The following is a 72089-nucleotide window of genomic DNA, read 5'->3' on the forward strand; positions in this document are numbered from 1 at the left end:
TAAGGGAAACAAGAGTATACTTAAGGGCTCGTTTTTTGTGTTTTACACAATATTAATGAGATGTAATAGACAATATTGCCAAGAAAAGCATAGGAGAAGTTATTAGGCCAATTGTAAAGTAAATGAGAAGAAAAGTGGGTGAAAACATAACTTGCAGTGGGCAGGATCCAAACCTGCGACGTTCCAATAACTCGTTCGATGCTCTTCCACTGAGCTACCACGACAGCTGTCCTCCCAGCCACTTTATTGGGTATCTATTTCAAATTCAACGTGGAAGTGTCAATCAGCGCGAGTAGTAGCCATGGCTGCGAGTGTGGCACACTCTTCATGAGCCTGTTTATCGTCACGTAGCACGTGAACTTATTATGAACTCGCAGCTGATCAATAGTCCCCCGTATACAACCTAAATGCACCAAGTCTGCCAGTACGAGACCCTAATTAATGAATAAGAGAAACAGATGTATACTTAATCTCTCGTTTTTCGTGTTTTACACAATAATAATGAGATGTAACAGACAATATTGCCAAGGAAAGTATAGGGGAAGTTATTAGGGCAGTTGTAATGTAAATGAGAAGAAAAGTGGGTGAAAACATAACTTGCAGTGGGCAGGATCCAAACCTGTGACGTTCCAATAACGCGTTCGATGCTCTACTACTGAGCTACCACGACAGCTATCCCCCCAGCCACTTATGGGTATCTATGTCAATTAAACTTGGGAGTGTCAATCAGCGCCAGTAGTAGCCATGGCGGCGAGTGTGGCACACTTTATGAGCCTGTTTAGCGTCACGTAGCGCGTGAACTTCTTACTAATTGGCAGCTGAACAATATTCCCCTGTATAAAACCTAAATGCACCAAGTCTGCCAGTACAAGACCTTTGTTAATAAATAAGGGAAACAAGAGTATACTTAAGGGCTCGTTTTTTGTGTTTTACACAATATTAATGAGATGTAACAGACAATATTGCCAAGAAAAGTATAGGAGAAGTTATTAGGCCAATTGTAAAGTAAATGAGAAGAAAAGTGGGTGAAAACATAACTTGCAGTGGGCAGGATCCAAACCTGCGACGTTCCAATAACTCGTTCGATGCTCTTCCACTGAGCTACCACGACAGCTGTCCTCCCAGCCACTTTATTGGGTATCTATTTCAAATTCAACGTGGAAGTGTCAATCAGCGCCAGTAGTAGCCATGGCTGCGAGTGTGGCACACTCTTCATGAGCCTGTTTATCGTCACGTAGCACGTGAACTTATTATGAACTCGCAGCTGATCAATAGTCCCCCGTATACAACCTAAATGCACCAAGTCTGCCAGTACGAGACCCTAATTAATGAATAAGAGAAACAGATGTATACTTAATCTCTCGTTTTTCGTGTTTTACACAATAATAATGAGATGTAACAGACAATATTGCTAAGGAAAGTATAGGGGAAGTTATTAGGGCAGTTGTAATGTAAATGAGAAGAAAAGTGGGTGAAAACATCACTTGCAGTGGGCAGGATCCAAACCTGCGACGTTCCAATAACGCGTTCAATGCTCTACCACTGAGCTGCTACGACAGCTATCTCCAAGCCAATTTAGTGGGTATCTATGTCAATTTAAACGTGGGAGTGTCAATCAGCGCCACTAGTAGCCTTGGCAGCGAGTGTGGCACACTCTTTATAAGCCTGTTTGGCGTCACGTAGCACGTGAACTTATTACTAACTGGCAGCTGACCAATAGTCCCCCGTATACAACCTAAATGCACCAAGTCTGCCAGTAGGAGACCTTCGTTACTGAATAAGGAAAACAAGTGTATACCCAAGCGCTCGTTTTTCGTGTTTTACACAATAATAATAAAATGTAACAGACAATAACGCCAAGGAAAGTATAGGGGATGTTGATAGGCCAATTGTAATGTAAATGAGAAGAAAATGGGGTGAAAACATAACTTTCCTGAGCAGGATCCAAACCTGCGACGTTCCAATAACGCGTTCGATGCTCTACTACTGAGCTACCACGACAGCTATCCCCCCAGCCACTTTAATAGGTATCTATGTCAATTTAAACTTGGGAGTGTCAATCAGCGCCAGTAGTAGCCATGGCGGCGAGTGTGGCACACTCTTTATGAGCCTGTTTGGCGTCACGTAGCGCGTGAACTTCTTACTAACTGGCAGCTGACTAATATTCCCCTGTATAAAACCTAAATGCACCAAGTCTTCCAGTACGAGACCTTTGTTAATGAATAAGAGAAACAAGTGTATACTGAAAGGCTCGTTTTTGTGTTTTACACAATAATGATGAGATGTAGCAGACAATAAAACCAAGGAAAGTATAGGGAAAGGTATTAGGTCATTTGTATTGTAAATGAGAAGAAAAGTGGGTGAAATGATAACTTGGCGTGGGCAGGATCCGCACCTTCGACATTCAAATAACGCGTTCAATGTTCTACCACTGAGCTACCACGACAGCTATCCCCCCAGCCACTTTATTGGGTATATATGTCAATTTAAACGTGGGAGTGTCAATCAGCGCCAGTAGTAGCCATGGCGGCGAGTGTGGCACACTCTTTATGAGCGTGTTTGGCGTCACGTAGCACGGGAACGTGTTACGAACTCGCAGCTGACCAATAGTCACCCATATACAAACTAAATGCACCATGTCTGCCAGTACGAGAACCTCCTTAATGAATAAGTGAAACAGATGTATACTTAAGGGCTCATTTTTGTGTTTTACACAATTTATTGAGATGTTTTAGACAATAATTCTAAGGAAACTATAGGAGAAGTTATTAGGCCAATTGTATTGGTAATGAGAATAAAAGTGGGTGAAAAGATAACTTCCCCTGGGCAGGATCCAAACCTGCGACCTTCGAATAGCGCGTTCGATGCTCTACCACTGAGCTACAACGACAGCTATCCCCCAAGCCAATTTATTGGGTATCTATGTCTATTTAAACGTGGGAGTGTCAATCAGCGCCAGTAATTGCCAATGCGGCGAGTGTGGCACACTCTTTATGAGCCTGTTTGGCGTCATGTAGCACGGGAACTTGTTACGAACTCGCAGCTGACCAATAGTCACCCATATACAACCTAAATGCACCAAGTCGGCCAGTACGAGACCCTCCTTAATGAATAAGTGAAACAGATGTATACCTAAGGGCTCATTTTTGTGTTTTACACAATTTAATGAGATGTATTAGACAATAATTTCAAGGAAACTATAGGGGAAGTTATTAGGCCAATTGTATTGGTAATGAGAATAAAAGTGGGTGAAAAGATAACTTCCCGTGGGCAGGATCCAAACCTGCGACCTTCGAATAATGCGTTCGATGCTCTACCACTGAGCTACCACGACAGCTATCCCCCAAGCCAATTTATTGTATATCTATGTCAATTTAAACGTGGGAAAGTCAATCAGCGCCCCTAGTAGCCATGGCCGCGAGTGTGGCACACTCTTTTGAGCCTGTTTGGCGTCACGTAGCACGTGAACCTATTACTAACTAGCAGCTGACCATTAGTCCCCCGTATACAACCTAAATGCACCGAGTCTGCAAGTACGAGACCCTCGTTAATGAACAAGAGAAACATATGTATACTTAAAGGCTCGTTTTTCGTGTTTTACACAATATAATGAGATGTAACAGACAATAAAACCAAGGAGAGTATAGGGGAAGGTATTAGGCCATTTGTTTTGTAAATGAGAAGAAAAGTGGGTGAAAAGATAACTTGCCGTGGCAGGATTCGAAACTGCGACGTTTCAATAACTCGTTCGATGCTCTTCCACTGAGCTACCACGACAGCTGTCCTCCCAGCCACTTTATTGGGTATCTATTTCAATTTCAACGTGGGAGTGTCATTCAGCGCCAGTAGTAGCCATGGCGGCGAGTGTGGCACACTTTATGAGCCTGTTTAGCGTCACGTAGCGCGTGAACTTCTTACTAATTGGCAGCTGAACAATATTCTCCTGTATAAAACCTAAATGCACCAAGTCTGCCAGTACGAGACCTTTGTTAATGAATAAGGGAAAGAAGAGTATACTTAAGGGCTCGTTTTTTGTGTTTTACACAATAATATTGAGATGTAACCGACAATAAAAACAAGGAAAGTATAGGGGAAGGTATTAGGTCATTTGTATTGTAAATGAGAAGAAAAATGGGTGAAAAGATAACTTGCCGTGGGCAGAATCCAAACCTGCGACGTTCCAATTACGCGTTCAATGCTCTACCACTGAGCTACCATAACAGCTATCCCCCCAGCCACTTTATTGGGTATCTATGTCAAATTAAACGTGGGAGTGTCAATCAGCGCAAGTAGTAGCCATGGTGGCGAGTGTGGCACACTCTTTATGAGCCTGTTTTGCGTCACGTAGCACGTGAACCTATTACGAACAGGCAGCTGACCATCAGTCCCCCGTATACAACCTAAATGCACCGAGTCTGCAAGTACGAGACCCTCGTTAATGAACAAGAGAAACATATGTATACTTAAAGGCTCGTTTTTCGTGTTTTACACAATATAATGAGATGTAACAGACAATAAAACCAAGGAGAGTATAGGGGAAGGTATTAGGCCATTTGTTTTGTAAATGAGAAGAAAAGTGGGTGAAAAGATAACTTGCCGTGGCAGGATCCGAAACTGCGACGTTCCAATAACTCGTTCGATGCTCTTCCACTGAGCTACCACGACAGCTGTCCTCCCAGCCACTTTATTGGGTATCTATTTCAATTTCAACGTGGGAGTGTCAATCAGCGCCAGTAGTAGCCATGGCTGCGAGTGTGGCACACTCTTTATGAGCCTGTTTATCGTCACGTAGCACGTGAACTTATTATGAACTCGCAGCTGATCAATAGTCCCCCGTATACAACCTAAATGCACCAAGTCTGCCAGTACGAGACTCTAATTAATGAATAAGAGAAACAGATGTATACTTAATCTCTCGTTTTTCGTGTTTTACACAATAATAATGAGATGTAACAGACAATATTGCCAAGGAAAGTATAGGGGAAGTTATTAGGGCAGTTGTAATGTAAATGAGAAGAAAAGTGGGTGAAAACATAACTTGCAGTGGGCAGGATCCAAACCAGCGACGTTCCAATAACGCGTTCGATGCTCTACTACTGAGCTACCACGACAGCTATCCCCCAGCCACTTTAATGCGTATCTATGTCAATTTAAACTTGGGAGTGTCAATCAGCGCCAGTAGTAGCCATGGCGGCGAGTGTGGCACACTTTATGAGCCTGTTTAGCGTCACGTAGCGCGTGAACTTCTTACTAATTGGCAGCTGAACAATATTCCCCTGTATAAAACCTAAATGCACCAAGTCTGCCAGCACGAGACCTTTGTTAATGAATAAGGGAAACAAGAGTATACCTAAGGGCTCGTTTTTTGTGTTTTACACAATAATAATGAGATGTAACAGACAATATTGCCAAGAAAAGTATAGGGGAAGTTATTAGGCCAATTGTAAAGTAAATGAGAAGAAAAGTGGGTGAAAATATAACTTGCAGTGGGCAGGATCCAAACCTGCGACGTTCCAATAACGCGTTCGATGCTCTACTACTGAGCTACCACGACAGCTATCCCCCCAGCCTTTTTAATGGGTATCTATGTCAATTTAAACGTGGGAGTGTCAATCAGCGCCAGTAGTAGCCATGGCGGCGAGTGTGGCACACTCTTTATGAGCCTGTTTGGCGTCACGTAGCACGTGAACTTCTTACTAACTGGCAGTTGACCAATATTCCCCTGTATAAAACCTAAATGCACCAAGTCTGCCAGTACGAGACCCTCGTTAATGAATCAGAGAAACAGATGTATACTTAAGGGCTCGTTTTTCGTGTTTCACACAGTATAATGAGTTGTAACAGACGATAATGCCAAGGAAAGTATAGCGGAAGTTATTAGGCCAATTGTAATGTTAATGAGAAGAAACGTGGGTGAAAAGATAGCTTGCCGTGGGCAGGATCCGAACATGCAAACTTCGAATAAAGCGTTCAATGCTCTACCACTGAGCTACAACGAGAGCTATCCCCAAGCCACTTTATAGGGTATCTGTCAATTTAAACGTTGCAGTGTTATTCAGCGCCACTAATAGCCATGGAGGAGAGTTTGGAACACTCTTTATCAGCCTGTTTGGCGTCCCGTAGCGCGTGAACTTATTACAAACTGGCAGAAGACCAATAGTCCCCCGTATACAACCTAAATGCACCAAGTCTGCCAGTACGAGACCTTTGTTAATGAATAAGGGAAACAAGTGTATACTTAAAGGCTCGTTTTTGTTTAACACAATAATAATGAGATGTAGCAGACAATAAAACCAAGGAAAGTATAGGGAAAGGTATTAGGTCATTTGTATTGTAAATGAAAAGAAAAGTGTGTGAAAAGATAACTTGCCGTGGGCAGGATCCGCACCTGCGACGTTCTATAACGCGTTCAATGATCTACCACTGAGCTACCACGACAGCTGTCCTCCCAGCCACTTTATTGGGTATCTATGTCAATTTAAACGTGGGAGTGTCAATCAGCGCCAGTAGTAGCCATGGCGGCGAGTGTGGCACACTTTATGAGCCTGTTTAGCGTCACGTAGCGCGTGAACTTCTTACTAATTGGCAGCTGAACAATATTCCCCTGTATAAAACTTAAATGCACCAAGTCTGCCAGTACGAGACCTTTGTTAATGAATAAGGGAAACAAGTGTATACTTAAGGGCTCGTTTTTGTGTTTTACACAATATTATTGAGATGTAACTGACAATATTGCCAGGAAAAATATAGGGGAAGTTATTAGGCCAATTGTAAAGTAAATGAGAAGAAAAGTGGGTGAAAACATAACTTGCAGTGGGCAGGATCCAAACCTGCGACGTTCCAATAACGCGTTCGATGCTCTACTACTGAGCTACCACGACAGCTATCCCCCAGCCTTTTTAATGGGTATCTATGTCAATTTAAACGTGGGAGTGTCAATCAGCGCCAGTAGTAGCCATGGCGGCGAGTGTGGCACACTCTTTATGAGCCTGTTTGGCGTCACGTAGCACGTGAACTTCTTACTAGCTGGCAGCTGACCAATATTCCCCTGTATAAAACTTAAATGCACCAAGTCTGCCAGTACGAGACCTTTGTTAATGAATAAGGGAAACAAGTGTATACTTAAGGGCTCGTTTTTGTGTTTTACACAATATTATTGAGATGTAACTGACAATAAAACCAAGGAAAGTATGGGGGAAGGTATTAGGTCATTTGTATTGTAAATGATAAGAAAAATGGGTGAACAGTTAACTTGCCGTGGGCAGAATCCAAACCTGCGACGTTCCAATTACGCGTTTAATGCTCTACCACTGAGCTACCATGACAGCTATCCCCCCAGCCACTTTATTGGGTATCTATGTCAATTTAAACGTGGGAGTGTCAATCAGCGCAAGTAGTAGCCATGGTTGCGAGTGTGGCACACTCTTTATGAGCCTGTTTTGCGTCACGTAGCACGTGAACCTATTACGAACTGGCAGCTGAACATTAGTCCCCCATATACAACCTAAATGCACCAAGTCTGCCAGTACGAGACCCTAATTAATGAATAAGAGAAACAGATGTATACTTAAGGGCTCGTTTTTCGTGTTTCACACAGTATAATGAGTTGTAACAGACGATAATGCCAAGGAAAGTATAGCGGAAGTTATTAGGCCAATTGTATTGGTAATGAGAATAAAAGTGGGTGAAAAGATAACTTCCCGTGGGCAGGATCCAAACCTGCGACCTTCGAATAATGCGTTCGATGCTCTACCACTGAGCTACCACGACAGCTATCCCCCAAGCCAATTTATTGTATATCTATGTCAATTTAAACGTGGGAAAGTCAATCAGCGCCCCTAGTAGCCATGGCCGCGAGTGTGGCACACTCTTTTGAGCCTGTTTGGCGTCACGTAGCACGTGAACCTATTACTAACTAGCAGCTGACCATTAGTCCCCCGTATACAACCTAAATGCACCGAGTCTGCAAGTACGAGACCCTCGTTAATGAACAAGAGAAACATATGTATACTTAAAGGCTCGTTTTTCGTGTTTTACACAATATAATGAGATGTAACAGACAATAAAACCAAGGAAAGTATAGGGGAAGGTATTAGGCCATTTGTTTTGTAAATGAGAAGAAAAGTGGGTGAAAAGATAACTTGCCGTGGCAGGATTCGAAACTGCGACGTTTCAATAACTCGTTCGATGCTCTTCCACTGAGCTACCACGACAGCTGTCCTCCCAGCCACTTTATTGGGTATCTATTTCAATTTCAACGTGGGAGTGTCATTCAGCGCCAGTAGTAGCCATGGCGGCGAGTGTGGCACACTTTATGAGCCTGTTTAGCGTCACGTAGCGCGTGAACTTCTTACTAATTGGCAGCTGAACAATATTCTCCTGTATAAAACCTAAATGCACCAAGTCTGCCAGTACGAGACCTTTGTTAATGAATAAGGGAAACAAGAGTATACTTAAGGGCTCGTTTTTTGTGTTTTACACAATAATATTGAGATGTAACCGACAATAAAAACAAGGAAAGTATAGGGGAAGGTGTTAGGTCATTTGTATTGTAAATGAGAAGAAAAATGGGTGAAAAGATAACTTGCCGTGGGCAGAATCCAAACCTGCGACGTTCCAATTACGCGTTCAATGCTCTACCACTGAGCTACCATAACAGCTATCCCCCCAGCCACTTTATTGGTTATCTATGTCAAATTAAACGTGGGAGTGTCAATCAGCGCAAGTAGTAGCCATGGTGGCGAGTGTGGCACACTCTTTATGAGCCTGTTTTGCGTCACGTAGCACGTGAACCTATTACGAACAGGCAGCTGACCATTAGTCCCCCGTATACAACCTAAATGCAGCGAGTCTGCAAGTACGAGACCCTCGTTAATGAACAAGAGAAACATATGTATACTTAAAGGCTCGTTTTTCGTGTTTTACACAATATAATGAGATGTAACAGACAATAAAACCAAGGAGAGTATAGGGGAAGGTATTAGGCCATTTGTTTTGTAAATGAGAAGAAAAGTGGGTGAAAAGATAACTTGCCGTGGCAGGATCCGAAACTGCGACGTTCCAATAACTCGTTCGATGCTCTTCCACTGAGCTACCACGACAGCTGTCCTCCCAGCCACTTTATTGGGTATCTATTTCAATTTCAACGTGGGAGTGTCAATCAGCGCCAGTAGTAGCCATGGCTGCGAGTGTGGCACACTCTTTATGAGCCTGTTTATCGTCACGTAGCACGTGAACTTATTATGAACTCGCAGCTGATCAATAGTCCCCCGTATACAACCTAAATGCACCAAGTCTGCCAGTACGAAACTCTAATTAATGAATAAGAGAAACAGATGTATACTTAATCTCTCGTTTTTCGTGTTTTACACAATAATAATGAGATGTAACAGACAATATTGCCAAGGAAAGTATAGGGGAAGTTATTAGGGCAGTTGTAATGTAAATGAGAAGAAAAGTGGGTGAAAACATAACTTGCAGTGGGCAGGATCCAAACCAGCGACGTTCCAATAACGCGTTCGATGCTCTACTACTGAGCTACCACGACAGCTATCCCCCCAGCCACTTTAATGCGTATCTATGTCAATTTAAACTTGGGAGTGTCAATCAGCGCCAGTAGTAGCCATGGCGGCGAGTGTGGCACACTTTATGAGCCTGTTTAGCGTCACGTAGCGCGTGAACTTCTTACTAATTGGCAGCTGAACAATATTCCCCTGTATAAAACCTAAATGCACCAAGTCTGCCAGTACGAGACCTTTGTTAATGAATAATGGAAACAAGAGTATACCTAAGGGCTCGTTTTTTGTGTTTTACACAATAATAATGAGATGTAACAGACAATATTGCCAAGAAAAGTATAGGGGAAGTTATTAGGCCAATTGTAAAGTAAATGAGAAGAAAAGTGGGTGAAAATATAACTTGCAGTGGGCAGGATCCAAACCTGCGACGTTCCAATAACGCGTTCGATGCTCTACTACTGAGCTACCACGACAGCTATCCCCCCAGCCTTTTTAATGGGTATCTATGTCAATTTAAACGTGGGAGTGTCAATCAGCGCCAGTAGTAGCCATGGCGGCGAGTGTGGCACACTCTTTATGAGCCTGTTTGGCGTCACGTAGCACGTGAACTTCTTACTAACTGGCAGTTGACCAATATTCCCCTGTATAAAACCTAAATGCACCAAGTCTGCCAGTACGAGACCTTTGTTAATGAATAAGGGAAACAAGTGTACACTTAAGGGCTCGTTTTTGTGTTTTACACAATAATATTGAGATGTAACCGACAATAAAACCAAGGAAAGTATAGGGGAAGGTATTAGGTCATTTGTATTGTAAATGAGAAGAAAAATGGGTGAAAAGATAACTTGCCGTGGGCAGAATCCAAACCTGCGACGTTCCAATTACGCGTTCAATGCTCTACCACTGAGCTACCATGACAGCTATCCCCCCAGCCACTTTATTGGGTATCTATGTAAATTTAAACGTGGGAGTGTCAATCAGCGCAAGTAGTAGCAATGGTGGCGAGTGTGGCACACTCTTTATGAGCCTGTTTTGCGTCACGTAGCACGTGAACCTATTACGAACTGGCAGCTGAACATTAGTCCCCCATATACAACCTAAATGCACCAAGTCTGCCAGTACGAGACCCTCGTTAATGAATCAGAGAAACAGAAGTATACTTAAGGGCTCGTTTTTCGTGTTTCACACAGTATATTGAGTTGTAACAGACGATAATGCCAAGGAAAGTATAGCGGAAGTTATTAGGCCAATTGTAATGTTAATGAGAAGAAACGTGGGTGAAAAGATAGCTTCCCGTGGGCAGGATCCGAACATGCAACCTTCGAATAAAGCGTTCGATGCTCTACCACTGAGCTACAAAGAGAGCTATCCCCAAGCCACTTTATAGGGTATCTTTGTCAATTTAAACGTTGCAGTGTTATTCAGCGCCACTAATAGCCATGGAGGCGAGTTTGGAACACTCTTTATCAGCCTGTTTGGCGTCCCGTAGCGCGTGAACTTACTACAAACTGGCAGCTGACCAATAGTCCCCCGTATACAACCTAAATGCACCAAGTCTGCCAGTACGAGACCTTTGTTAATGAATAAGGGAAACAAGTGTATACTTAAAGGCTCGTTTTTGTGTTTTACACAATATTGTTTACATGTAACAGACAATAAAACCGAGGAGAGTTTAGGGGAAGGTATTATGCCATTTGTATTGTAAATGAGAAGAAAAGTGGGGGAAACGATAGCTTGCCGTGGGCAGGATCCGAACCTGCGACCTTCGAATAACGCGTGCGATGCTCTACCACTGAGCTACCACGACAGCTATCCCCCAAGCCAATTTATTGGGTATCTATGTCACTTTAAACGTGGGAAAGTCAATCAGCGCCCCTAGTAGCCATGGCCGCGAGTGTGGCACACTCTTTTGAGCCTGTTTGGCGTCACGTAGCACGTGAACCTATTACTAACTAGCAGCTGACCATTAGTCCCCCGTATACAACCTAAATGCACCGAGTCTGCAAGTACGAGACCCTCGTTAATGAACAAGAGAAACATATGTATACTTAAAGGCTCGTTTTTCGTGTTTTAAACAATATAATGAGATGTAACAGACAATAAAACCAAGGAGAGTATAGGGGAAGGTATTAGGCCATTTGTTTTGTAAATGAGAAGAAAAGTGGGTGAAAAGATAACTTGCCGTGGTAGGATCCGGAACTGCGACGTTCCAATAACTCGTTCGATGCTCTTCCACTGAGCTACCACGACAGCTGTCCTCCCAGCCACTTTATTGGGTATCTATTTCAATTTCAACGTGGGAGTGTCAATCAGCGCCAGTAGTAGCCATGGTTGCGAGTGTAGCACACTCTTTATGAGCCTGTTTATCGTCACGTAGCACGTGAACTTATTATGAACTCGCAGCTGATCAATAGTCCCCCGTATACAAACTAAATGCACCAAGTCTGCCAGTACGAGACCCTAATTAATGAATAAGAGAAACAGATGTATACTTAATCTCTCGTTTTTCGTGTTTTACACAATAATAATGAGATGTAACAGACAATATTGCCAAGGAAAGTATAGGGGATGTTATTAGGGCAGTTGTAATGTAAATGAGAAGAAAAGTGGGTGAAAACATAACTTGCAGTGGGCAGAATCCAAACCTGCGACGTTCCAATAACGCGTTCGATGCTCTACTACTGAGTTACCACGACAGCTATCCCCCCAGCAACTTTAATGGTTATCTATGTCAATTTAAACTTGGGAGTGTCAATCAGCGCCAGTAGTAGCCATGGCGGCGAGTGTGGCACACTTTATGAGCCTGTTTAGCGTCACGTAGCGCGTGAACTTCTTACTAATTGGCAGCTGAACAATATTCCCCTGTATAAAACCTAAATGCACCAAGTCTGCCAGTACGAGACCTTTGTTAATGAATAAGGGAAACAAGAGTATACTTAAGGGCTCGTTTTTTGTGTTTTACACAATATTAATGAGATGTAACAGACAATATTGCCAAGAAAAGTATAGGGGAAGTTATTAGGCCAATTGTAAAGTAAATGAGAAGAAAAGTGGGTGAAAACATAACTTGCAATGGGCAGGATCCAAACCTGCGACGTTCCAATAACGCGTTCGATGCTCTACTACTGAGCTACCACGACAGCTATCCCCCCAGCCTTTTTAATGGGTATCTATGTCAATTTAAACGTGGGAGTGTCAATCAGCGCCAGTAGTAGCCATGGCGGCGAGTGTGGCACACTCTTTATGAGCCTGTTTGGCGTCACGTAGCACGTGAACTTCTTACTAACTGGCAGCTGAACATTAGTCCCCCATATACAACCTAAATGCACCAAGTCTGCCAGTACGAGACCCTCGTTAATGAATCAGAGAAACAGATGTATACTTAAGGGCTCGTTTTTCGTGTTTCACACAGTATAATGAGTTGTAACAGACGATAATGCCAAGGAAAGTATAGCGGAAGTTATAAGGCCAATTGTAATGTTAATGAGAAGAAACGTGGGTGAAAAGATAGCTTGCCGTGGGCAGGATCCGAACATGCAAACTTCGAATAAAGCGTTCAATGCTCTACCACTGAGCTACAACGAGAGCTATCCCCAAGCCACTTTATAGGGTATCTGTCAATTTAAACGTTGCAGTGTTATTCAGCGCCACTAATAGCCATGGAGGCGAGTTTGGAACACTCTTTATCAGCCTGTTTGGCGTCCCGTAGCGCGTGAACTTATTACAAACAGGCAGATGACCAATAGTCCCCCGTATACAACCTAAATGCACCAAGTCTGCCAGTACGAGACCTTTGTTAATGAATAAGGGAAACAAGTGTATACTTAAAGGCTCGTTTTTGTTTAACACAATAATAATGAGATGTAGCAGACAATAAAACCAAGGAAAGTATAGGGAAAGGTATTAGGTCATTTGTATTGTAAATGAAAAGAAAAGTGCGTGAAAAGATAACTTGCCGTGGGCAGGATCCGCACCTGCGACGTTCTATAACGCGTTCAATGCTCTACCACTGAGCTACCACGACAGCTGTCCTCCCAGCCACTTTATTGGGTATCTATGTCAATTTAAACGTGGGAGTGTCAATCAGCGCCAGTAGTAGCCATGGCGGCGAGTGTGGCACACTTTATGAGCCTGTTTAGCGTCACGTAGCGCGTGAACTTCTTACTAATTGGCAGCTGAACAATATTCCCCTGTATAAAACTTAAATGCACCAAGTCTGCCAGTACGAGACCTTTGTTAATGAATAAGGGAAACAAGTGTATACTTAAGGGCTCGTTTTTGTGTTTTACACAATATTATTGAGATGTAACTGACAATATTGCCAAGAAAAATATAGGGGAAGTTATTAGGCCAATTGTAAAGTAAATGAGAAGAAAAGTGGGTGAAAACATAACTTGCAGTGGGCAGGATCCAAACCTGCGACGTTCCAATAACGCGTTCGATGCTCTACTACTGAGCTACCACGACAGCTATCCCCCAGCCTTTTTAATGGGTATCTATGTCAATTTAAACGTGGGAGTGTCAATCAGCGCCAGTAGTAGCCATGGCGGCGAGTGTGGCACACTCTTTATGAGCCTGTTTGGCGTCACGTAGCACGTGAACTTCTTACTAACTGGCAGCTGACCAATATTCCCCTGTATAAAACTTAAATGCACCAAGTCTGCCAGTACGAGACCTTTGTTAATGAATAAGGGAAACAAGTGTATACTTAAGGGCTCGTTTTTGTGTTTTACACAATATTATTGAGATGTAACTGACAATAAAACCAAGGAAAGTATGGGGGAAGGTATTAGGTCATTTGTATTGTAAATGAGAAGAAAAATGGGTGAACAGATAACTTGCCGTGGGCAGAATCCAAACCTGCGACGTTCCAATTACGCGTTTAATGCTCTACCACTGAGCTACCATGACAGCTATCCCCCCAGCCACTTTATTGGGTATCCATGTCAATTTAAACGTGGGAGTGTCAATCAGCGCAAGTAGTAGCCATGGTTGCGAGTGTGGCACACTCTTTATGAGCCTGTTTTGCGTCACGTAGCACGTGAACCTATTACGAACTGGCAGCTGAACATTAGTCCCCCATATACAACCTAAATGCACCAAGTCTGCCAGTACGAGACCCTAATTAATGAATAAGAGAAACAGATGTATACTTAAGGGCTCGTTTTTCGTGTTTCACACAGTATAATGAGTTGTAACAGACGATAATGCCAAGGAAAGTATAGCGGAAGTTATTAGGCAAATTGTAATGTTAATGAGAAGAAACGTGGGTGAAAAGATAGCTTGCCGTGGGCAGGATCCGAACATGCAAACTTCGAATAAAGCGTTCAATGCTCTACCACTGAGCTACAACGAGAGCTATCCCCAAGCCACTTTATAGGGTATCTTTGTCAATTTAAACGTTGCAGTGTTATTCAGCGCAACTAATAGCCATGGAGGCGAGTTTGGCACACTCTTTATCAGCCTGTTTGGCGTCCCGTAGCGCGTGAATTTATTACAAACTGGCAGATGACCAATAGTCCCCCGTATACAACCTAAATGCACCAAGTCTGCCAGTACGAGACCTTTGTTAATGAATAAGGGAAACAAGTGTATACTTAAAGGCTCGTTTTTGTGTTTTACACAATAATATTTACATGTAACAGACAATAAAACCGAGGAGAGTTTAGGGGAAGGTATTATGCCATTTGTATTGTAAATGACAAGAAAAGTGGGGGAAACGATAGCTTGTGTTGGGCAGGATCCGAACCTGCGACCTTCGAATAACGCGTTCGATGCTCTACCACTGAGCTACCACGACAGCTATCCCCCAAGCCACTTTATTGGGTATCTATTTCAATGTCAACGTAGGAGTGTCAATCAGCGCCAGTAGTAGCCATGGCTGCGAGTGTGGCACACTCTTTATGAGCCTGTTTATCGTCACGTATCACGTGAACTTATTATGAACTCGCAGCTGATCAATAGTCCCCCGTATACAACCTAAATGCACCAAGTCTGCCAGTACGAGACCCTAATTAATGAATAAGAGAAACAGATGTATACCTAATCTCTCGTTTTTCGTGTTTTACACAATAATAATGAGATGTAACAGACAATATTGCCAAGGAAAGTATAGGGGAAGTTATTAGGGCACTTGTAATGTAAATGAGAAGAAAAGTGGGTGAAAACATAACTTGCAGTGGGCAGGATCCAAACCTGCGACGTTCCAATAACGCGTTCGATGCTCTACTACTGAGCTACCACGACAGCTATCCCCCAAGCCAATTTATTGGGTATCTATGTCAATTTAAACTTGGGAGTGTCAATCAGCGCCAGTAGTAGCCATGGCGGCGAGTGTGGCACACTTTATGAGCCGGTTTAGCGTCACGTAGCGCGTGAACTTCTTACTAATTGGCAGCCGAACAATATTCCCCTGTATAAAACCTAAATGCACCAAGTCTGCCAGTACGAGACATTTGTTAATGAATAAGGGAAACAAGAGTATACTTAAAGGCTCGTTTTTGTTTAACACAATAATAATGAGATGTAGCAGACAATAAAACCAAGGAAAGTATAGGGAAAGGTATTAGGTCATTTGTATTGTAAATGAAAAGAAAAGTGTGTGAAAAGATAACTTGCCGTGGGCAGGATCCGCACCTGCGACGTTCCATAACGCGTTCAATGCTCTACCACTGAGCTGCTACGACAGCTATCCCCCAAGCCAATTTAGTGGGTATCTATGTCAATTTAAACGTGGGAGTGTCAATCAGCGCCACTAGTAGCCTTGGCAGCGAGTGTGGCACACTCTTTATGAGCCTGTTTGGCGTCACGTAGCACGTTAACTTATTACTAACTAGCAGCTGACCGATAGTCCCCCGTATACAACCTAAATGCACCAAGTCCGCCAGTACAAGACCCTCTTTAATGAATAAGTGAAACAGATGTATACCTAAGGGCTCATTTTTGTGTTTTACACAATTTAATTTAATGTATTAGACAATAATTCCAAGGAAACTATAGGGGAAGTTATTAGGCCAATTGTATTGGTAATGAGAATAAAAGTGGGTGAAAAAATAACTTCCCGTGGGCAGGATCCAAACCTGCGACCTTCGAATAACGCGTTCGATGCTCTACCACTGAGCTACCACGACAGCTATCCCCCAAGCCAATTTATTGGGTATCTATGTCAATTTAAACGTGGGAGTGTCAATCAGCGCCACTAGTAGCCATGGCAGCGAGTGTGGCACACTTTTTATGAGCCTGTTCGGCGTCACGTAGCACGTGAATCTATTACTAACTAGCAGCTGACCATTAGTCCTCCGTATACAACCTAAATGCACCGAGTCTGCAAGTACGAGACCCTCGTTAATGAACAAGAGAAACATATGTATACCTAAAGGCTCGTTTTTCGTGTTTTACACAATATAATGAGATGTAACAGACAATAAAACCAAGGAGATTATAGGGCAAGGTATTAGGCCATTTGTTTTGTAAATGAGAAGAAAAGTGGGTGAAAAGATAACTTGCCGTGGCAGGATCCGAAACTGCGACGTTCACATAACTCGTTCGATGCTTTACCACTGAGCTACCACGACAGCTGTCCTCCCAGCCACTTTATTGGGTATCTATTTCAATTTCAACGTGGGAGTGTCAAGCAGCGCCAGTAGTAGCCATGGGCTCGAGTGTGGCACACTCTTTATGAGCCTGTTTAGCGTCATGTAGCGCGTGAACTTATTATGAACTCGCAGCTGACCAATAGTCCCCCGTATACAACTTAAATGCACGAAGTCTGCCAATACGAGACCTTCGTTACTGAATAAGGAAAACAAATGTATACCTAAGGGCTCGTTTTTCGTGTTTTACACAATAATAATAAAATGTAACAGACAATAATGCCAAGGAAAGTATAGGGGAAGTTGATAGGCCAATTGTAATGTAAATGAGAAGAAAAGTGGGTAAAAACATAACTTGCCTTTGCAGGATCCAAACCTGCGACGTTCCAATAACGCGTTCGATGCTCTACTACTGAGCTACCACGACAGCTATCCCCCCAGCCACTTTAATGGGTATCTATGTCAATTTAAACTTGGGAGTGTCAATCAGCGCCAGTAGTAGCCATGGCGGCGAGTGTGGCACACTCTTTATGAGCCTGTTTGGCGTCACGTAGCGCGTGAACTTCTTACTAACTGGCAGCTGACCAATATTTCCCTGTATAAAACCTAAATGCACCAAGTCTGACAGTACGAGACCTTTGTTAATGAATAAGGGAAACAAGTGTATACTGAAAGGCTCGTTTTTGTTTTTTACACAATAATGATGAGATGTAGCAGACAATAAAACCAAGGAAAGTATAGGGAAAGGTATTAGGTCATTTGTATTGTAAATGAGAAGAAAAGTGTGTGAAATGATAACTTGGCGTGGGCAGGATCCGCACCTTCGACGTTCAAATAACGCATTCAATGCTCTACCACTGAGCTACCACGACAGCTATCCCCCCAGCCACTTTATTGGGTATATATGTCAATTTAAACGTGGGAGTGTCAATCAGCGCCAGTAGTAGCCATGGCGGCGAGTGTGGCACACTCTTTATGAGCGTGTTTGGCGTCACGTAGCACGGGAACGTGTTACGAACTCGCAGCTGACCAATAGTCAACCATATACAACCTAAATGCACCAAGTCTGCCAGTACGAGGACCTCCCTAATGAATAAGTGAAACAGATGTATACTTAAGGGCTCATTTTTGTGTTTTACACAATTTAATGAGATGTTTTAGACAATAATTCTAAGGAAACTATACAAGTTATTAGGCCAATTGTATTGGTAATGAGAATAAAAGTGTGTGAAAAGATAACTTCCCGTGGGCAGGATCCAAACCTGCGACCTTCGAATAACGCGTTCGATGCTCTACCACTGAGCTACCACGACAGCTATCCCCCAAGCCAATTTATTGGGTATCTATGTCTATTTAAACGTGGGAGTGTCAATCAGCGCCAGTAATTGCCTTTGCGGCGAGTGTGGCACACTCTTTATGAGCCTGTTTGGCGTCATGTAGCACGGGAACTTGTTACGAACTCGCAGCTGACCAATAGTCACCCATATACAACCTAAATGCACCAAGTCTGCCTGTACGAGACCCTTCTTAATGAATAAGTGAAACAGATGTATACCTAAGGGCTCGTTTTTCGTGTTTTACACAATATTTTTACACGTAACAGACAATAAAACCAAGGAGAGTTTGGGGGAAGGTATTATGCCATTTGTATTGTAAATGAGAAGAAAAGTGAGGGAAACGATAACTTGCCGTGGACAGGATCCAAAACTGCGACGTTCCAATAACTCGTTCGATGCTCTACCACTGAGCTACCACGACAGCTATCCCCCAAGCCAATTTATTGGGTATCTATGTCAATTTACACGTGGGAGTGTCAATCAGCGCCTCTAGTAGCCATGGCAGCGAGTGTGGCACACTCTTTATGAGCCTGTTTGGCGTCACGTAGCACGTTAACTTATTACTAACTAGCAGCTGACCGATAGTCCCCCGTATACAACCTAAATGCACCAAGTCTGCCAGTACAAGACCCTCTTTAATGAATAAGGAAAACAAGTGTATACTTAAGGGCTCGTTTTTCGTTTTTTACACAATATTAATAAGATGTAACAGACCGTAATTCCAAGGAAAGTATAGGGGAAGTTATTAGGCCAATAATAATGTAAATGAGAAGAAAAGTGGGTGAAAAGATAACTTCCCGTGGGCAGGATCCAAACCTTCGACCTTCGAATAACGCGTTCGATGCTCTACCACTGAGCTACCATGACAGCTATCCCCCAAGCCAATTTATTGGGTATCTATGTCTATTTAAACGTGGGAGTGTCAATCAGCGCCAGTAATTGCCTTTGCGGCGAGTGTGGCACACTCTTTATGAGCCTATTTGGCGTCATGTAGCACGGGAACTTGTTACGAACTCGCAGCTGACCAATAGTCACCCATATACAACCTAAATGCACCAAGTCTGCCTGTACGAGACCCTCCTTAATGAATAAGTGAAACAGATGTATACCTAAGGGCTCATTTTTGTGTTTTACACAATTTAATGAGATGTATTAGACAATAATTCCAAGGAAACTAAAGGGGAAGTTATTAGGCCAATTGTATTGGTAATGAGAATAAAAGTGAGTGAAAAGAAAACTTCCCGTGGGCAGGATCCAAACCTGCGACCTTCGAATAACGCGTTCGATGCTCTACCACTGAGCTACCACGACAGCTATCCCCCAAGCCAATTTATTGGGTATCTATGTCAATTTAAACGTGGGGGTGTCAATCAGCGCCACTAGTAGCCATGGCAGCGAGTGTGGCACACTTTTTATGAGCCTGTTCGGCGTCACGTAGCACGTGAATCTATTACTAACTAGCAGCTGACCATTAGTCCCCCGTATACAACCTAAATGCACCGAGTCTGCAAGTACGAGACCCTCGTTAATGAACAAGAGAAACATATGTATACCTAAAGGCTCGTTTTTCGTGTTTTACACAATATAATGAGATGTAACAGACAATAAAACCAAGGAGATTATAGGGCAAGGTATTAGGCCATTTGTTTTGTAAATGAGAAGAAAAGTGGGTGAAAAGATAACTTGCCGTGCCAGGATCCGAAACTGCGACGTTCCAATAACTCGTTCGATGCTTTACCACTGAGCTCCCACGACAGCTGTCCTCCCAGCCACTTTATTGGGTATCTATTTCAATTTCAACGTGGGAGTGTCAATCAGCGCCAGTAGTAGCCATGGGCTCGAGTGTGGCACACTCTTTATGAGCCTGTTTAGCGTCACGTAGCACGTGAACTTATTATGAGCTCGCAGCTGGCTGATCAATCATCCCCTGTATAAAACCTAAATGCACCAAGTCTGCCAGTACGAGACCTTTGTTAATGAATAAGGGAAACAAGAGTATACTTAAGGGCTCGTTTTTCGTTTTTTACACAATATTAATAAGATGTAACAGACCGTTATGCCAAGGAAAGTATAGGGAAAGGTATTAGGTCATTTGTGTTGTAAATGAGAAGAAAAGTGGGTGAAATGATAACTTGGCGTGGGCAGGATCCGCACCTTCGACGTTCGAATAACGCGTTCAATGCTCTACCACTGAGCTACCACGACAGCTATCCCCCCAGCCACTTTATTGGGTATATATGTCAATTTAAACGTGGGAGTGTCAATCAGCGCCAGTAGTAGCCATGGCGGCGAGTGTGGCACACTCTTTATGAGCGTGTTTGGCGTCACGTAGCACGGGAACGTGTTACGAACTCGCAGCTGACCAATAGTCAACCATATACAACCTAAATGCACCAAGTCTGCCAGTACGAGGACCTCCCTAATTTATAAGTGAAACAGATGTATACTTAAGGGCTCATTTTTGTGTTTTACACAATTTAATGAGATGTATTAGACAATAATTACAAGGAAACTATAGGGGAAGTTATTAGGCCAATTGTATTGGTAATGAGAATAAAAGTGGGTGAAAAGATAACTTCCCGTGGGCAGGATCCAAACCTGCGACCTTCGAATAACGCGTTCGATGCTCTACCACTGAGCTACCACGACAGCTATCCACCAAGCCAATTTATTGGGTATCTATGTCAATTTAAACGTGGGAGTGTCAACCAGCGCCACTAGTAGCCATGGCAGCGAGTGTGGCACACTTTTTATGAGCCTGTTCGGCGTCACGTAGCACGTGAATCTATTACTAACTAGCAGCTGACCATTAGTCCCCCGTATACAACCTAAATGCACCGAGTCTGCAAGTACGAGACCCTCGTTAATGAACAAGAGTAACAGATGTATACTCAAGGGCTCGTTTTTCGTGTTTTACACAATTTAATAAGTTGTAACAGACAATAAAACCGAGGAGAGTATAGGGGAAGGTATTAGGCCATTTGTATTGTAAATGAGAAGAAAAGTGGGTGAAAAGATAACTTGCCGTGGGCAGGATCCAAAACTGGGACGTTCCAATAACTCGTTCGATGCTCTACCACTGAGCTACCACGACAGATATCCTCCCAGCCACTTTATTTGGTATCTATGTCAATTTCAACGTGGGAGTGTCAATCAGCGCCAGTAGTAGCCATGGCGGCGAGGGTGGCACACTCTTTAGGAGCCTGTTTGGCGTCACGTAGCACGTGAACTTATTACGAACTCGCAGCTGACCAATAGTCCCCCGTATACAACCTCAATGCACCAAGTCTGCCAATACGAGACCCTAGGTATTGAATAAGAGAAACGGATGTATACTTAAGGGCTCGTTTTTTTGTGTTTTACACAGTATGATGAGTTGTAACAGACAATAATTCCAAGGAAACTATAGGGGAAGTTATTAGGCCTAATTATTGGTAATGAGAATAAAAGTGGGTGAAAAGATAACTTCCCGTGGGCAGGATCCAAACCTGCGACCTTTGAATAACGCGTTCGATGCTCTACCACTGAGCTACCACGACAGCTATCCCCCAAGCCAATTTATTGGGTATCTATGTCAATTTAAACGTGAGAGTGTCAATCAGCGCCACTAGTAGCCATGGCAGCGAGTGTGGCACACTTTTTATGAGCCTGTTCGGCGTCACGTAGCACGTGAATCTATTACTAACTAGCAGCTGACCATTAGTCCCCCGTATACAACCTAAATGCACCGAGTCTGCAAGTACGAGACCCTCGTTAATGAACAAGAGAAACATATGTATACCTAAAGGCTCGTTTTTCGTGTTTTACACAATATAATGAGATGTAACAGACAATAAAACCAAGGAGATTATAGGGCAAGGTATTAGGCCATTTGTTTTGTAAATGAGAAGAAAAGTGGGTGAAAAGATAACTTGCCGTGGCAGGATCCGAAACTGCGACGTTCCAATAACTCGTTCGATGCTTTACCACTGAGCTACCACGACAGCTGTCCTCCCAGCCACTTTATTGGGTATCTATTTCAATTTCAACGTGGGAGTGTCAATCAGCGCCAGTAGTAGCCATGGGCTCGAGTGTGGCACACTCTTTATGAGCCTGTTTAGCGTCACGTAGCACGTGAACTTATTATGAACTCGCAGCTGGCTGATCAATCGTCCCCTGTATAAAACCTAAATGCACCAAGTCTGCCAGTACGAGACCTTTGTTAATGAATAAGGGAAACAAGAGTATACTTAAGGGCTCGTTTTTCGTTTTTTACACAATAATAATAGGATGTAACAGACCGTTATGCCAAGGAAAGTATAGGGGAAGTTATTAGGACAATAATAATGTAAATGAGAAGAAAAGTGGGTGAAAAGATAAATTGCCGTGGGAGGATCCGCACCTTCGACGTTCGAATAACGCGTTCAATGCTCTACCACTGAGCTACCACGACAGCTATCCCCCCAGCCACTTTATTGGGTATATATGTCAATTTAAACGTGGGAGTGTCAATCAGCGCCAGTAGTAGCCATGGCGGCGAGTGTGGCACACTCTTTATGAGCGTGTTTGGCGTCACGTAGCACGGGAACGTGTTACGAACTCGCAGCTGACCAATAGTCAACCATATACAACCTAAATGCACCAAGTCTGCCAGTACGAGGACCTCCCTAATTTATAAGTGAAACAGATGTATACTTAAGGGCTCATTTTTGTGTTTTACACAATTTAATGAGATGTATTAGACAATAATTACAAGGAAACTATAGGGGAAGTTATTAGGCCAATTGTATTGGTAATGAGAATAAAAGTGGGTGAAAAGATAACTTCCCGTGGGCAGGATCCAAACCTGCGACCTTCGAATAACGCGTTCGATGCTCTACCACTGAGCTACCACGACAGCTATCCACCAAGCCAATTTATTGGGTATCTATGTCAATTTAAACGTGGGGGTGTCAATCAGCGCCACTAGTAGCCATGGCAGCGAGTGTGGCACACTTTTTATGAGCCTGTTCGGCGTCACGTAGCACGTGAATCTATTACTAACTAGCAGCTGACCATTAGTCCCCCGTATACAACCTAAATGCACCGAGTCTGCAAGTACGAGACCCTCGTTAATGAACAAGAGAAACATATGTATACCTAAAGGCTCGTTTTTCGTGTTTTACACAATATAATGAGATGTAACAGACAATAAAACCAAGGAGATTATAGGGCAAGGTATTAGGCCATTTGTTTTGTAAATGAGAAGAAAAGTGGGTGAAAAGATAACTTGCCGTGCCAGGATCCGAAACTGCGACGTTCCAATAACTCGTTCGATGCTTTACCACTGAGCTCCCACGACAGCTGTCCTCCCAGCCACTTTATTGGGTATCTATTTCAATTTCAACGTGGGAGTGTCAATCAGCGCCAGTAGTAGCCATGGGCTCGAGTGTGGCACACTCTTTATGAGCCTGTTTAGCGTCACGTAGCACGTGAACTTATTATGAGCTCGCAGCTGGCTGATCAATCATCCCCTGTATAAAACCTAAATGCACCAAGTCTGCCAGTACGAGACCTTTGTTAATGAATAAGGGAAACAAGAGTATACTTAAGGGCTCGTTTTTCGTTTTTTACACAATATTAATAAGATGTAACAGACCGTTATGCCAAGGAAAGTATAGGGAAAGGTATTAGGTCATTTGTGTTGTAAATGAGAAGAAAAGTGGGTGAAATGATAACTTGGCGTGGGCAGGATCCGCACCTTCGACGTTCGAATAACGCGTTCAATGCTCTACCACTGAGCTACCACGACAGCTATCCCCCCAGCCACTTTATTGGGTATATATGTCAATTTAAACGTGGGAGTGTCAATCAGCGCCAGTAGTAGCCATGGCGGCGAGTGTGGCACACTCTTTATGAGCGTGTTTGGCGTCACGTAGCACGGGAACGTGTTACGAACTCGCAGCTGACCAATAGTCAACCATATACAACCTAAATGCACCAAGTCTGCCAGTACGAGGACCTCCCTAATTTATAAGTGAAACAGATGTATACTTAAGGGCTCATTTTTGTGTTTTACACAATTTAATGAGATGTATTAGACAATAATTACAAGGAAACTATAGGGGAAGTTATTAGGCCAATTGTATTGGTAATGAGAATAAAAGTGGGTGAAAAGATAACTTCCCGTGGGCAGGATCCAAACCTGCGACCTTCGAATAACGCGTTCGATGCTCTACCACTGAGCTACCACGACAGCTATCCACCAAGCCAATTTATTGGGTATCTATGTCAATTTAAACGTGGGAGTGTCAACCAGCGCCACTAGTAGCCATGGCAGCGAGTGTGGCACACTTTTTATGAGCCTGTTCGGCGTCACGTAGCACGTGAATCTATTACTAACTAGCAGCTGACCATTAGTCCCCCGTATACAACCTAAATGCACCGAGTCTGCAAGTACGAGACCCTCGTTAATGAACAAGAGTAACAGATGTATACTCAAGGGCTCGTTTTTCGTGTTTTACACAATTTAATAAGTTGTAACAGACAATAAAACCGAGGAGAGTATAGGGGAAGGTATTAGGCCATTTGTATTGTAAATGAGAAGAAAAGTGGGTGAAAAGATAACTTGCCGTGGGCAGGATCCAAAACTGGGACGTTCCAATAACTCGTTCGATGCTCTACCACTGAGCTACCACGACAGATATCCTCCCAGCCACTTTATTTGGTATCTATGTCAATTTCAACGTGGGAGTGTCAATCAGCGCCAGTAGTAGCCATGGCGGCGAGGGTGGCACACTCTTTAGGAGCCTGTTTGGCGTCACGTAGCACGTGAACTTATTACGAACTCGCAGCTGACCAATAGTCCCCCGTATACAACCTCAATGCACCAAGTCTGCCAATACGAGACCCTAGGTATTGAATAAGAGAAACGGATGTATACTTAAGGGCTCGTTTTTTGTGTTTTACACAGTATGATGAGTTGTAACAGACAATAATTCCAAGGAAACTATAGGGGAAGTTATTAGGCCTAATTATTGGTAATGAGAATAAAAGTGGGTGAAAAGATAACTTCCCGTGGGCAGGATCCAAACCTGCGACCTTTGAATAACGCGTTCGATGCTCTACCACTGAGCTACCACGACAGCTATCCCCCAAGCCAATTTATTGGGTATCTATGTCAATTTAAACGTGAGAGTGTCAATCAGCGCCACTAGTAGCCATGGCAGCGAGTGTGGCACACTTTTTATGAGCCTGTTCGGCGTCACGTAGCACGTGAATCTATTACTAACTAGCAGCTGACCATTAGTCCCCCGTATACAACCTAAATGCACCGAGTCTGCAAGTACGAGACCCTCGTTAATGAACAAGAGAAACATATGTATACCTAAAGGCTCGTTTTTCGTGTTTTACACAATATAATGAGATGTAACAGACAATAAAACCAAGGAGATTATAGGGCAAGGTATTAGGCCATTTGTTTTGTAAATGAGAAGAAAAGTGGGTGAAAAGATAACTTGCCGTGGCAGGATCCGAAACTGCGACGTTCCAATAACTCGTTCGATGCTTTACCACTGAGCTACCACGACAGCTGTCCTCCCAGCCACTTTATTGGGTATCTATTTCAATTTCAACGTGGGAGTGTCAATCAGCGCCAGTAGTAGCCATGGGCTCGAGTGTGGCACACTCTTTATGAGCCTGTTTAGCGTCACGTAGCACGTGAACTTATTATGAACTCGCAGCTGGCTGATCAATCGTCCCCTGTATAAAACCTAAATGCACCAAGTCTGCCAGTACGAGACCTTTGTTAATGAATAAGGGAAACAAGAGTATACTTAAGGGCTCGTTTTTCGTTTTTTACACAATAATAATAAGATGTAACAGACCGTTATGCCAAGGAAAGTATAGGGGAAGTTATTAGGACAATAATAATGTAAATGAGAAGAAAAGTGGGTGAAAAGATAAATTGCCGTGGGAGGATCCGAACCTGCGACCTTCGAATAACGCGTTCGATGCTCTACCACTGACCTACCATGGCAGCTATCCCCCCAGCCACTTTTTGGGGTATCTATGTCAATTTAAACGTGGGAGTGTAAATCAGTGCCACTAGTAGCCACGGCGGCGAGTGTGGCACACTCTTTATGAGCCTGTTTGGCGTCACGTAGCACGTGAACTTATTACTAACTGGCAGCTGACAAATAGTCCCCCGTATACAACCTAAATGCACCAAGTCTGCCAATGCGAGACCTTCGTTACTGAATAAGGAAAACAAGTGTACACCTAAGGGCTCGTTTTTCGTGTTTTACACAATAATAATAAAATGTAACAGACAATAATGCCAAGGAAAGTATAGGGGAAGTTGATAGGCCAATTGTAATGTAAATGAGAAGAAAAGTGGGTAAAAACATAACTTGCCTTTGCAGGATCCAAACCTGCGACGTTTCAATAACGCGTTCGATGCTCTACTACTGAGCTACCACGACAGCTATCCCCCCCAGCCACTTTAATGGGTATCTATGTCAATTTAAACTTGGGAGTGTCAATCAGCGCCAGTAGTAGCCATGGCGGCGAGTGTGGCACACTCTTCATGAGCCTGTTTGGCGTCACGTAGCGCGTGAACTTCTTACTAACTGGCAGCTGACCAATATTCCCCTGTATAAAACCTAAATGCACCAAGTCTGCCAGTACGAGAAATTGTTAATGAATAAGGGAAACAAGTGTATACTGAAAGGCTCGTTTTTGTGTTTTACACAATAATGATGAGATGTAGCAGACAATAAAACCAAGGAAAGTAAAGGGAAAGGTATTAGGTCATTAGTATTGTAAATGAGAAGAAAAGTGGGTGAAATGATAACTTGGCGTGGGCAGGATCCGCACCTTCGACGTTCGAATAACGCGTTCAATGCTCTACCACTGAGCTACCACGACAGCTATCCCCCCAGCCACTTTATTGGTTATCTATGTCAATTTAAACGTGGGAGTGTCAATCAGCGCCAGTAGTAGCCATGGCGGCGAGTGTGGCACACTCTTTATGAGCCTGTTTAGCGTCACGTAGCACGGGAACGTGTTACGAACTCGCAGCTGGCCAATAGTCAACCATATACAACCTAAATGCACCAAGTCTGCCAGTACGAGGACCTCCCTAATGAATAAGTGAAACAGATGTATACTTAAGGGCTCATTTTTGTGTTTTACACAATTTAATGAGATGTTTAGACAATAATTCTAAGGAAACTATAGGAGAAGTTATTAGGCCAATTGTATTGGTAATGAGAATAAAAGTGGGTGAAAAGATAACTTCCCGTGGGCAGGAACCAAACCTGCGACCTTCGAATAACGCGTTCGATGCTCTACCACTGAGCTACCACGACAGCTATGCCCCAAGCCAATTTATTGGGTATCTATGTCTATTTAAACGTGGGAGTGTCAATCAGCGCCAGTAATTGCCATTGCGGCGAGTGTGGCACACTCTTTATGACCCTGTTTGGCGTCATGTAGCACGGGAACTTGTTACGAACTCGCAGCTGACCAATAGTCACCCATATACAACCTAAATGCACCAAGTCTGCCAGTACGAGACCCTCCTTAATGAATAAGTGAAACAGATGTATACCTAAGGACTCATTTTTGTGTTTTACACAATTTAATGAGATGTATTAGACAATAATTCTAAGGAAACTATAGGGGAAGTTATTAGGCCAATTGTATTGGTAATGAGAATAAAAGTGGGTGAAAAGATAACTTCCCGTGGGCAGGATCCAAACCTGCGACCTTCGAATAACGCGTTAGATGCTCTCCCACTGAGCTACCACGACAGCTATCCACCAAGCCAATATATTGGGTATCTATGTCAATTTAAACGTGGGAGTGTCAATCAGCGCCACTAGTAGCCATGGCAGCGAGTGTGGCACACTTTTTATGAGCCTGTTCGGCGTCACGTAGCACGTGAACTTATTACTAACTAGCAGCTGACCAATAGTCCCCGTAAACAACCTAAATGCACCGAGTCACAAGTACAAGACCCTCGTTAATGAACAAGAGTAACAGATGTATACTTAAGGGCTCGTTTTTCGTGTTTTACACAATTTAATAAGATGTAACAGACAATAAAACCAAGGAGAGTATAGGGGAAGGTAATAGGCCATTTGTATTGTAAATGAGAAGAAAAGTGGGTGAAAAGATAACTTGCCGTGGGCAGGATCCAAAACTGGGACGTTCCAATAACTCGTTCGATGCTCTACCACTGAGCTACCACGACAGATATCCTCCCAGCCACTTTATTTGGTATCTATGTCAATTTCAACGTGGGAGTGTGAATCAGCGCCAGTAGTAGCCATGGCGGCGAGTGTGACACACTCTTTAGGAGCCTGTTTGGCGTCACGTAGCACGTGAACTTATTACGAACTCGCAGCTGACCAATAGTCCCCCGTATACAACCTAAATGCACCAAGTCTGCCAGTACGAGACCCTAGTTATTGAATAAGAGAAGCAGATGTATACTTAAGGGCTCGTTTTTTTGTGTTTTACACAGTATGATGAGATGTAACAGACAATATTGCCAAGGAAAGTATAGCGGAAGTTATTAGGCCAGTTGTAATGTTAATGAGAAGAAACGTGGGTGAAAAGATAGCTTGCCATGGGCAGAATTCGAACATGCGACCTTCGAATAACGCGTTCAATGCTCTACCACTGAGCTACAACTAGAGCTTTCCCCAAGCTACTTTATTGGGTATCTTTGTGAACTTAAACGTGGAAGTGTTATTCAGCGCCACTAATAGCCATGGCGGCGAGTGTGGAACACTCTTTATCAGCCTGTTTGGCGTCACGTAGCGCGTGAACTTATTACAAACTGGCAGCTGACCAATAGTCCCCCGTATGCAACCTAAATGCACCATGTCTGCCAGTACGAGACCTTTGTTAATGAATGAGGGAAACAAGTGTATACTTAAAGGCTCGTTTTTGTGTTTTACACAATAATGTTTACATGTAACAGACAATAAAACCAAGGAGAGTTTAGGGGAAGGTATTATGCCATTTGTATTGTAAATGAGAAGAAAAGTGGGGGAAACGATAGCTTGCCGTGGGCAGGATCCGAACCTGCGACCTTCGAATAACGCGTTCGATGCTCTACCACTGAGCTACCACGACAGCTATCCCCCAAGCCAACTTATTGGGTATCTATGTCAATTTAAACGTGGGAAAGTCAATCAGCGCCACAAGTAGCCATGGCAGCGAGTGTGGCACACTTTTTATGAGCCTGTTTGGCGTCACGTAGCACGTGAATCTATTACTAACTAGCAGCTGACCATTAGTCCCCCGTATACAACCTAATGTTCCGAGTCTGCAAGTACGAGACCCTCGTTAATGAACAAGAGAAACATATGTATACTTAAAGGCTCGTTTTTCGTGTTTTACACAATATAATGAGATGCAACAGACAATAAAACCAAGGAGATTATAGGGCAAGGTATCAGGCCATTTGTTTTGTAAATGAGAAGAAAAGTGGGTGAAAAGATAACTTGCCGCGGCAGGATCCGAAACTGCGACGTTCCAATAACTCGTTCGATGCTTTACCACTGAGCTACCACGACAGCTGTCCTCCCAGCCACTTTATTGGGTATCTATTTCAATTTCAACGTGGCAGTGTCAATCAGCGCCAGTAGTAACCACGGCTGCGAGTGTGGCACACTCTTTATGAGCCTGTTTAGCGTCACGTAGCACGTGAACTTATTATGAACTCGCACCTGATCAATCGTCCCCTGTATAAAACCTAAATGCACCAAGTCTGCCAGTACGAGACCTTTGTTAATGAATTAGGGAAACAAGAGTATACTTAAAGGCTCGTTTTTGTGTTAACACAATAATAATGAGATGTAGCAGACAATAAAACCAAGGAAAGTATAGGGAAAGTATTAGGTCATTTGTATTGTATATGAGAAAAAAAGTGTGCCAAAAGATAACTTGCCGTGGGCAGGATCCGCACCTGCGACGTTCCAATAACGCGTTCATTGCTCTACCACTGAGCTGCCACGACAGCTATCCCCCAAGCCAATTTAGTGGGTATCTATGTCAATTTAAACGTGGGAGTGTCAATCAGTGCCACTAGTACCCTTGGCAGCGAGTGTGGCACACTCTTTATGAGCCTGTTTGGCGTCACGTAGCACGTTAACTAATTACTAACTAGCAGCTGACCGATAGTCCTCCGTATACAACCTAAATGCACCAAGTCTGCCAGTACAAGACCCTCTTTAATGAATAAGGAAACAAGTGTATATTTAAGGGCTCGTTTTTCGTTTTTTACACAATATAATAAGATGTAACAGACCGTTATGCCCAGGAAAGTATAGGGGAAGTTATTAGGCCAATAATAATGTAAATGAGAAGAAAAGTGGGTGAAAAGATAAATTGCCGTAGGAGGATCCGAACCTGCGACCTTCGAATAACGCGTTCGATGCTCTACCACTGACCTACCAAGGCAGCTAGCCCCCCAGCCACTTTTTGGGGTATCTATGTCAATTTAAATGTGGGAGTGTAAATCAGTGCCACTAGTAGCTACGGCGTCGAGTGTGGCACACTCTTTATGAGCCTGTTTGGCGTCACGTAGCACGTGAACTTATTACTAACTGGCAGCTGACCAATAGTCCCCCGTATACAACCTAAATGCACCAAGTCTGCCAGTACGAGACCTTCGTTACTGAATAAGGAAAACAAGTGTATACCTAAGGGCTCGTTTTTCGTGTTTTACACAATAGTAATAAAATGTAACAGACAATAATGCCAAGGAAAGTATAGGGGAAGTTGATAGGCCAATTGTAATGTAAATGAGAAGAAAAGTGGGTGAAAACATAACTTGCCTGTGCAGGATCCGAACATGCGACCTTCGAATAACGCGTTCAATGCTCTACCACTGAGCTACAACGAGAGCTATCTCCAAGCCACTTTATTGGGTATCTATGTCAATTTCAACGTGGGAGTGTCAATCAGCGCCAGTAGTAGCCATGGCGGCGAGTGTGGCACACTCTTTATGAGCCTGTTTAGCGTCACGTAGCACGTGAACTTATTACGAACTTGCAGCTGATCAATAGTACCCCCTATACAACCTAAATGCACCAAGTCTGCCAGTACGAGACCCTAGTTAATGAATAAGAGAAACAGATGTATACTTAAGGGCTTGTTTTTTGTGTTTTACACAATATAAATGAGATGTAACAGACAATAAAACCAAGGAGAGTATAGGGGAAGGTATTAGGCCATTTGTATTGTAAATGAGAAGAAAAGTGGGTGAAAAGATAACTTGCCGTGGGCAAGATGTGAACCTGCGACCTTCGAATGACGCGTTCGATGCTCTAGTACTGAGCTACCACGACAGCTTTCCCCCAAGCCACAGTATTGGGTATCTATGTCAATTTAAACGTGGGAGTGTCAATCTGCGCCACTAGTAACCATGGCAGCGAGTGTGGCACACTAATTATGAGCCTGTTTGGCGTAACGTAGCGCTTGAACTTCTTACTAACTGGCAGCTGACCAATAGGCCCCCGTACACAAACTAAATGCACCAAGTCTGCCAGTACGAGACCCTCGTTAATGAATAAGGAAAACAAGTGTATACCTAAGGGCTCGTTTTTCGTTTTTTATACAATAATAATGAAATGTAACAGACAATAATGCCAAGGAAAATATATGGGAAGGTAATAGGCCAATCGTAATAAAAATGAGAAGAAAAGTGGGTAAAACATAACTTGCCTGGGCAGGATCCAAACCTGTGACCTTCGAACAACGCATTCGATGCTCTATCACTGAGCTACCACGACAGCTATCCCTCAGCCACGTTATTCGGTATCTATGTCAATTTATACGTGGGAGTGTCAATCAGCGCCACTAGTAGCCATGGCGGCGAAAGTGGCACACTCTTTATGAGTCTGTTTGGCGTAACGTAGCGCGTGAACTTCTTACTAACTGTCAGCTGACCAATATTCCCCTGTATACTACCTAAATGCACCAAGTCTGCCAGTACGAGACCTTTGTTAATGAATGAGGGAAACAAGTGTATACTTAAGGGCTCGTTTTTGTGTTTTACACAATAATAATGACATGTAACAGACAATAAAACCAAGGAGAGTTTAGGGCAAGGTATTATGCCATTTGTTTTGTAATCGAGAAGAAAAGTGGGTGAAACGATAACTTGCCGTGGACAGGATCCGAAACTGCGACGTTCCAATAACTCGTTCGATGCTCTACCATTGAGCTACCACGACAGCTGTCTCCCCAGCCACTTTATTGGGTATCTATGTCAATTTAAACGTGGGAGTGTAAATCAGCGCCAGTAGTAGCCAAGGCGGCGAGTGTGGCACACTCTTTACGAGCCTGTTTGGCGTCACGTAGCACGGGAACTTTTACGAACTCGCAGCTGACCAATAGTCACCCATATACAACCTAAACGCACCAAGTCTGCCAGTACAAGACCCTCGTTAATGAATAAGAGAAACAGATGTATACTTAAGGGCTCGTTTTTCGTGTTTTACACAGTATGTTGAGATGTAACAGACAATAATGCCAAGGGAAGTATAGCGGAAGTTATTAGGCAAATTGTAATAATAATGAGAAGAAACGTGGGTGAAAAGATAGCTTGCCGTGGGCAGGATCCGAACATGCGACCTTCGAATAACGCGTTCAATGCTCTACCACTGAGCTACAACGAGAGCTATCCCCAAGCCACTTTATTGGGTATCTATGTCAACTTACACGTGTGAGTGTCAATCAGCGGCACTAGTAGCCATGGCCGCGAGTGTGGCACACTCTTTATGAGCGTGTTAGGCGTCACGCAGCACGTGAACTTATTACTAACTAGCAGCTGACCAATAGTCCCCCGTATACAACCTAAATGCACCAAGTCTGTCGGTACAAGGCCGTCTTTAATGAATAAGAAAAACAAGTGTATACTTAAGGGTTTGCTTTTCGTTTTTTACAAAATAATAATAAGATGTAACAGACCGTAATGCCAAGGAAAGTATAGGGGAAGTTATTAGACCAATAGTAATGTAAATGAGAAAAAAAGTGGGTGAAAAGATAACTTGCCTGGGCAGGATCCAAAGCTGTGACCTTCGAACAACGCATTCGATGCTCTACCATTGAGCTACCACGACAGCTATCTCTTCAGCCACTTTACTGGGTATCTATGTCAATTTAAACGTGGGAGTGTAAATCAGCGCCACTAGTAGCCACGGCGGCGAGTGTGGCACACTCTTTATGAGCCTGTTTGGCGTCACGTAGCACGTGAACCTATTACTAACTGGCAGCTCACCAATAGTCCCTCGTATAAAACCTAAATGCACCAAGTCTGCCAGTACGAGACCCTCGTTAATGAATAAGAGAAACGGATGTATACTTAAGAGCTTCATTTTCGTGTTTTACGCAATAATAATGAGATGTAACAGACAATAATGCCAAGGAAAGTACAGCGGTAGTTATTAGGCCAATTGTAATGTTAATGAGAAGAAAAGTGGGTGAAAACATAACTTGCCTGGGCGGGATCCAAACCTGTGACCATCGAACAACGCATTCGATGCTCTATCACTGAGCTACCACGACAGCTATCCCCCAGCCACTTTATTCGGTATCTATGTCAATTTATACGTGGGAGTGTCAATCAGCGCCACTAGTAGCCATGGCGGCGAAAGTGGCACACTCTTTGTGAGCCTGTTTGGCGTAACGTAGCACGTGAACTTCTTACTAACTGGCAGCTGACCAATATTCCCCTGTATACTACCTAAATGCACCAAGTCTACCAGTACGAGACATTTGTTGATGAATAAGGGAAAAAAGTGTATACTTAAGGGCTCGTTTTTGTGTTTTACACAATAATATTGACATGTAACAGACAATAAAACCAAGGAGAGTTCAGGGAAAGGTATTATGCCATTTGTATTATAAATGAGAAGAAAAGTGGGTGAAAACATAACTTGCCGTTGGCAGGATCCAAACCTGCGACGTTCCAATAAAGCGTTCAATTCTCTACTACTGAGCTACCACGACAGCTATCCTCCCAGCCACTTTAATGGGTATCTATGTCAATTTAAACGTGGGAGTGTCAATCAGCGCCAGTAGTAGCCATGGCGGCGAGTGCGGCACACTCTTTATGAGCCTTTTTGGCGTCACGTAGCGCGTGAACTTCTTTCTAACTGGCAGCTGACCAATATTCCTCTGTATAAAACCTAAATGCACCAAGTCTGCCAGTACGAGACCTTTGTTAATGAATAAGGGAAAGAAGTGTATACTTAAGGGCTCGTTTTTGTGTTTTACACAATAATAATGACATGTAACAGACAATAAAACCAAGGAGAGTTTAGGGGAAGGTATTATGCCATTTGTATTGTAAACGAGAAGAAAAGTGGGTGAAACGATAACTTGCCGTGGACAGCATCGGAAACTGCGACGTTCCAATAACTCGTTCGATCCTCTACCATTGAGCTACCACGACAGCTATCTCCCCAGCCACTTTATTGGGTATCTATGTCAATTTAAACGTGGGAGTGTAAATCAGCGCCAGTAGTAGCCATGGCGGCGAGTGTGGCACACTCTTTACGAGCCTGTTTGGCGTCACGTAGCACGGGAACTTATTACGAACTCGCAGCTGACCAATAGTCACCCATATACAACCTAAACGCACCAAGTCTGCCAGTACAAGACCCTCGTTAATGAATAAGACAAACATATGTATACTTAAGGGCTCGTTTTTCGTGTTTTACACAGTATGTTGAGATGTAACAGACAATAATGCCAAGGGAAGTATAGCAGAAGTTATTAGGCGAGTTGTAATAATAATGAGAAGAAACGTGGGTGAAAAGATAGTTTGCCGTGGGCAGGGTCCGAACCTGCGAACTTCGAATAACGCGTTCGATGCTCTATCACTGAGCTACCATGACAGCTATCCCCCCAGCCACTTTATTGGGTATCTATGTCAATTTAAATGTGGCAGTGTAAATCAGCGCCACTAGTAGCCACGGCGGCGAGTGTGGAACACTCTTTATGAGCCTGTTTAGCGTCACGTAGCATGTGAACCTATTACTAACTGGCAGCTGACCAACAGTCCCTCGTATAAAACCTAAATGCACCAAGTCTGCCAGTATGAGACCCTCGTTAATGAGTAAGAGAAACAGATGTATGCTTAAGAGCTTCATTTTCGTGTTTTACACAATAATAATGAGATGTAACAGACAATAATGCCAAGGAAAGCATAGGGGAAGTTATTAGGCCAATAGTAATGTAAATGAGAAGAAAAGTGGGTGAAAAGATGACTTGCCGTGGGCAGGATCCGAACCTGCGACCTTCGAATAACGCGTTCGATGCTCTACCACTGACCTACCACGGCAGCTATCCCCCCAGCCACTTTTTTGGGTATCTATGTCAACTTACACGTGGGAGTGTCAATCAGCGCCACTAGTAGCCATGGCCGCGAGTGTGGCACACTCTTTATGAGCCTGTTAGGCGTCACGCAGCACGTGAATTTATTACTAACTAGCAGCTGACCAATAGTCCCCCGTATACAACCTAAATGCACCAAGTCTGTCAGTACAAGGCCGTCTTTAATGAATAAGAAAAACAAGTGTATACTTAAGGGTTTGTTTTTCGTTTTTTGCAAAATAATAATAAGATGTAACAGACCGTAATGCCAAGGAAAGTATAGGGGAAGTTATTAGACCAATAGTAATGTAAATGAGAAAAAAAGTGGGTGAAAAGATAACTTGCCTGGGCAGGATCCAAAGCTGTGACCTTCGAACAACGCAATCGATGCTCTACCATTGAGCTACCACGACAGCTATCCTCCCAGCCACTTTATTGGGTATCTATGTCAATTTAAACGTGGGAGTGTAAATCAGCGCCACTAGTAGCCATGGCGGCGAGTGTGGCACACTCTTTATGAGCCTGTTTGGCGTCACGTAGCACGTGAACCTATTACTAACTGGCAGCTAACCAATAGTCCCTCGTATAAAACCTAAATGCACCAAGTCTGCCAGTACGAGACCCTCGTTAATGAATAAGAGAAACAGATGTATACTTAAGAGCTTCATTTTCGTGTTTTACACAATAATAATGAGATGTAACAGACAATAATGCCAAGGAAAGTATAGCGGAAGTTATTAGGCCAATTGCAATGTTAATGAGAAGAAAAGTGGGTGAAAACATACCTTGCCTGGGCAGGATCAAAACCTGTGACCTTCGAACAGCGCATTCGATGCTCAACCATTGAGCTACCACGACAGCTATCTCCCCAGCCACTTTATTGGGTATCTATGTCAATATAAACGTGGGAGTGTAAATCAGCGCCAGTAGTAGCCATGGCGGCGAGTGTGGCACACTCTTTATGAGCCTGTTTTGCGTCACGTAGCACGTGAACCTATTACTAACTGGCAGTTGACCAATAGTCCCCCGTATACAACCTAAATGCACCAAGTCTGCCAGTACGAGAGCCTCGTTAATGAATAAGGAAAAGAACTGTATACCTAAGGGCTCGTTTTTTGTGTTTTACACAATACTAATGAGATGTAACAGACAATAATGCCAAGGAAAGTATAGGGGAAGTTATTAGGCCAATTGTAATGTAATTGAGAAGAAAAATGGGTGAAAACATAACTTGCCGTGGGCAGGGTCCGAACCTGCGACCTTCGAATAACGCGTTCGATGCTCTATCACTGAGCTACCATGACAGCTATCCCCTCAGCCACTTTATTGGGTATCTATGTCAATTTAAATGTGGGAGTGTAAATCAGCGCCACTAGTAGCCACGGCGGCGAGTGTGGCACACTCTTTATGAGCCTGTTTAGCGTCACGTAGCATGTGAACCTATTACTAACTGGCAGCTGACCAACAGTCCCTCGTATAAAACCTAAATGCACCAAGTCTGCCAGTATGAGACCCTCGTTAATGAATAAGAGAAACAGATGTATGCTTAAGAGCTTCATTTTCGTGTTTTACACAATAATAATGAGATGTACCAGACAATAATGCCAAGGAAAGTATAGGGGAAGTTATTAGGCAAATCGTAATGTAAATGAGAAGAAAAGTGGGTGAAAAGATGACTTGCCGTGGGCAGGATCCGAACCTGCGACCTTCGAATAACGCGTTCGATGCTCTACCACTGACCTACCACGGCAGCTATCCCCCCAGCCACTTTTTTGGGTATCTATGTCAATTTAAACGTGGGAGTGTAAATCAGCGCCAATAGTAGCCACGGCGGCGAGTGTGGCACACTGTTTATGAGCCTGTTTGGCGTCACGTAGCACGTGAACTTATTACTAACTGGCAGCTGACCAATAGTCCCCCGTATACAACCTAAATGCACCAAGTCTGCCACTACGAGACCCTCGTTAATGAATAAGGAAAACAAGTGTACACCTAAGGGCTCGTTTTTCGTGTTTTACACAATAATAATGAGATGTAACAGACAATATAGCCAAGGAAAATATAGGGGAAGTTAATAGGCCAATGGTAATGTAAATGAGAAGAAAAGTGGGTGAAAACATAACTTGCTTGGGCAGGATCCAAACCTGTGACCATCGAACAACGCATTCGATGCTCTATCACTGAGCTACCACGACAGCTATCCCCCAGATACTTTATCCGGTATCTATGTCAATTTATACGTGGGAGTGTCAATCAGCGCCACTAGTAGCCATGGCAGCGAAAGTGGCACACTCTTTATGAGCCTGTTTGGCGTAACGTAGCACGTGAACTTCTTACTGACTGGCAGCTGACCAATATTCCCCTGTATACTACCTAAATGCACCAAGTCTGCCAGTACGAGACATTTGTTGATGAGGAAGGGAAAAAAGTGTATACTTAAGGACTCGTTTTTGTGTTTTACACAATAATATTGACATGTAACAGACAATAAAACCAAGGAGAGTTCAGGGGAAGGTATTATGCCATTTGTATTGTAAATGAGAAGAAAAGTGGGTGAAAACATAACTTGCCTGGGCAGGATCCAAACCTGTGACCTTCGAACAACGCATTCGATGCTCAACCATTGAGCTACCACGACAGCTATCTCCCCAGCCACTTTATTGGGTATCTATGTCAACTTAAACGTGGGAGTGTAAATCAGCGTCAGTAGTAGCCATGGCGGCGAGTGTGGCACACTCTTTATGAGCCTGTTTTGCGTCACGTAGCACGTGAACCTATTACTAACTGGCAGCTGACCAATAGTCCCCCGTATACAACCTAAATGCACCAAGTCTGCCAGTACGAGAGCCTCGTTAATGAATAAGAAAAAGAACTGTATACTTAAGGGCTCGTTTTTTTGTTTTACACAATACTAATGAGATGTAACAGACAATAATGCCAAGGAAAGTATAGGGGAAGTAATTAAGCCAATTGTAATGTATTTGAGAAGAAAAATGGGTGAAAACATAACTTGCCGTGGGCAGGATTCAAACCTGCGACGTTCCAATAAAGCGTTCGATGCTCTACTACTGAGCTACCACGACAGCTATCCTCCCAGCCACTTTAATGGGTATCTATGTCAATTTAAACGTGGGAGTGTCAATCAGCGCCAGTAGTAGCCATGGCGGCGAGTGCGGCACACTCTTTATGAGCCTTTTTGGCGTCACGTAGCGCGTGAACTTCTTTCTAACTGGCAGCTGACCATTATTCCCCTGTATAAAACCTAAATGCACCAAGTCTGCCAGTACGAGACCTTTGTTAATGAATAAGGGAAAGAAGTGTATACTTAAGGGCTCGTTTTTGTGTTTTACACAATAATAATGACATGTAACAGACAATAAAACCAAGGAGAGTTTAGGGGAAGGTATTATGCCATTTGTATTGTAAACGAGAAGAAAAGTGGGTGAAAAGATGACTTGCCGTGGGCAGGATCCGAACCTGCGACCTTCGAATAACGCGTTCGATGCTCTACCACTGAGCTACCACGACAGCTATCCCCCCAGGTCCTTTATTGGGTATATATGTCAATTTAAACGTGGGAGTGTCAATCAGCGCCAGTAGTAGCCTTGGCGGCAAGTGTGGCACACTTTTTTGAGCCTGTTTAGCGTCACGTAGCACGTGAACTTATTACGAACTGGCAGCTGACCAATAGTCCCCCGTATACAACCTAAATGCACCAAGTCTGCCACTACGAGACCCTCGTTAATGAATAAGAAAAACAGATGTATACTTAAGAGCTTCATTTTCGTGTTTTACCCAATAATAAAGAGATGTAAGTTTCAAAGTCAAAGTTTCAAAGTTTATTTGCAGGAAAATACAATAACTTCCCTGCGGGAGGCAAAGACTAAAGGCTAAATAGCCTGACGAGGTCTTGACCTCCTGATACAGTCTGCATCAGTGCCATATTACACATATTCACACATCAGTAACATACATATACAAATAAGTGACATTATACACATCTTATTTAGTTACATAGTATACATTCAGAATATGTTTTACATAAACAGGAAACAATTTTGGTATCAAACGATTCTGTTTAAGTATCATTGTTCACAGTAAGAAAAAAAATCAACTCAGTATAAAAGTATTCCTAAATATAAAAGCCTATGGATCTGCTATGTCTTTAGTCAAAAGAAGAAAGGATTTATGATGACATTTAAATTGTTTAGTTTTCAGAGTAAAGTCTATATTCGATTCGTGAAGGTTTAGCAATTGTATGATCTTATAATCAATAGCCTGCTTGCCATAGTTCGTGCGTGTTTTCTTAGTTTTGCGGGTAGAATTTCTGAAGCCTAATGTTGTTGATACAGTGCGTGGAAAGGAATCCTGTAGTTTATGTTTGTGGATGTGTTGCATCAGTTTAAGATTATATACTTAATATACGTAACAGACAATAATGCCAAGGAAAGTATAGGGGATGTTATTAGGCCAGTAGTAATGTAAATGAGAAGAAAAGTGGGTGAAAAGATAAATTGCCGTGGGCAGGATCGGAACGTGGGACCTTCGAATAACGCGTTCGATGCTCTACCACTGACCTACCACGGCAGCTATCCCCCAGCTACTTTTTTGGGTATCTATGTCAATTTAAACGTGATAGTGTAAATCAGCGCCTATAGCAGCCACGGCGGCGAGTGTGGCACACTCTTTATGAGCCTGTTTGGCGTCACGTAGCACGTGAACCTATTACTAACTGGCAGCTGACCAATAGTCCATCGTATAAAACCTAAATGCACCAAGTGTGCCAGTACGAGACCCTCGTTAATGAATAAGAAAAACATATGTATACTTAAGAGCTTCATTTTCGTGTTTTACACAATAATAATGAGATGTAACAGACAATAATGCCAAGGAAAGTATAGGCGAAGTTATTAGGCCAATAGTAATGTAAATGAGAAGAAAATTGGGTGAAAAGATGACTTTCCGTGGGCAGGATCCGAACCTGCGACCTTCGAATAACGCGTTCAATGCTCTACCACTGACCTACCACAGCAGCTATCCCCCCAGCCACTTTTTTGGGTATCTATGTCAATTTAAACGTGGGAGTGTAAATCAGCGCCACTGGTAGCCACGGCGGCGAGTGTGGCACACTCTTTATGAGCCTGTTTGGCGTAACCTAGCACGTGAACTTCTTACTAACTGGCAGCTGACCAATATTCCCCTGTATACTACCTAAATGCACCAAGTCTGCCAGTACGAGACATTTGTTGATGAATAAGGGAAAAAAGTGTATACTTAAGGGCTCGTTTTTGTGTTTTACACAATAATATTGACATGTAACAGACAATAAAACCAAGGAGAGTTCAGGGGAAGGTATTATGCCATTTGTATTATAAATGAGAAGAAAAGTGGGTGAAAACATAACTTGCCTGGGCAGGATCAAAACCTGTGACCTTCGAACAGCGCATTCGATGCTCAACCATTGAGCTACCACGACAGCTATCTCCCCAGCCACTTTATTGGGTATCTATGTCAATATAAACGTGGGAGTGTAAGTCAGCGCCAGTAGTAGCCATGGCGGCGAGTGTGGCACACTCTTTATGAGCCTGTTTTGCGTCACGTAGCACGTGAACCTATTACTAACTGGCAGCTGACCAATAGTCCCCCGTATACAACCTAATTGCACCAAGTCTGCCAGTACGAGAGCCTCGTTAATGAATAAGGAAAAGAACTGTATACTTAAGGGCTCGTTTTTTGTGTTTTACACAATACTAATGAGATGTAACAGACAATAATGCCAAGGAAAGTATAGGGGAAGTTATTAGGCCAATTGTAATGTAATTGAGAAGAAAAATGGGTGAAAACATAACTTGCCGTGGGCAGGGTCCGAACCTGCGACCTTCGAATAACGCGTTCGATGCTCTATCACTGAGCTACCATGACAGCTATCCCCCCAGCCACTTTATTGGGTATCTATGTCAATTTAAATGTGGGAGTGTAAATCAGCGCCACTAGTAGCCACGGCGGCGAGTGTGGCACACTCTTTATGAGCCTGTTTAGCGTCACGTAGCACGTGAACCTATTACTAACTGGCAGCTGACCAACAGTCCCTCGTATAAAACCTAAATGCACCAAGTCTGCCAGTATGAGACCCTCGTTAATGAATAAGAGAAACAGATGTATGCTTAAGAGCTTCATTTTCGTGTTTTACACAATAATAATGAGATGTAACAGACAATAATCCCAAGGAATGTATAGGGGAAGTTATTAGGCCAATAGTAATGTAAATGAGAAGAAAAGTGGGTGAAAAGATGACTTGCCGTGGGCAGGATCCGAACCTGCGACCTTCGAATAACGCGTTCGATGCTCTACCACTGACCTATCACGGCAGCTATCCCCCAGCTACTTTTTTGGGTATCTATGTCAATTTAAACGTGAGAGTGTAAATCAGCGCCACTAGTAGCCACGGCGGCGAATGTGGCACACTCTTTATGAGCCTGTTTGGCGTCACGTAGCACGTGAACCTATTACTAACTGGCAGCTGACCAATAGTCTATCGTATAAAACCTAAATGCACCAAGTCTGCCAGTACGAGACCCTCGTTAATGAATAAGAGAAACAGATGTATACTTAAGAGCTTCATTTTCGTGTTTTACACAATAATAATGAGATGTAACAGACAATAATGCCAAGGAAAGTATAGGCGAAGTTATTAGGCCAATAGTAATGTAAATGAGAAGAAAAGTTGGTGAAAAGATAACTTGCCGTGGGCAGGATCCGAATCTGCGACCTTCGAATAACGCGTTCGATGCTCTACCACTGACCTACCACAGCAGCTATCCCCCCAGCCACTTTTTTGGGTATCTATGTCAATTTAAACGTGGGAGTGTAAATCAGCGCCACTGGTAGCCACGGCGGCGAGTGTGGCACACTCTTTATGAGCCTGTTTGGCGTCACGTAGCACGTGAACTTATTACTAACTGGCAGCTGACCAATAGTTCATCGTATAAAACCTAAATGCACCAAGTCTGCCAGTACGAGACCCTCGTTAATGAATAAGAGAAACAGATGTATACTTAAGAGCTTCATTTTCGTGTTTTACACAATAATAATGAGATGTAACAGACAATAATGCCAAGGAAAGTATAGGCGAAGTTATTAGGCCAATAGTAATGTAAATGAGAAGAAAAGTGGGTGAAAAGATAACTTGCCGTGGGCAGGATCCGAACCTGCGACCTTCGAATAACGCGTTCGATGCTCTACCACTGACCTACCACAGCAGCTATCCCCCCAGCCACTTTTTTGGGTATCTATGTCAATTTAAACGTGGGAGTGTAAATCAGCGCCACTGGTAGCCACGGCGGCGAGTGTGGCACACTCTTTATGAGCCTGTTTGGCGTAACCTAGCACGTGAACTTCTTACTAACTGGCAGCTGACCAATATTCCCCTGTATACTACCTAAATGCACCAAGTCTGCCAGTACGAGACATTTGTTGATGAATAAGGGAAAAAAGTGTATACTTAAGGGCTCGTTTTTGTGTTTTACACAGTAATATTGAAATGTAACAGACAGTAAAACCAAGGAGAGTTCAGGGGAAGGTATTATGCCATTTGTATTATAAATGAGAAGAAAAGTGGGTGAAAACATAACTTGCCTGGGCAGGATCAAAACCTGTGACCTTCGAACAGCGCATTCGATGCTCAACCATTGAGCTACCACGACAGCTATCTCCCCAGCCACTTTATTGGGTATCTTTGTCAATATAAACGTGGGAGTGTAAATCAGCGCCACTGGTAGCCACGGCGGCGAGTGTGGCACACTCTTTATGAGCCTGTTTGGCGTCACGTAGCAAGTGAACTTATTACTAACTGGCAGCTGACCAATAGTCCATCGTATAAAACCTAAATGCACCAAGTCTGCCAGTACGAGACCCTCGTTAATGAATAAGAGAAACAGATGTATACTTAAGAGCTTCATTTTCGTGTTTTACACAATAATAATGAGATGTAACAGACAATAATGCCAAGGAAAGTATAGGCGAAGTTATTAGGCCAATAGTAATGTAAATGAGAAGAAAAGTGGGTGAAAAGATAACTTGCCGTGGGCAGGATCCGAACCTGCGACCTTCGAATAACGCGTTCGATGCTCTACCACTGACCTACCACAGCAGCTATCCCCCCAGCCACTTTTTTGGGTATCTATGTCAATTTAAACTTGGGAGTGTAAATCAGCGCCACTGGTAGCCACGGCGGCGAGTGTGGCACACTCTTTATGAGCCTGTTTGGCGTCACGTAGCACGTGAACTTATTACTAACTGGCAGCTGACCAATAGTCCCCCGTATACAACCTAAATGCACCAAGTCTGCCCGTACGAAACCCTCGTTAATGAATAAGGAAAACAAGTGTACACCTAAGGGCTCGTGTTTCGTGTTTTACACAATAATAATGAGATGTAACAGACAATATAGCCAAGGAAAATATAGGGGAAGTTAATAGGCCAATTGTAATGTAAATAAGAAGAAAAGTGGGTGAAAACATAACTTGCTTGGGAAGGATCCAAACCTGTGACCATCGAACAACGCATTCGATGCTCTATCACTGAGCTACCACGACAGCTATCCCCCAGATACTTAATCCGGTATCTATGTCAATTTATACGTGGGAGTGTCAATCAGCGCCACTAGTAGCCATGGCGGCGAAAGTGGCACACTCTTTATGAGCCTGTTTGGCGTAACGTAGCACGTGAACTTCTTACTGACTGGCAGCTGACCAATATTCCCCTGTATACTACCTAAATGCACCAAGTCTGCCAGTACGAGACATTTGTTGATGAGGAAGGGAAAAAAGTGTATACTTAAGGACTCGTTTTTGTGTTTTACACAATAATATTGACATGTAACAGACAATAAAACCAAGGAGAGTTCAGGGGAAGGTATTATGCCATTTGTATTGTAAATGAGAAGAAAAGTGGGTGAAAACATAACTTGCCTGGGCAGGATCCAAACCTGTGACCTTCGAACAACGCATTCGATGCTCAACCATTGAGCTACCACGACAGCTATCTCCCCAGCCACTTTATTGGGTATCTATGTCAATTTAAACGTGGGAGTGTAAATCAGCGCCAGTAGTAGCCATGGCGGCGAGTGTGGCACACTCTTTATGAGCCTGTTTTGCGTCACGTAGCACGTGAACCTATTACTAACTGGCAGCTGACCAATAGTCCCCCGTATACAACCTAAATGCACCAAGTCTGCCAGTACGAGAGCCTCGTTAATGAATAAGAAAAAGAACTGTATACTTAAGGGCTCGTTTTTTTGTTTTACACAATACTAATGAGATGTAACAGACAATAATGCCAAGGAAAGTATAGGGGAAGTAATTAAGCCAATTGTAATGTATTTGAGAAGAAAAATGGGTGAAAACATAACTTGCCGTGGGCAGGATTCAAACCTGCGACGTTCCAATAAAGCGTTCGATGCTCTACTACTGAGCTACCACGACAGCTATCCTCCCAGCCACTTTAATGGGTATCTATGTCAATTTAAACGTGGGAGTGTCAATCAGCGCCAGTAGTAGCCATGGCGGCGAGTGCGGCACACTCTTTATGAGCCTTTTTGGCGTCACGTAGCGCGTGAACTTCTTTCTAACTGGCAGCTGACCATTATTCCCCTGTATAAAACCTAAATGCACCAAGTCTGCCAGTACGAGACCTTTGTTAATGAATAATGGAAACAAGTGTATACTTAAGGGCTCATTTTCGTGTTTTACACAATAATAATGAGATGTAACATACAATAATGCCAAGGAAAGTATAGGGGAAGTTATCAGGCCAATTGTAATCTAAATGAGAAAAAACGCGGGAGAAAACAAAACTTGCCTGGGCAGGATTCAAACCTGTGACCTTCGAACAGCGCATTCGATGCTCTATCACTGAGCTACCACGACAGCTATCTCCCCAGCCACTTTATTGGGTATCTTTGTCAATATAAACGTGGGAGTGTAAATCAGCGCCTATAGCAGCCACGGCGGCGAGTGTGGCACACTCTTTATGAGCCTGTTTGGCGTCACGTAGCACGTGAACCTATTACTAACTGGCAGCTGACCAATAGTCCATCGTATAAAACCTAAATGCACCAAGTGTGCCAGTACGAGACCCTCGTTAATGAATAAGAAAAACAGATGTATACTTAAGAGCTTCATTTTCGTGTTTTACCCAATAATAATGAGATGTAAGTTTCAAAGTCAAAGTTTCAAAGTTTATTTGCAGGAAAATACAAAAACTTCCCTGCGGGAGGCAAAGACTAAAGGCTAAATAGCCTGACGAGGTCTTGACCTCCTGATACAGTCTGCATCAGTGCCATATTACACATATTCACACATCAGTAACATACATATACAAATAAGTGACATTATACATATCTTATTTAGTTACATAGTATACATTCAGAATATGTTTTACATAAACAGGAAACAATTTTGGTATCAAACGATTCTGTTTAAGTATCATTGTTCACAGTAAGAAAAAAAAATCAACTCAGTATACAAGTATTCCTAAATATAAAAGCCTATGGATCTGCTATGTCTTTAGTCAAAAGAAGAAAGGATTTATGATGACATTTAAATTGTTTAGTTTTCAGAGTAAAGTCTATATTCGATTCGTGAAGGTTTAGCAATTGTATGATCTTATAATCAATAGCCTGCTTGCCATAGTTCGTGCGTGTTTTCTTAGTTTTGCGGGTAGAATTTCTGAAGCCATTAGTTGTTGATACAGTGCGTGGAAAGGAATCCTGTAGTTTATGTTTGTGGATGTGTTGCATCAGTTTAAGATTATATACTTAATATACGTAACAGACAATAATGCCAAGGAAAGTATAGGGGATGTTATTAGGCCAGTAGTAATGTAAATGAGAAGAAAAGTGGGTGAAAAGATAAATTGCCGTGGGCAGGATCGGAACGTGGGACCTTCGAATAACGCGTTCGATGCTCTACCACTGACCTACCACGGCAGCTATCCCCCAGCTACTTTTTTGGGTATCTATGTCAATTTAAACGTGAGAGTGTAAATCAGCGCCTATAGCAGCCACGGCGGCGAGTGTGGCACACTCTTTATGAGCCTGTTTGGCGTCACGTAGCACGTGAACCTATTACTAACTGGCAGCTGACCAATAGTCCATCGTATAAAACCTAAATGCACCAAGTGTGCCAGTACGAGACCCTCGTTAATGAATAAGAAAAACATATGTATACTTAAGAGCTTCATTTTCGTGTTTACACAATAATAATGAGATGTAACAGACAATAATGCCAAGGAAAGTATAGGCGAAGTTATTAGGCATTAGTAATGTAAATGAGAAGAAAATTGGGTGAAAAGATGACTTGCCGTGGGCAGGATCCGAACCTGCGACCTTCGAATAACGCGTTCAATGCTCTACCACTGACCTACCACAGCAGCTATCCCCCCAGCCACTTTTTTGGGTATCTATGTCAATTTAAACGTGGGAGTGTAAATCAGCGCCACTGGTAGCCACGGCGGCGAGTGTGGCACACTCTTTATGAGCCTGTTTGGCGTAACCTAGCACGTGAACTTCTTACTAACTGGCAGCTGACCAATATTCTCCTGTATACTACCTAAATGCACCAAGTCTGCCAGTACGAGACATTTGTTGATGAATAAGGGAAAAAAGTGTATACTTAAGGGCTCGTTTTTGTGTTTTACACAATAATATTGACATGTAACAGACAATAAAACCAAGGAGAGTTCAGGGGAAGGTATTATGCCATTTGTATTATAAATGAGAAGAAAAGTGGGTGAAAACATAACTTGCCTGGGCAGGATCAAAACCTGTGACCTTCGAACAGCGCATTCGATGCTCAACCATTGAGCTACCACGACAGCTATCTCCCCAGCCACTTTATTGGGTATCTATGTCAATATAAACGTGGGAGTGTAAGTCAGCGCCAGTAGTAGCCATGGCGGCGAGTGTGGCACACTCTTTATGAGCCTGTTTTGCGTCACGTAGCACGTGAACCTATTACTAACTGGCAGCTGACCAATAGTCCCCCGTATACAACCTAATTGCACCAAGTCTGCCAGTACGAGAGCCTCGTTAATGAATAAGGAAAAGAACTGTATACTTAAGGGCTCGTTTTTTGTGTTTTACACAATACTAATGAGATGTAACAGACAATAATGCCAAGGAAAGTATAGGGGAAGTTATTAGGCCAATTGTAATGTAATTGAGAAGAAAAATGGGTGAAAACATAACTTGCCGTGGGCAGGGTCCGAACCTGCGACCTTCGAATAACGCGTTCGATGCTCTATCACTGAGCTACCATGACAGCTATCCCCCCAGCCACTTTATTGGGTATCTATGTCAATTTAAATGTGGGAGTGTAAATCAGCGCCACTAGTAGCCACGGCGGCGAGTGTGGCACACTCTTTATGAGCCTGTTTAGCGTCACGTAGCACGTGAACCTATTACTAACTGGCAGCTGACCAACAGTCCCTCGTATAAAACCTAAATGCACCAAGTCTGCCAGTATGAGACCCTCGTTAATGAATAAGAGAAACAGAAGTATGCTTAAGAGCTTCATTTTCGTGTTTTACACAATAATAATGAGATGGAACAGACAATAATCCCAAGGAATGTATAGGGGAAGTTATTAGGCCAATAGTAATGTAAATGAGAAGAAAAGTGGGTGAAAAGATGACTTGCCGTGGGCAGGATCCGAACCTGCGACCTTCGAATAACGCGTTCGATGCTCTACCACTGACCTATCACGGCAGCTATCCCCCAGCTACTTTTTTGGGTATCTATGTCAATTTAAACGTGAGAGTGTAAATCAGCGCCACTAGTAGCCACGGCGGCGAGTGTGGCACACTCTTTATGAGCCTGTTTGGCGTCACGTAGCACGTGAACCTATTACTAACTGGCAGCTGACCAATAGTCCATCGTATAAAACCTAAATGCACCAAGTCTGCCAGTACGAGACCCTCGTTAATGAATAAGAGAAACAGATGTATACTTAAGAGCTTCATTTTCGTGTTTTACACAATAATAATGAGATGTAACAGACAATAATGCCAAGGAAAGTATAGGCGAAGTTATTAGGCCAATAGTAATGTAAATGAGAAGAAAAGTTGGTGAAAAGATAACTTGCCGTGGGCAGGATCCGAACCTGCGACCTTCGAATAACGCGTTCGATGCTCTACCACTGACCTACCACAGCAGCTATCCCCCCAGCCACTTTTTTGGGTATCTATGTCAATTTAAACGTGGGAGTGTAAATCAGCGCCAATGGTAGCCACGGCGGCGAGTGTGGCACACTCTTTATGAGCCTGTTTGGCGTCACGTAGCACGTGAACTTATTACTAACTGGCAGCTGACCAATAGTTCATCGTATAAAACCTAAATGCACCAAGTCTGCCAGTACGAGACCCTCGTTAATGAATAAGAGAAACAGATGTATACGTAAGAGCTTCATTTTCGTGTTTTACACAATAATAATGAGATGTAACAGACAATAATGCCAAGGAAAGTATAGGCGAAGTTATTAGGCCAATAGTAATGTAAATGAGAAGAAAAGTGGGTGAAAAGATAACTTGCCGTGAGCAGGATCCGAACCTGCGACCTTCGAATAACGCGTTCGATGCTCTACCACTGACCTACCACAGCAGCTATCCCCCCAGCCACTTTTTTTGGTATCTATGTCAATTTAAACGTGGGAGTGTAAATCAGCGCCACTGGTAGCCACGGCGGCGAGTGTGGCACACTCTTTATGAGCCTGTTTGGCGTAACCTAGCACGTGAACTTCTTACTAACTGGCAGCTGACCAATATTCCCCTGTATACTACCTAAATGCACCAAGTCTGCCAGTACGAGACATTTGTTGATGAATAAGGGAAAAAAGTGTATACTTAAGGGCTCGTTTTTGTGTTTTACACAATAATATTGAAATGTAACAGACAATAAAACCAAGGAGAGTTCAGGGGAAGGTATTATGCCATTTGTATTATAAATGAGAAGAAAAGTGGGTGAAAACATAACTTGCCTGGGCAGGATCAAAACCTGTGACCTTCGAACAGCGCATTCGATGCTCAACCATTGAGCTACCACGACAGCTATCTCCCCAGCCACTTTATTGGGTATCTTTGTCAATATAAACGTGGGAGTGTAAATCAGCGCCACTGGTAGCCACGGCGGCGAGTGTGGCACACTCTTTATGAGCCTGTTTGGCGTCACGTAGCAAGTGAACTTATTACTAACTGGCAGCTGACCAATAGTCCATCGTATAAAACCTAAATGCACCAAGTCTGCCAGTACGAGACCCTCGTTAATGAATAAGAGAAACAGATGTATACTTAAGAGCTTCATTTTCGTGTTTTACACAATAATAATGAGATGTAACAGACAATAATGCCAAGGAAAGTATAGGCGAAGATATTAGGCCAATAGTAATGTAAATGAGAAGAAAAGTGGGTGAAAAGATAACTTGCCGTGGGCAGGATCCGAACCTGCGACCTTCGAATAACGCGTTCGATGCTCTACCACTGACCTACCACAGCAGCTATCCCCCCAGCCACTTTTTTGGGTATCTATGTCAATTTAAACTTGGGAGTGTAAATCAGCGCCACTGGTAGCCACGGCGGCGAGTGTGGCACACTCTTTATGAGCCTGTTTGGCGTCACGTAGCACGTGAACTTATTACTAACTGGCAGCTGACAAATAGTCCCCCGTATACAACCTAAATGCACCAAGTCTGCCCGTACGAGACCCTCGTTAATGAATAAGGAAAACAAGTGTACACCTAAGGGCTCGTTTTTCGTGTTTTACACAATAATAATGAGATGTAACAGACAATATAGCCAAGGAAAATATAGGGGAAGTTAATAGGCCAATTGTAATGTAAATGAGAAGAAAAGTGGGTGAAAACATAACTTGCTTGGGAAGGATCCAAACCTGTGACCATCGAACAACGCATTCGATGCTCTATCACTGAGCTACCACGACAGCTATCCCCCAGATACTTAATCCGGTATCTATGTCAATTTATACGTGGGAGTGTCAATCAGCGCCACTAGTAGCCATGGCGGCGAAAGTGGCACACTCTTTATGAGCCTGTTTGGCGTAACGTAGCACGTGAACTTCTTACTGACTGGCAGCTGACCAATATTCCCCTGTATACAACCTAAATGCACCAAGTCTGCCAGTACGAGACATTTGTTGATGAGGAATGGAAAAAAGTGTATACTTAAGGACTCGTTTTTGTGTTTTACACAATAATATTGACATGTAACAGACAATAAAACCAAGGAGAGTTCAGGGGAAGGTATTATGCCATTTGTATTGTAAATGAGAAGAAAAGTGGGTGAAAACATAACTTGCCTGGGCAGGATCCAAACCTGTGACCTTCGAACAACGCATTCGATGCTCAACCATTGAGCTACCACGACAGCTATCTCCCCAGCCACTTTATTGGGTATCTATGTCAATTTAAACGTGGAAGTGTAAATCAGCGCCAGTAGTAGCCATGGCGGCGAGTGTGGCACACTCTTTATGAGCCTGTTTTGCGTCACGTAGCACGTGAACCTATTACTAACTGGCAGCTGACCAATAGTCCCCCGTATACATACTAAATGCACCAAGTCTGCCAGTACGAGAGCCTCGTTAATGAATAAGGAAAAGAACTGTATACTTAAGGGCTCGTTTTTTGTGTTTTACACAATACTAATGAGATGTAACAGACAATAATGCCAAGGAAAGTATAGGGGAAGTAATTAAGCCAATTGTAATGTATTTGAGAAGAAAAATGGGTGAAAACATAACTTGCCGTGGGCAGGATTCAAACCTGCGACGTTCCAATAAAGCGTTCGATGCTCTACTACTGAGCTACCACGACAGCTATCCTCCCAGCCACTTTAATGGGTATCTATGTCAATTTAAACGTGGGAGTGTCAATCAGCGCCAGTAGTAGCCATGGCGGCGAGTGCGGCACACTCTTTATGAGCCTTTTTGGCGTCACGTAGCGCGTGAACTTCTTTCTAACTGGCAGCTGACCAATATTCCCCTGTATAAAACCTAAATGCACCAAGTCTGCCAGTACGAGACCTTTGTTAATGAATAAGGGAAAGAAGTGTATACTTAAGGGCTCGTTTTTGTGTTTTACACAATAGTAATGACATGTAACAGACAATAAAACCAAGGAGAGTTTAGGGGAAGGTATTATGCCATTTGTATTGTAAACGAGAAGAAAAGTGGGTGAAACGATAACTTGCCGTGGACAGGATCCAAAACTGCGACGTTCCAATAACTCGTTCGATGCTCTACCATTGAGCTACCACGACAGCTATCTCCCCAGCCACTTTATTGGGTATCTATGTCAATTTAAACGTGGGAGTGTAAATCAGCGCCAGTAGTAGCCATGGCGGCGAGTGTGGCACACTCTTTACGAGCCTGTTTGGCGTCACGTAGCACGGGAACTTATTACGAACTCGCAGCTGACCAATAGTCACCCATATACAACCTAAACGCACCAAGTCTGCCAGTACAAGACCCTCGTTAATGAATAAGAGAAACAGATGTATACTTAAGGGCTTGTTTTTCGTGTTTTACACATTATGTTGAGATGTAACACACAATAATGCCAAGGGAAGTATAGCGGAAGTTATTAGGCGAATTGTAATAATAATGAGAAGAAACGTGGTTGAAAAGATAGCTTGCCGTGGGCAGGATCCGAACATGCGACCTTCGAATAACGCGTTCAATGCTCTACCACTGAGCTACAACGAGAGCTATCCCCAAGCCACTTTATTGGGTATCTATGTCAACTTACACGTGGGAGTGTTAATCAGCGCCACTAGTAGCCATGGCCGCGAGTGTGGCACACTCTTTATGAGCCTGTTAGGCGTCACGCAGCACGTGAACTTATTACTAACTAGCAGCTGACCAATAGTCCCCCGTATACAACCTAAATGCACCAAGTCTATCAGTACAAGGCCGTCTTTAATGAATAAGAAAAACAATTGTATACTTAAGGGTTTGTTTTTCGTTTTTACAATATATTATTAAGATGTAACAGACCGTAATGCCAAGGAAAGTATAGGGGAAGTTATTAGACCAATAGTAATGTAAATGAGAATAAAAGTGGGTGAAAACATAACTTGCCGTGGGTAGGATCCGAAACTGCGACGTTCCAATAACTCGTTCGATGCTCCACCACTGAGCTACCACGACAGCTATCCTCCCAGCCACTTTATTGGGTATCTATGTCAATTTCAACGTAGGAGTGTCAATCAGCCCCAGTAGTAGCCATGGCGGCGAGTGTGGCACTCTCTTTATGAGCCTGTTTGGCGTCACGTAGCACGTGAACTTATTACGAACTCGCAGCTGACCAATAGTCCCCCGTATACAACCTAAATGCACCAAGTCTGCCAGTACGAGACCCTCGTTAATGAATAAGAGAAACAGATGTATACTTAAGGGCTCGTTTTTTGTGTTTTACACAATAATAATGAGATGTAACAGACAATAAAACCAAGGAAAGGATAGGGGAAGGTATTAGGTCATTTGTATTGTAAATGAGAAGAAAAGTGTGTGAAAAGATAACTTGCCGTGGGCAGGATCCGAACCTGCGACCTTCGAATAACGCGTTCAATGCCTTATCATTGAGCTACCATGACAGCTATCCTCCCTGCCACTTGATTGGGTATCTATGTCAATTTAAACGTGGGAGTGCCAATCAGCGCCACTAGTAGCCATGGCAGCGAGTGTGGCACACTATTTATGAGCCTGTTTGGCGTAACGTAGCGCGTGAACTTCTTACTAACTGGCAGCTGACCAAAAGTCCCCCATATACAACCTAAATGCACCAAGTCTGCCAGTACGAGACCCTCGTTAATGAATAAGGAAAACAAGTGTATACTTAAGGGCTCGTTTTTGTGTTTTACACAATAATAATGACATGTAACAGACAATAAAACCAAGGAGAGTTTAGGGGAAGGTAATAGGCCTATTGTAATGTTAATGAGAAGAAAAGCGGGTGAAAAGATAACTTGCCCTGGGCAGGGTCCGAACCTGCGACCTTCGAATAACGCGTTCGATGCTCTATCACTGAGCTACCATGACAGCTATCCCCCCCGCCACTTTATATGGTATCTATGTCAATTTAAACGTGGGAGTGTCAATCAGTGCCACTAGTAGCCATGGCGGCGAAAGTGGCACACTCTTTATGAGCCTGTTTGGCGTAACGTAGCGCGTGAACTTCTCACTAACTTGCAGCTGACCAATATTCCCCTGTATACTACCTAAATGCACCAAGTGTGCCAGTACGAGACCCTTGTTAATGAATAAGAGAAACAGATGTATACTTAAGGGCTCGTTTTTCGTGTTTTACACAGTATGATTAGATGTAACAGACAATAATGCCAAGGAAAGTATAGCGGAAGTTATTAGGCCAATTGTAATGGTAATGAGAAGAAACGTGGGTGAAAAGATAGCTTGCCGTGGGCAGGATCCGAACATGCGACCTTCGAATAACGCGTTTAATGCTCTACCACTGAGCTACAACGAGAGCTATCCCCAAGCCACTTTATTGGGTATCTATGCCAATTTACACGTTGGAGTGTCAATCAGTGCCACTAGTAGCCATGGCAGCGAGTGAGGCACACTCTTTATGAGCCTGTTTGGCGTCACGTAGCACGTGAATTTATTACTAACTAGCAGCTGATCAATAGTCCCCCATATACAACCTAAATGCACCAAGTCTGCCAGTACAAGACCCTCTTTAATGAATAAGAAAAACAATTGTATGCTTAAGAGCTTCATTTTCGTGTTTTACACAATAATAATGAGATGTAACAGACAATAATGCCAAGGAAAGTATAGGGGAAGTTATTAGGCCAATAGTAATGTAAATGAGAAGAAAAGTGGGTGAAAAGATGACTTGCCGTGGGCAGGATCTGAACCTGCGACCTTCGAATAACGCGTTCGATGCTCTACCACTGACCTACCACGGCAGCTATCCCCCAGCTACTTTTTTGGGTATCTATGTCAATTTAAACGTGGGAGTGTAAATCAACGCCACTGGTAGCCACGGCGGCGAGTGTGGCACACTCTTTATGAGCCTGTTTGGCGTCACGTAGCACGTGAACTTATTACTAACTGGCAGCTGACCAATAGTCCCCCGTATACAACCTAAATGCACCAAGTCGGCCCGTACGAGACCCTCGTTAATGAATAAGGAAAACAAGTGTACACCTAAGGGCTCGTTTTTCGTGTTTTACACAATAATAATGAGATGTAACAGACAATATAGCCAAGGAAAATATAGGGGAAGTTAATAGGCCAATTGTAATGCAAATGAGAAGAAAATTGGGTGAAAACATAACTTGCTTGGGCAGGATCCAAACCTGTGAGCATCGAACAACGCTTTCGATGCTCTATCACTGAGCTACCACGACAGCTATCCCCCAGATACTTTATCCGGTATCTATGTCAATTTATTCGTGGGAGTGTCAATCAGCGCCACTATTAGCCATGGCGGCGAAAGTGGCACACTATTTATGAGCCTGTTTGACGTAACGTAGCACGTGAACTTCTTACTAACCGGCAGCTGACCAATATTCCCCTGTATACTACTTAATTCACCAAGTCTGCCAGTACGAGACATTTGTTGATGAATAAGGGAAAAAAGTGTATACTTAAGGGCTCGTTGTTGTGTTTTACACAATAATATTGACATGTAACAGACAATAAAACCAAGGAGAGTTCAGGGGAAGGTATTATGCCATTTGTATTATAAATGAGAAGAAAAGTTGGTGAAAACATAACTTGCCTGGGCAGCATCAACACCTGTGACCTTCGAACAGCGCATTCGATGCTCAACCATTGAGCTACCACGACAGCTATCTCCCCAGCCACTTTATTGGGTATCTATGTCAATATAAACGTGGGAGTGTAAATCAGCGCCAGTAGTAGCCATGGCGGCGATTGTGGCACACTCTTTATGAGCCTGTTTTGCGTCACGTAGCACGTGAACCTATTACCAACTGGCAGCTGACGAATAGTCCCCCGTATACAACCTAAATGCACCAAGTCTGCCAGTACGAGAGCCTCGTTAATGAATAAGGAAAAGAACTGTATACCTAAGGGCTCGTTTTTTGTGTTTTACACAATACTAATGAGATGTAACAGACAATATTGCCAAGGAAAGTATAGGGGAAGTTATTAGGCCAATTGTAATGTAATTGAGAAGAAAAATGGGTGAAAACATAACTTGCCGTGGGCAGGATTCAAACCTGCGACGTTCCAATAAAGCGTTCGATGCTCTACTACTGAGCTACCACGACAGCTATCCCCCCAGCCACTTTAATGGTTATCTATGTCAATTCAAACGTGGAAGTGTCAATCAGCGCCAGTAGTAGCCATGGCGGCGAGTGCGGCACACTCTTTATGAGCCTTTTTGGCGTCACGTAGCGCGTGAACTTCTTACTAACTGGCAGCTGACCAATATTCCCCTGTATAAAACCTAAATGCACCAAGTCTGCCAGTACGAGACCTTTGTTAATGAATAAGATAAACAAGTGTATACTTAAGGCCTCGTTTTTGTGTTTTACACAATAATAGTGACATGTAACAGACAATAAAACCAAGGAGAGTTTAGGGGAAGGTATTAGGCCTATTGTAATGTTAATGAGAAGAAAAGCGGGTGAAAAGATAACTTGCCGTGGGCAGGGTCCGAACCTGCGACCTTCGAATAACGCGTTCGATGCTCTATCACTGAGCTACCATGACAGCTATCCCCCCAGCCACTTTATTGGGTATCTATGTCAATTTAAATGTGGGAGTGTAAATCAGCGCCACTAGTAGCCACGGCGGCGAGTGTGGCACACTCTTTATGAGCCTGTTTGGTGTCACGTAGCACGTGAACCTATTACTAACTGGCAGCTGATAAACAGTCCCTCGTATAAAACCTAAATGCACCAAGTCTGCCAGTACGAGACCCTCGTTAATGAATAAGAGAAACAGATGTATACTTAAGAGCTTCATTTTCGTGTTTTACACAATAATAATGAGATGTAACAGACAATAATGCCAAGGAAAGTATAGGGGAAGTTATTAGGGCAATAGTAATGTAAATGAGAAGAAAAGTGGGGTAAAAGATGACTTGCCGTGGGCAGGATCCGAACCTGCGACCTTCGAATAACGCGTTCGATGCTCTACCACTGACCTACTACGGCACTTATCCCCCAGCCACTTTTTTGGGTATCTATGTCAATTTAAACGTGGGTGTGTAAATCAGCGCCAATAGTAGCCACGGCGGCGAGTGTGGCACACTGTTTATGAGCCTGTTTGGCGTCACGTAGCACGTGAACTTATTACTAGCTGGCAGCTGACCAATAGTCCCCCATATACAACCTAAATGCACCAAGTCTGCCACTACGAGACCCACGTTAATGAATAAGAGAAACAGATGTATACTTAAGAGCTTCATTTTCGTGTTTTACCCAATAATAATGAGATGTAACAGACAATAATGCCAAGGAAAGTATAGGGGATGTTATTAGGCCAGTAGTAATGTAATTGAGAAGAAAAGTAGGTGAAAAGATAAATTGCCGTGGGCAGGATCCAAACGTGCGATCTTCGAATAACGCGTTCGATGCTCTACCACTGACCTACCACGGCAGCTATCCCCCCGGCTACTTTTTTGGGTATCTATGTCAATTTAAACGTGGGAGTGTAAATCAGCGCCACTAGTAGCCACGGCGGCGAGTGTGGCCCACTCTTTATGAGCCTGTTTGGCGTCACGTAGCACGTGAACCTATTACTAACTGGCAGCTGACCAATAGTCCATCGTATAAAACCTAAATGCACCAAGTCTGCCAGTACGAGACCCTCGTTAATGAATAAGAGAAACAGATGTATACTTAAGAGCTTCATTTTCGTGTTTTACACAATAATAATGAGATGTAACAGACAATAATGCCAAGGAAAGTGTAGGCGATGTTATTAGGCCAATAGTAATGTAAATGAGAAGAAAAGTGCATAAAAAGATAACTTGCCGTGGGCAGGATCCGAACCTGCGACCTTCGAATAACGCGTTCGATGCTCTACCACTGACCTACCACGGCAGCTATCCCCCCAGCCACTTTTTTGGGTATCTATGTCAATTTAAACGTGGGAGTGTAAGTCAGCGCAACTAGTAGCCACGGCGGCGAGTGTGGCACACTCTTTATGAGCCTGTTTGGCGTCACGTAGCACGTGAACTTATTACTAACTGGCAGCTGACCAAGAGTCCCCCGTATACCACCTAAATGCACCAAGTCTGCCCGTACGAGACCCTCGTTAATGAATAAGGAAAACAAGTGTACACCTAAGGGCTCGTTTTTCGTGTTTTACACAATAATATTGAGATGTAACAGACAATATAGCCAAGGAAAATATAGGGGAAGGTAATAGGCCAATTGTAATGTAAATGAGAAGAAAAGTGGGTGAAAACATAACTTGCCTGGGCAGGATCCAAACCTGTGACCATCGAACAACGCATTCGATGCTCTATCACTGAGCTACCACGACAGCTATCTCCCCAGCCACTTTATTGGGTATCTATGTCAATTTACATGTGGGAGTGTCAATCAGCGCAACTAGTAGCCATGGCAGCGAGTGAGGCACACTCTTTATGAGCCTGTTTCGCGTCACGTAGCACGTGAATTTATTACTAACTAGCAGCTGATGAATAGTCCCCCGTATACAACCTAAATGCACAAAGTCTGCCAGTACAAAACCCTCTTTAATTTATAAGAAAAACAATTGTGTACTTAAGGGCTCGTTTTTCGTTTTTTACACAATAATAATAAGATGTAACAGACAGTAATGCCAATGAAAGTATAGGGGAAGTTATTACGCCAATAGTAATGTAAATGAGAAAAAAAGTGGGTGAAAAGATAACTTGCCGTGGGCAGGATCCGAACCTGCGACCTTCGAATAACGCGTTCAAGGCTCTTCAACTGACCTATCACGGCAGCTATCCCCCCAGCCACTTTTTAGGGTATCTGGGTCAATTTAAACGTTGGAGTGTAAATCAGCGCCACTAGTAGCCACGGCGGCGAGTGTGGGACACTCTTTATGAGCCTGTTTGGCGTCACGTAGCACGTGAACTTATTACTAACTGGCAGCTGACCAATAGTCCCCCGTATACAACCTAAACGCACCAAGTCTGCCAGTACGAGACCCTCGTTAATGATTATGAGAAACTGATGGATAAAAAAGGGCTTGATTTTCGTGTTTTACACAATAATAATGAGATGTAACAGACAATAATGCCAGGGAAAGTATAGGGGAAATTATTTGGCCAGTTGCAGTGTTAATGAGAAGAAAATTGGGTGAAAAGATAATTTGCCGTGGGCAGGATTCGAAACTGCGGCCTTTGAAGAACACGTTCGATGCTCTACCACTGAGCTACCACGACAGCTATCCCCCAAGCCAATTTATTGGGTATCTATGTCATTTTACACGTGGGAGTGTAAATCAGCGCCACTAGTAGCCACGGCGGCGAGTGCGGCACACTCTTTATGAGCCTGATTGGCGTCACGTAGCACGTGAACCTATTACTAACTGGCAGCTGACCAATAGTCCCTCGTATAAAACCTAAATGCACCAAGTCTGCCAGTACGAGACCTTTGTTAATGAATAATGGAAACAAGTGTATATTTAAGGGCTCATTTTCGTGTTTTACACAATAATAATGAGATGTAACAGACAATAATGCCAAGGAAAGTATAGGGGAAGTTATTAGGCCAATAGTAATGTAAATGAGAAAAAAAGTGGGTGAAAAGATAACTTGCCGTGGGCAGGATCCGAACTTGCGACCTTCGAATAACGCGTTCGATGCTCTACCACTGACCTACCACGGCAGCTATCTCCCCAGCTACTTTTTTGGGTATCGATGTCAATATAAACGTGGGAGTGTAATTCAGCGCCACTAGTAGCCACGGCGGTGAGTGTGGCACACTCTTTATGAGCCTGTTTGGCGTCACGTAGCGAGAGAACCTATTACTAACTGGCAGCTGACCAATAGTCCCTCGTATAAAACCTAAATGCACCAAGTCTGCCAGTACGAGAGCCTCGTTAATGAATAAGGAAAAGAAGTGTATACTCAAGGGCTCGTTTTTTGTGTTTTACACAATACTAATGAGATGTAACAGACAATATTGCCAAGGAAAGTATAGGGGAAGTTATTAGGCCAATTGTAATGTAATTGAGAAGAAAAATGGGTGAAAACATAACTTGCCGTGGGCAGGATTCAAACCTGCGACGTTCCAATAAAGCGTTCGATGCTCTACTACTGAGCTACCACGACAGCTATCCCCCCAGCCACTTTAATGGTTATCTATGTCAATTCAAACGTGGAAGTGTCAATCAGCGCCAGTAGTAGCCATGGCGGCGAGTGCGGCACACTCTTTATGAGCCTTTTTGGCGTCACGTAGCGCGTGAACTTCTTACTAACTGGCAGCTGACCAATATTCCCCTGTATAAAACCTAAATGCACCAAGTCTGCCAGTACGAGACCTTTGTTAATGAATAAGATAAACAAGTGTATACTTAAGGCCTCGTTTTTGTGTTTTACACAATAATAGTGACATGTAACAGACAATAAAACCAAGGAGAGTTTAGGGGAAGGTATTAGGCCTATTGTAATGTTAATGAGAAGAAAAGCGGGTGAAAAGATAACTTGCCGTGGGCAGGGTCCGAACCTGCGACCTTCGAATAACGCGTTCGATGCTCTATCACTGAGCTACCATGACAGCTATCCCCCCAGCCACTTTATTGGGTATCTATGTCAATTTAAATGTGGGAGTGTAAATCAGCGCCACTAGTAGCCACGGCGGCGAGTGTGGCACACTCTTTATGAGCCTGTTTGGTGTCACGTAGCACGTGAACCTATTACTAACTGGCAGCTGATCAACAGTCCCTCGTATAAAACCTAAATGCACCAAGTCTGCCAGTACGAGACCCTCGTTAATGAATAAGAGAAACAGATGTATACTTAAGAGCTTCATTTTCGTGTTTTACACAATAATAATGAGATGTAACAGACAATAATGCCAAGGAAAGTATAGGGGAAGTTATTAGGGCAATAGTAATGTAAATGAGAAGAAAAGTGGGGTAAAAGATGACTTGCCGTGGGCAGGATCCGAACCTGCGACCTTCGAATAACGCGTTCGATGCTCTACCACTGACCTACTACGGCAGTTATCCCCCAGCCACTTTTTTGGGTATCTATGTCAATTTAAACGTGGGTGTGTAAATCAGCGCCAATAGTAGCCACGGCGGCGAGTGTGGCACACTGTTTATGAGCCTGTTTGGCGTCACGTAGCACGTGAACTTATTACTAACTGGCAGCTGACCAATAGTCCCCCATATACAACCTAAATGCACCAAGTCTGCCACTACGAGACCCACGTTAATGAATAAGAGAAACAGATGTATACTTAAGAGCTTCATTTTCGTGTTTTACCCAATAATAATGAGATGTAACAGACAATAATGCCAAGGAAAGTATAGGGGATGTTATTAGGCCAGTAGTAATGTAATTGAGAAGAAAAGTAGGTGAAAAGATAAATTGCCTTGGGCAGGATCCAAACGTGCGATCTTCGAATAACGCGTTCGATGCTCTACCACTGACCTACCACGGCAGCTATCCCCCCGGCTACTTTTTTGGGTATCTATGTCAATTTAAACGTGGGAGTGTAAATCAGCGCCACTAGTAGCCACGGCGGCGAGTGTGGCCCACTCTTTATGAGCCTGTTTGGCGTCACGTAGCACGTGAACCTATTACTAACTGGCAGCTGACCAATAGTCCATCGTATAAAACCTAAATGCACCAAGTCTGCCAGTACGAGACCCTCGTTAATGAATAAGAGAAACAGATGTATACTTAAGAGCTTCATTTTCGTGTTTTACACAATAATAATGAGATGTAACAGACAATAATGCCAAGGAAAGTGTAGGCGATGTTATTAGGCCAATAGTAATGTAAATGAGAAGAAAAGTGCATAAAAAGATAACTTGCCGTGGGCAGGATCCGAACCTGCGACCTTCGAATAACGCGTTCGATGCTCTACCACTGACCTACCACGGCAGCTATCCCCCCAGCCACTTTTTTGGGTATCTATGTCAATTTAAACGTGGGAGTGTAAGTCAGCGCAACTAGTAGCCACGGCGGCGAGTGTGGCACACTCTTTATGAGCCTGTTTGGCGTCACGTAGCACGTGAACTTATTACTAACTGGCAGCTGACCAAGAGTCCCCCGTATACCACCTAAATGCACCAAGTCTGCCCGTACGAGACCCTCGTTAATGAATAAGGAAAACAAGTGTACACCTAAGGGCTCGTTTTTCGTGTTTTACACAATAATATTGAGATGTAACAGACAATATAGCCAAGGAAAATATAGGGGAAGGTAATAGGCCAATTGTAATGTAAATGAGAAGAAAAGTGGGTGAAAACATAACTTGCCTGGGCAGGATCCAAACCTGTGACCATCGAACAACGCATTCGATGCTCTATCACTGAGCTACCACGACAGCTATCTCCCCAGCCACTTTATTGGGTATCTATGTCAATTTAAACGTGCGATTGTAAATCAGCGCCAGTAGTAGCCATGGCGGCGAAAGTGGCACACTCTTTATGAGCCGGTTTGGCGTAACGTAGCACGTGAACTTCTTACTAACGGGCAACTGACCAATATTCCCCAGTATACTACCTAAATGCACCAAGTCTGCCAGTACAAGACCCTCGTTAATGAATAAGAGAAACGGATGTATACTTAAGGGCTCGTTTTTTGTGTTTTACACAATACTAATGAGATGTAACAGACAATAATGCCAAGGAAAGTATAGGGGAAGTTATTAAGCCAATTGTAATGTATTTGAGAAGAAAAATGGGTGAAAACATAACTTGCCGTGGGCAGGATTCAAACCTGCGACGTTGCAATAAAGCGTTCTATGCTCTACTACTGAGCTTCCACGACAGCTATCCTCCCAGCCACTTTAATGGGTATCTATGTCAATTTAAACGTGGGAGTGTCAATCAGCGCCAGTAGTAGCCATGGCGGCGAGTGCGGCACACTCTTTATGAGCCTTTTTGGCGTCACGTAGCGCGTGAATTCTTTCTAACTGGCAGCTGACCAATATTCCCCTGTATAAAACCTAAATGCACCAAGTCTGCCAGTACGAGACATTTGTTGATGAATAAGGGAAAAAAGTGTATACTTAAGGGCTCGTTTTTGTGTTTTACACAAGAATATTGACATGTAACAGACAATAAAACCAAGGAGAGTTCAGGGGAAGGTATTATGCCATTTGTATTGTAAATCAGAAGAAAAGTGGGTGAAAACATAACTTTCCTGGGCAGGATCCCAACCTGTGACCTTCGAACAACGCATTCGATGCTCAACCATTGAGCTACCACGACACCTATCTCCCCAGCCACATTATTGGGTATCTATGTCAATTTAAACGTGGGAGTGTAAATCAGCGCCAGTAGTAGCCATGGCGGCGAGTGTGGCACACTCTTTATGAGCCGGTTTGGCGTAACGTAGCACGTGAACTTCTTACTAACTGGCAACTGACCAATATTCCCCAGTATACTACCTAAATGCACCAATCCTGCCAGTACAAGACCCTCGTTAATGAATAAGAGAAACAGATGTATACTTCAGGGCTCATTTTTGTGTTTTACAAAATTTAATGAGACGTAACAGACAATAATGCCAAGGAAAGTATAGGGGAATTTCTTTGGCCAGTTGTAGTGTTAGTGAGCAGAAAAGTGGGTGAAAAGATAACTTGCCGTGGGCAGGATCCGAACCTCTGACCTTCGAATAACACGTTCGAAGCTCTACCACTGAGCTACCCCGACAGCTATCCCCCAAGCCAATTTATTGGGTATCTATGTCACTTTACACGTGGGAGTGTCAATCAGCGCCCCTAGTAGCCATGGCAGCGAGTGTGGCACACTCTTTATGAGCCTGTTTGGCGTCACGTAGCACGTGAACTTATTACTAACTAGCAGCTGACAAATAGTCCCCCGTATACAACCTAAATGCACCAAGTCTGCCAGTACAAGACCCTGTTCAATGAATAAGAAAAACAAGTGAATACTTAAGGGCTCGTTTTTCGTTTTTTACACAATAATAATGAGATGGAACAGACCGTAATGCCAAGGAAAGTATAGGGTAAGGTATTAGGCCAATAGTAATGTAAATAAGAAAAAAAATTGGGTGAAAAGATAACTTGGCGTGGGCAGGATCTGAACCTGCGACCTTCGAATAACGCGTTCGATGCTCTACCACTGACCTACCACGGCAGCTGTCCCCCCAGCTACTTTTTTGGGTATCTATGTCAATATAAACGTGGGAGTGTAATTCAGCGCCACTAGTAGCCACGGCGGTGAGTGTGGCACACTCTTTATGAGCCTGTTTGGCGTCACGTAGCAAGAGAACCTATTACTAACTGGCAGTTGACCAATAGTCCTTCGTATAAAACCCAAATGCACCAAGTCTGCCAGTACGAGACTTTTGTTAATGAATAATGGAAACAAGTGTATACTTAAGGGCTCGTTTTTGTTTTTTACATAGTAGTAATGACATGTAACAGACAATAAAACCAAGGAGAGTATAGCGGAAGTTATTAGGCCAATTGTAATGTTAATGAGAAGAAACGTGGGTGAAAAGATAGCTTGCCGTGGGCAGGATCCGAACATGGGACCTTCGAATAACGCGTTCAATTCTCTACCACTGAGCTACAACGAGAGCTATCCCCAAGCCACTTTATTGGGTATCTATGTCAATTTACATGTGGGAGTGTCAATCAGCGCAACTAGTAGCCATGGCAGCGAGTGAGGCACACTCTTTATGAGCCTGTTTCGCGTCACGTAGCACGTGAATTTATTACTAACTAGCAGCTGATCAATAGTCCCCCGTATACAACCTAAATGCACAAAGTCTGCCAGTACAAAACCCTCTTTAATTTATAAGAAAAACAATTGTGTACTTAAGAGCTCGTTTTTCGTTTTTTACACAATAATAATAAGATGTAACAGACAGTAATGCCAATGAAAGTATAGGGGAAGTTATTACGCCAATAGTAATGTAAATGAGAAAAAAAGTGGGTGAAAAGATAACTTGCCGTGGGCAGGATCCGAACCTGCGACCTTCGAATAACGCGTTCAAGGCTCTTCCACTGACCTATCACGGCAGCTATCCCCCCAGCCACTTTTTAGGGTATCTGGGTCAATTTAAACGTTGGAGTGTAAATCAGCGCCACTAGTAGCCACGGCGGCGAGTGTGGGACACTCTTTATGAGCCTGTTTGGCGTCACGTAGCACGTGAACTTATTACTAACTGGCAGCTGACCAATAGTCCCCCGTATACAACCTAAACGCACCAAGTCTGCCAGTACGAGACCCTCGTTAATGATTATGAGAAACTGATGGATAAAAAAGGGCTTGATTTTCGTGTTTTACACAATAATAAAGAGATGTAACAGACAATAATGCCAGGGAAAGTATAGGGGAAATTATTTGGCCAGTTGCAGTGTTAATGAGAAAAAAAGTGGGTGAAAAGATAACTTGCCGTGGGCAGGATCCGAACCTGCGACCTTCGAATAACGCGTTCGATGCTCTACCACTGACCTACCACGGCAGCTATCCCCCCAGCCACTTTCTTGGGTATCTATGTCAATTTAAACGTGGGACTGTAAATCAGTGCCACTAGTAGCCACGGCGGCGAGTGTGGCACACTCTTTATGAGCCTGTTTGGCGTCACGTAGCACGTGAACTTATTACTAACTGGCAGCTGACCAATAGTCCCCCGTATACAACCTAAATGCACCAAGTCTGCCCGTACGAGACCCTCGTTAATGAATAAGGAAAACAAGTGTACACCTAAGGGCTCGTTTTTCGTGTTTTACACAATAATAATGAGATGTAACAGACAATATAGCCAAGGAAAATATAGGGGAAGTTAATAGGCCAATTGTAATGTAAATGAGAAGAAAAGTGGGCGAAAACATAACTTGCCTGGGCAGGATCCAAACCTGTGACCATCGAACAACGCATTCGATGCTCTATCACTGAGCTACCACGACAGCTATTCCCCAGCCACTTTATTCGGTATCTATGTCAATTTATACGTGGGAGTGTCAATCAGCGCCACTAGTAGCCATGGCGGCGAAAGTGGCACACTCTTTATGAGCCTATTTGGCGTAACGTAGCACGTGAACTTCTTACTAACTGGCAGCTGACCAATATTCCCCTGTATACTACCTAAATGCACCAAGTCTGCCAGTACGAGACATTTGTTGATGAATAAGGGAAAAAAGTGTATACTTAAGGGCTCGTTTTTGTGTTTTACACAATAATATTGACATGTAACAGACAATAAAACCAAGGAGAGTTCAGGGGAAGGTATTATGCCATTTGTATTGTAAATGAGAAGAAAAGTGGGTGAAAACATAACTTTCCTGGGCAGGATCCAAACCTGTGACCTTCGAACAACGCATTCGATGCTCAACCATTGAGCTACCACGACAGCTATCTCCCCAGCCACTTTATTGGGTATCTATGTCAATTTAAACGTGGGAGTGTAAATCAGCGCCAGTAGTAGCCATGTCGGCGAGTGTGGCACACTCTTTATGAGCCGGTTTGGCGTAACGTAGCACGTGAACTTCTTACTAACTGGCAACTGACCAATATTCCCCAGTATACTACCTAAATGCACCAAGTATGCCAGTACATGACCCTCGTTAATGAATAAGAGAAACAGATCTATACTTCAGTGCTCATTTTTGTGTTTTACAAAATTTAATGAGATGTAACAGACAATAATGCCAAGGAAAGTATAGGGGAATTTCTTTGGCCAGTTGTAGTGTTAGTGAGCAGAAAAGTGGGTGAAAAGAAAACTTGCCGTGGGCAGGATCCGAACCTCCGACCTTCGAATAACACGTTCGAAGCTCTACCACTGAGCTACCCCGACAGCTATTCCCCAAGCCAATTTATTGGGTATCTATGTCACTTTACACGTGGGAGTGTCAATCAGCGCCACTAGTAGCCATGGCAGCGAGTGTGGCACACACTTTATGAGCCTGTTTGGCGTCACGTAGCACGTGAACTTATTACTAACTAGCAGCTGATCAATAGTCCCCCGTATACAACCTAAATGCACCAAGTCTGCCAGTACAAGACCCTGTTCAATGAATAAGAAAAACAAGTGTATACTTAAGGGCTCGTTTTTCGTTTTTTACACAATAATTAATGAGATGGAACAGACCGTAATGCCAAGGAAAGTATTGGGTAAGGTATTAGGCCAATAGTAATGTAAATAAGAAAAAAATTGGGTGAAAAGATAACTTGGCGTGGGCAGGATCTGAACCTGCGACCTTCGAATAACGCGTTCGATGCTCTACCACTGACCTACCACGGCAGCTATCCCCCCAGCTACTTTTTTGGGTATCTAAGTCAATATAAACGTGGGAGTGTAATTCAGCGCCACAAGTAGCCACGGCGGTGAGTGTGGCACACTCTTTATGAGCCTGTTTGGCGTCACATAGCAAGAGAACCTATTACTAACTGGCAGCTGACCAATAGTCCCTCGTATAAAACCTAAATGCACCAAGTCTGCCAGTACGGGACTTTTCTTAATGAATAAGGGAAACAAGTGTATACTTAAGGGCTCGTTTTTGTGTTTTACATAGTAGTAATGACATGTAACAGACAATAAAAGCAAGGAGAGTATAGCGGAAGTTATTAGGCCAATTGTAATGTTAATGAGAAGAAACGTGGGTGAAAAGATAGCTTGCCGTGGGCAGGATCCGAACATGTGACCTTCGAATAACGCGTTCAATGCTCTACCACTGAGCTACAACGAGAGCTATCCCCAAGCCACTTTATTGGGTATCTATGTCAATTTACATGTGGGAGTGTCAGTCAGCGCAACTAGTAGCCATGGCAGCGAGTGAGGCACACTCTTTATGATTCTGTTTCGCGTCACGTAGCACGTGAATTTATTACTAACTAGCAGCTGATCAATAGTCCCCCGTATACAACCTAAATGCACCAAGTCTGCCAGTACAAGACCCTCTTTAATGAATAAGAAAAACAATTGTGTACTTAAGGGCTCGTTTTTCGTTTTTTACACAATAATAATAAGATGTAACAGACAGTAATGCCAAGGAAAGTATAGGGGAAGTTATTACGCCAATAGTAATGTAAATGAGAAAAATAGTGGGTGAAAACATAACTTGCCGTGGGCAGGATCCGAACCTGCGACCTTCGAATAACGCGTTCAAGGCTCTTCCACTGACCTATCACGGCAGCTATCTCCCCAGCCACTTTTTAGGGTATCTGGGTCAATTTAAACGTGGGAGTGTAAATCAGCGCCACTAGTAGCCACGGCGGCGAGTGTGGGACACTCTTTATGAGCCTGTTTGGCGTCACGTAGCACGTGAACTTATTACTAACTGGCAGCTGACCAATAGTCCCCCGTATACAACCTAAACGCACCAAGTCTGCCAGTACGAGACCCTCGTTAATGATTATGAGAAACTGATGGATACTTAAGGGCTTGATTTTCGTGTTTTACACAATAATAATGAGATGTAACAGACAATAATGCCAGGGAAAGTATAGGGGAAGTTATTTGGCCAGTTGCAGTGTTAATGAGAAAAAAAATTGGGTGAAAAGATAACTTGGCGTGGGCAGGATCTGAACCTGCGACCTTCGAATAACGCGTTCGATGCTCTACCACTGACCTACCACGGCAGCTATCCCCCCAGCTACTTTTTTGGGTATCTATGTCAATATAAACGTGGGAGTGTAATTCAGCGCCACTAGTAGCCACGGCGGTGAGTGTGGCACACTCTTTATGAGCCTGTTTGGCGTCACGTAGCGAGAGAACCTATTACTAACTGGCAGATGACCAATAGTCCCTCGTATAAAACCTAAATGCACCAAGTCTGCCAGTACGAGAGCCTCGTTAATGAATAAGGAAAAGAAGTGTATACTTAAGGGCTCGTTTTTTGTGTTTTACACAATACTAATGAGATGTAACAGACAATATTGCCAAGGAAAGTATAGGGGAAGTTATTAGGCCAATTGTAATTTAATTGAGAAGAAAAATGGGTGAAAACATAACTTGCCGTGGGCAGGATTCAAACCTGCGACGTTCCAATAAAGCGTTCGATGCTCTACTACTGAGCTACCACGACAGCTATCCCCCCAGCCACTTTAATGGTTATCTATGTCAATTCAAACGCGGAAGTGTCAATCAGCGCCAGTAGTAGCCATGGCGGCGAGTGCGGCACACTCTTTATGAGCCTTTTTGGCGTCACGTAGCGCGTGAACTTCTTACTAACTGGCAGCTGACCAATATTCCCCTGTAAGAAACCTAAATGCACCAATTCTGCCAGTACGAGACCTTTGTTAATGAATAAGGGAAACAACTGTATACTTAAGGGCTCGTTTTTGTGTTTTACACAATATTAATGAGATGTAACAGACAATAAAACCAAGGATAGTATGGGGGAAGGTATTAGGTCATTTGTATTGTAAATGAGAAGAAAAGTGGGTGAAAAGATAACTTGCCGTGGGTGGTATCCGAACCTGCGACCTTAGAATAACGCGTTCGATGCTCTACCACTGACCTACCACGGCAGCTGTCCCCCCAGCTACTTTTTTGGCTATCTAGGTCAATTTTAATGTGGGAGTGTAAATCAGCGCCACCAGTAGCCATGGCGGCGAGTGTGGCACACTCTTTATGAGCCTCTTTGGCGTCACGTAGCACGTGAACCTATTACTAACTGGCAGCTGACCAATAGTCCCTCGTATAAAACCTAAATGCACCAAGTCTGCCAGTACGAGACTTTCGTTAATGAATAAGAGAAACAGATGTATACTTAAGAGCTTCATTTTCGTGTTTTACACAATAATAATGAGATGTAACAGACAATAATGCCAAGGACAGTATAGCGGAAGTTAGTAGGGCAATTGTTATGGTAATGAGAAGAAACGTGGGTGAAAAGATAGCTTGCCGTGGGCAGGATCCGAACATGCGACCTTCGAATAACGCGTTCAATGCTCTACCACTGAGCTACAACGAGAGCTATCCCCAAGCCACTTTATTGGGTATCTATGTCAATTTACACGTGGGAGTGTCAATCAGCGCCACTAGTAGCCATGGCAGCGAGTGAGGCACACTCTTTATGAGCGTGTTTGGCGTCACGTAGCACGTGAATTTATTACTAACTAGCAGCTGATCAATAGTCCCCTGTATACAACCTAAATGCACCAAGTCTGCCAGTACAAGACCCTCTTTGATGAATAAGAAAAAAAATTGTGTACTTAAGGGCTCGTTTTTCGTTTTTTACACAATAATAATAAGATGTAACAGACAGTAATGCCGAGGAAAGTATAGGGGAAGTTATTAGGCCAATAGTAATGTAAATGAGAAAAAAAGTGGGTGAAAAGATAACTTGCCGTGAGCAGGATCCGAACCTGCGACCTTCGAATAACGCGTTCAAGGCTCTTCCACTGACCTATCACGGCAGCTATCCCCCCAGCCACTTTTTAGGGTATCTGGGTCAATTTAAACGTGGGAGTGTAAATCAGCGCCACTAGTAGCCACGGCGGCGAGTGTGGCACACTCTTTATGAGCCTGTTTGGCGTCACGTAGCACGTGAACCTATTACTAACTGGCAGCTGACCAACAGTCCCTCGTATAAAACCTAAATGCACCAAGTCTGCCAGTACGAGACCCTCGTTAATGAATAAGAGAAACAGATGTATACTTAAGAGCTTCATTTTCGTGTTTTACACAATAATATTGAGATGTAACAGACAATAATGCCAAGTAAAGTATAGGGGAAGTTATTAGGCCAATAGTAATGTAAATGAGAAGAAAAGTGGGTGAAAAGATGACTTGCCGTGGGCAGGATCCGAACCTGCGACCTTCGAATAACGCGTTCGATGCTCTACCACTGACCTACCACGGCAGCTATCCCCCCAGCCACTTTTTTGGGTATCTATGTCAATTTAAACGTGGGAGTGTAAATCAGCGCAAATAGTAGCCACGGCGGCGAGTGTGGCACACTGTTTATGAGCCTGTTTGGCGTCACGTAGCACGTGAACTTATTACTAACTGGCAGCTGACCAATAGTCCCCCGTATACAACCTAAATGCACCAAGTCTGCCACTACGAGACCCTCGTTAATGAATAAGAGAAAGAGATGTATACTTAAGAGCTTCATTTTCGTGTTTTACACAATAATAATGAGATGTAACAGACAATATTGCCAAGGAAAGTATAGGCAAAATTATTAGGCCAATAGTAATGTAAATGAGAAGAAAAGTGGGTGAAAAGATAACTTGCCGTGGGGACGATCCAAACCTGCGACCTTCGAGTAACACGTAAGATGCTCTACTACTGACCTACCACGGCAGCTATCCCCCCAGCTACTTTTTTGGGTATCTCAATTTAAACGTGGGAGTGTAAATCAGCGCCACTAGTAGCCACGGCGACGAGTGTGGCACACTCTGTATGAGCCTGTTTGGCGTAACGTAGCACGTGAACCTATTACTAACTGGCAGGTGACCAATAGTCCATCGTATAAAACCTAAAGGCACCAAGTCTGCCAGTACGAGACCCTCGTTAATGAATAAGAGAAACAGATGTATACTTAAGAGCTTCATTTTCGTGTTTTACACAATAATAATGAGATGTAACAGACAATAATGCCAAGGAAAGTATAGGCGAAGTTATTAGGCCAATAGTAATGTAAATGAGAAGAAAAGTGGGTGAAAAGATAACTTGCCGTGGGCAGGATCCGAACCTGCGACCTTCGAATAACGCGTTCGATGCTCTACCACTGACCTACCACGGCAGCTATCCCCCCAGCCACTTTTTTGGGTATCTATGTCGATTTAAACGTGGGACTGTAAATCAGTGCCACTAGTAGCCACGGCGGCGAGTGTGGCACACTCTTTATGAGCCTGTTTGGCGTCACGTAGCACGTGAACTTATTACTAACTGGCAGCTGACCAATAGTCCCCCGTATACAACCTAAATGCACCAAGTCTGCCCGTACGAGACCCTCGTTAATGAATAAGGAAAACAAGTGTACACCTAAGGGCTCGTTTTTCGTGTTTTACACAATAATAATGAGATGTAACAGACAAAATCCAAGGAAAATATAGGGGAAGTTAATAGGTCAATTGTAATGTAAATGAGAAGAAAAGTGGGTGAAACCATAAC

Source organism: Rhipicephalus microplus, chromosome X, assembly GCF_043290135.1.
Source record: "Rhipicephalus microplus isolate Deutch F79 chromosome X, USDA_Rmic, whole genome shotgun sequence".
NCBI lineage: Eukaryota > Metazoa > Arthropoda > Arachnida > Ixodida > Ixodidae > Rhipicephalus > Rhipicephalus microplus.